We start from the raw sequence: 72089 nt of genomic DNA, 5'->3' as shown, positions 1-72089 counted from the left end.
AAGTCCTGGGCTTGCATGCCACTTTAAAAGGGCGAAAGAGATGTTGAGAAATGTACAATAACATTTGAACATATGAAGCTAGTGTCAAGATACCTTGTAAGATGGCTGTTAATATTGAATGGACTATACTTGACCATTGCCTGTTTGGGACATTCAGGACTACAACTAAAGTCAGTTTCAAGACACCACCTTCCGAGAAATAAATATATTTTGAATAGTATGTAAGAGACCCTTTTTTGAAGTATTATATATGATTTTGAAAATATATTTTTCCTTGAATGGTGTGTCATTGTTAAATTCATCCATTTGGATCATACTAATTATGGGTTATATACACTCATTGGAGTATAGGTATCTAAATTTTCCAACCAACCACCCTTATTATGTGTGGCAGTATTATGAAACCCTAATTAACTGATAAGTGATGATAGGTGATCGTAATTGGTCTTGTCACGCAGCATATGAAGATTTATTACATATGACATATGATGTCATTTGGTACATAAATTCTGAATTCATGTTTGGAAGGGAAATATTCATATTAAAATAACAAAAGTTCATTTCACAATACAAAATATTTTTGGGGAAATTTAGTATTGGAAGGGGGAGGTTTGCTACAAAATGCTGGATGGTGGATTTGTTTGCAGCAATAGCATTCCAATAAGTTACAATAAGCTGGGAGGATACTTCAAACCTTTCTTACAAGAAATTGTCAAATGCTTTATGTTACAATCATAAAATAGATTTAGGTTTGAAACCTCGTTGAAGATATGTGGCAAAAGAAGTATATTGTAGTCTCCTTTTATCTCATATTAATGAAGATATTCCTGGGATATGTTCACATAACCAGTAATGATAGTGGGGGGTTTGAACCATTTTAAATCCATGCAGAAGTTTTGTGCTTAATATCTTATTTGTGTATGCACTTTATAAGTATTTATTTAGTAAGCAAATTTATTTTCAAATAATCCACAAATGGATGCTTTAAATATTTTCTCTCTTTTATCTACCTATTTCTTTTTCTCTTCTAAGTTATAAAAAAAATAAAATGCTTATAGGTATTATATATAACCTACTTGCTTACAGTTACTTATAATATTGTATTTATTTTCATGTTGTTTAGGAATAGGATGCGTGGTGATCGTAATATTTTGTAATATTGTTACTAGGTAATAGTAATACAACAAGTAGTTTGGTATATTTTATTTCAATTACATTTCTTAATACAGTCTTTTAAATTGAAAAAAAGACAGACTTTAGAGGGTGTTGTGATTGGGAAGTGTAAAGTGTAATGAATATTACTGGCAAATAATTAAAGTATTTCCATATTATCCCTCTTTATCATTACAGGTTGTAAAGCATAAGTATATATTAAGCAGTGCCATGTGTTTCACAAACCACCACAACAGTTATCTCCTAAACCTGACCTACTCCTGACCCTTGTGTTAGCAAATGTTCAAGCATATACTTCAGATGGTTGTATGATGTTACAACAGATATCTTTACTACACGTGCATTTACAACACCGTCTTTGCCAGTCATATACCATTACCATGCACAACATTACCACGCATGTCTTTACCACAAAGATACATAGAAATACCTTATATGAGCCATTATCACGCATGCCGTTACCATGCAGACTTTTAACTCACAAACCTTCACCACGTAACTTTTTCAAATAAAAAACAATGGTAATAAGAGGTTGATTATGACTTTGGCGGTGCGGTGAGGTGCGGGGCGGCACGCTACCGCCCCGCTCACCCAATCGCAACTGCCACCCGCTGGCCCGATTAAGAGTTTTCACCTGGTCTGGCAGGTGGTCCTTTGGTATTCCCATGGTAGTGCCTTTAAAAAAAGGCACTGCAATTGGTAATGCCAAAGAAAGTTACTCCATGGATGGACTGTTTAGTCAATGCAGTGCAGTAACTGGGAGTGCATGCACACATGGGGGCACACCAAGAGCCCCCCTGCATGCATACCAGTGTACAGGGGCATCAGGGACCCCTGTAGGGCCCCCTTTGTTTCCCCACCACCAGCCTTTTCATGGGAAAACTCAGAATATGCTTTGCGATACTGCAGCGGTACTGCCAAGCATATTGCAGCCCCAGCCCACCGCACCACCACCAGGGAACGCGGTTACCTGGTGGTTTTGGCAGTCCCAAAACGGTCCAACCACCGTACTTGTTATACGGTGGTTGGACCACTGGCACGACTGTCCCCGACAGCCACTACACCTCCACCACGGAATCGGCGGTCCATCTAATCAGGCCCTAAATATGAATAAAAAATGTAAAATAATATTCACTTAGACGATATATTTATAATATGAGATATCATATTTTCATGAAAAAAAGTCATGTGAAGTGCATCTGCATGCAACAGAATACAACAAAACATATTAAAGTCAACACAGTATATCGCAACCCTGTTACTAGATGATACTATAATGCAAAACAACGGAACAGTACACAAATTCCTTAAATCTCAATATATAGCTACGCAACAGAGTGCAAAATATCGCAACCCTTCACAAATATTTCCAGAAATATGTATAAACAAAAGCAACACATCATAACACGGAGCAACATGTTCAAGAGTAGGTAAAACATTTTTTTATTGAGTTTCATTTAAGAGCATAAACAGTAAACAAACTACAGCTGTCACATTAAGTGTCTACTGATAAAATTACTTGCATGGAGGGTCACATTGTCCACTGACCAGCACAGTCGAGCTTGCTAACATAGTGAAAGAGTGATATGTTGCTGCGGTGAGACACATACAGGATAAAAACATCAGACGTTCAGCAATACAATACCACACAACCCTTCTAGCCAGTGGGCACCCTATCGTTGAAGCCCATGGGTACTATCTTTTTGTACAAGTAGAGTCATGGATCGTCCGCAGCAGTGGAACATAGACAATTTGTAAATGGGGCCCATATGTCCTTTGGACGAGACTGTGTTGGTAGGAGTTCCCAATAGCAGGTTAATTGGTATCTGCAATATGTAACATCTTGTACCCAAGATTTTACGGTTGGGGGGAGAGGTAGCACCCCAATGCAGGGCCACCTGTCTTTTTGCCAACAGCAGCAGCATTGCAGTGAGCCGCCCCGCTAATGGTGGAGTACTGAACATACCCCAACAATGCCACCTGTGGGGTGTTAGGCAAGTCCTGTCCAGTGATATTCTTGGTGTGATGCAGTATTTTCGATCAGAAGTTAGCTATTGACCGACACTGCCATGCTAGGTGTAAGAAAGTGGCTTGGGGGGACCCACACCACCAGCAGCACGAGTCCGACCTCAACCCCATTTGCTGTAGTTGTGTCGGGGTGCGGTAAAGGCGATGTATGTATTTAAAGTGGATGAGCCTCAAGCGATAATAAGGAGACAATTGTTCCATTTGCCTGCAGCAGAAGTCCCGTTGGCCATCTGTGAGATTCTCCCCTATGTCCACCACTTATGCTCTGCATGATTGTGGCACAATGATTGGAGATTTTTTTTTGTGTGCTAGTGTAAATACGAGTCACCAGTTTGCGCCCCAATTCCACTACTATCATGTTTTCTAATGCCGGCAGTGACGGAGGAGCATCTGGAAATGAGCTGAACCTACTTCTACACGATACAATTAACTGGTAGTATAAGAGCGTATCTAGCGCTGTGGGAGGTCTTGAGCTGCACATTTGTTGGAGCGTTAAAAAGGTTTCCCAGTGGGAACAAGTCGTTGCCTATAATGATTTGATGTGAGTGTGCGCACGCCTGCTCCCTACTATCCATGAGTGGCGGAAACAGCGGACTATTTGCTAGCGGTATTGATGGAGCATATAGTGTGTCTATACCTGCCCGTCTGCAGAGCCCATCCCAGGCCCAACGCATACTTTCCGTGGTGTCAATTTCCAGCCTCGGATGTTTATATTTCTGATATAGTTCCAAATTCAAGGGGAGTGGTGCCACCATGTTCATTTCGACAGCCACATTTGGCTGAAACGCTATAGGATGCAACCAAAACTGTAGGAATTGAGCCTGAGCGGTATATGCATAAAGAGCAAAGTCAGTACCACCAAGCAAAGTAAGTATCTCCCAAGATAACCGGGGTTGTCTCCCTGCCCACACCAGCTCGATCATTAATGATCTAAGTTGATTAAAATTTGTGCTGTGAGGGGCATTGGAATGTCCATGAACAAATACAGCAATTTTGGCAGGATGATCATTTTTGTTATAGCGATGCAGCCCACTAGGGATAGAGGCAATGTCTTCCATCTCCTGACCCGGTCTTCTATCCAGTCCACTGCTCTGCCATAGTTGGCCGTCCAGATCTCGTGCAGGTTCCTACTTATCCAGATGCCCAAGTATTGCGTTGGGCCGGCCGCCCATGCTATTGGATATTCAGTGTCAAAGGCATTTGTATATGATGTTAATGGAATAATGAGGGATTTCACCCACTTTTCCTCTATCCCCGACAGGCCCCTGTAGCTCACTAATTCTCTCATCATGGGGGCAAAATTTTCCCCTGGATTTGTCATGTAAAGGGTGATGCCATCTGTTAGACCTGTCAGCCCTTTGGGTGGTCCCTCCTCATCATTATTTATTTTGTCCCACTTTTGCCTCAAACCCTGTTTGAATTTTTCCTTTTTGGGAACCACCAGACTTTTTCGTGTTGCTGCAGATTCAGGGAGCCATTTTACCTACCCCTGAAACTTCTGTCTGAGGGCCTGAAGCACAAAATGGTGGCCACCTGTGACATCACCAGCATCCACTGGAACCTACCAGCACCTTCCAGAACATTCCAGAACCCTGTGACAGTTGGAGGCGGTTTAGAATGTTGGGAAGCTAAGACAGAGAGTTGGCAGTTGGAGCTGGCAGTTGGCACCTGACTGGTGAAGGGTGAGCAGCAAAAACCTGAAGGAGGAAGGAGTGAAGCAGCAGGGGTGGAAACTTGTGCTTGGAGTGGGGTCCATAAACCCACCCTTGATACTAGTCCCTACTGACGGAGCCCAGCCTAGAGCCCTGTGTGGGAAGAAGCCAGAAAAACCGTCCTAAGGACCTGGACAGCAGGAACAGGCCTTAGAAACAAGAGAACAGCAAGATCCTGACCTGGAAACTGGTTTCCCTGAAGTCCGACGTCGAGTAGCCTAAGACCTGGAGCCCGAGGTGGAGAAGCGGCGCTGACTGGAAAAGCAGACGTCGTACCCGGAGCCGCCAGAGGTCGAGAGAGGGCGCCGTCAGAGGTCGTGAGGAATACCAGAGGTCGAGGAGGAAGTCACCCGAGGTCGAGTGAGCGGCGTCATCGGAGGAGTGAAGTCCGCCCTCCGGAGTCGTCGGAGACCGAGGTGAAGTGTAACGGAGGTCGGGAGTGAGGATCGCACTCCGGAGTCGCCGGAACCTGTGAGAATCGTGCCGGAGGTCGGGAGTGGAGGTCGCCCTCCGGAGTCGCCGGTAACCTAAGGAGAGGAGCACCGGAGGTCGGGAGTGAGGATCGCACTCCGGAGCCGCCGGAAGTCGACATCGAGGCAAGGCTGGCCGACGTCATCGAATCCGAGGTCGCCATCGGACCGGAGCCGCCTGAAGTCGACATCGAGTAAAGACTGCCCGACGCCATCGAGTCGGAGGTCGAGATCGAGCCGAGGCCGCCGACACCGAACCGGAGCTGCCTACCGGCGTCGTCAGGAACTGACATTGTGCCGAGGCCGCCGACATCGAACCGGAACCGCCTCACGGCATCGACACGACTCCAGCGGCGTCGGAGCATCAGAAAAAGGGCAGTAAGTGGAGTAGAGGGCACCTAAGGCCCTGTGGAGACCTGAGAGACTGCTCTAAGGGGCTAGGGAGGTGCTGGAACCAACCTGACTGTGCCAGGGGTGAGCTGGGACTAACCTAGAGAGGTTGTGTGGAGAGAGAGAGCCAGGTCTCTGGTATTCCCCCCTTGATCTACCTCAGTTTAGGCCTCAGCCTTGTCCAAGCCAGGGAGTAGACACCCTCAAGCCTTCCACATCCCCACAAGCTGTGCCTGGGCCAAATCAGCCCGTAGGAATTCAAACGTGATCTGATTCTATGAGTGTCACTGTCAGCTTTTAAGTATTTATTAGGGGCACTGTATTTATTGTATTTAACCTATTTATTGCTTCACTGTATTTATTGGTCCACAGTATTTATTGATGCACAATATTTATTGGTTTACAGTATTTATTGCCTCAGAATATTTAATTGCCTGTACGTATTGCACTTATATTTATGCCTTTTCATTATTTATGATCACCCCTATTTATTGAATCATTAAGCCAGTATTTATGTGACCTGCACTATTTAAAAAGTTTGTATATTGTGATTGTTATTTATTTTATCCAATCAGCAACTAAGAGAAAAAGAAGATAAAGAAAGATATTTTCATAATTTTTACGGTGTAGAGTCGTTTTTGGAACGGATGCACGCATGGTTTTTGTTTGGGTATGACGTATGCTTAGCACGGAGCCTGATTCCTGACCACTCGAGCCAAGCTACCACAGTGTGTCCGGAAGACCACCACCACCCTTTCAGAGTGGGAGTGTGGTTTTCCAACATTAATTGGTGTTCAGCGGTGGGATAGAGCTGTGCCTACGTATACTCAACAATAACTGTGGGTAGTCCATAGGCCTACACCGGGAGTTTTCTCAAAGCGGCCTTCCTAATTGTTGGTTTTTGTTTTTTCCAAATTTACTCTGGTGGTGGGAGGAGGTATTATTAAAGGTACCCCCCTGCATAGTTACTGCACAAAACCTGTCCTCTAACCTGAGTGGGCGAGATGGAGTTTGTACTAGAAAATCTAGAAACGTACACTGTGGCCCAACTCAGGGAGTTTTGCCAGCGGGAGGGGGTGTACTGTCCCCCAGGAGCAAAGAAGGGTGCACTCCAAACCAGCTTAAGGGCTTGGGGGGAGGCACGCCGAGAAAGCAAGGCTGAGGAGGAAGACAGGGATGGAGAGCCTGACCCCGAGGGGGCTGAGATGTACCAACCTGAGGTGGGGAACCTGTCAGCGGGGCCCAGAACCATTTCCAGGAAGGGCAGCAGTGCCTCTAGCGGTGGCTTGTCTGAAGTGGAGTTAACAGACCGGAGGGAGAAAAGACAGCTCACATGGGACTTAGCAAGGCTGGAGAAGGAGAAGGAGGAGCAGAGGATGGCCCATGAATTACGACTGAAAGAAATAGATCTTCAGATCCTGAGAATCGGGGCACAACCTGTTCCTAATGGTGGCAGCCAAACCCAAGAGATCACCAGGGAACCTAAACCCTACCTGCCAAAGGACATAGTAGCTAGCTATGGGGCGGGTGACGATATCGCCAAGTGGCTAGCGGCCTATGAGGTCTCGTTGAGGGCCCATGGGGTTCCAGAGAAGTACTGGGGAGGGGGATTGTACAAGTACATGCCTCCAGCTGGTAGGGATGCTTTATTGGCCCTCGAAGAGGATGAGCAGACCCACTACCCCACCATGAAACTGGCGCTCATAAGGAAGTTTGGACTAACACCCGAAAAGTACAGACAGAAGTTCAGGGGTAGTCACAAACTGGGCACACAGAATTGGGTGGACTTCCTGGACTATGCAAAGAAGGCACTGGAAGGTTGGATTCAGGGCAGTGAAGTGAGGAACTACGAGGGGTTGTTTGACCTAGTACTGAAGGAACACCTGCTCGAGAAATGTTTCCCTGAACTGCGGCAACACCTGGTGGATAGCAAGCTGACCAGTCCCCGGAAGCTTGCTGAGGAGGCGGACATTTGGGCTAGTACCCGGGTGTCCACAAGGGGGACTGGAGGGGATACTCAAAAGGCCGGACAGGGCGCCCCCCAGAAGAAAGAGGGAGGGGAAAAGAAGAAGGAGTTCTCCAAAGGCCCCCAAAATAACTTCCAAGGGAAGGGAACAGGATTCACCCCTAGGGCTAACCCACCCAGAAACCCTAATCCTGGCCAGAGTCAGCAGCCAAGGGTTGTCCATTGCTACGAGTGCGGTGGCGTTGGACACTATAAAGGAGATCCGAAGTGCCTGAAACGACCACCCCCTCCCATTGGAGGAAAGACCCCCGGAGTAGCTAGTGTAGTGCTCGGGGAGGAGATGCCCTTAACTAAGGGAAGGGAGTGGGCGGGTGTCACTTTAGTGTCCCTGGGAGAACTGGAGATGGTGCCTAAGATCCAGGTGCCCGCAAATACCGCAAAGTATGGGCAGTGGGTCACCATCAACGGCCAAAGAGGGGAGGCTCTGAGAGACACAGGAGCCAGTATGACTATGGTGCGTAGCCAACTGGTGTCTCCAGAGCAGGTAATTCCCGATGTACTCCACCCAGCCGTGATGGCTGACGGCAGAACAGGCCACTATCCAGTGGCCGAGGTTCCCTTTGAATGGGGGGGGGTTGCAGGTTCACTTCGAGTTGCCGTAAGCCCTGCCGTGCCAGTCGATTGTCTGCTGGGGAATGACATGGAGCACAACGCTTGGAAGGAGGTGGAATACCGGACTCACACGGAGATGCTGGGTACACCTGAATGGGCCTGTGTTAGCACAAGGTCCGCGACTACCCGAAGAGGGAGTTCGTTTCGGCTGGAGCCTGGAACAAAGGCCCAGCCAGCTGCCAGTCAAGGGAAGAACCGAGGACGGGAGGAGCCTGCCTCGGCGTCCCCACCCCGTAGGACGGATAGGCCACCGGAGGTGGTGGACCAGGAGTCTGCGGTGGGGGACGTTACCAAACTGGAGGACCTACCCATCCCGGCCGAGTGGCACGTGGAGGGAGGCCCGTCCAGGGAGGAATTCTGCCAGGGCCAGAGGGAGTGCCCTACCCTTGAGGGGCTGAGGCGACAGGCCGAAGCCCAGGCAGCAGGGAACGTTGAAGGGAACTACAGTGTTTACTGGGAGGATGGCCTCCTCTACAGTGAACCCAAGGCACCCCTACATGGAGCCCCCTACGAGCCTTGGTAGTTCCTCAACGTTATCGAGCCTTCCTTCTGGAGTTGGCTCATGAGATACCATTGGCAGGACACCTGGGGCAAGACAAGACCTTCGCCCGTCTTGTCCCACACTTTTATTGGCCTCAGATGAAAGTGTCATCCGATACCTACTGCCGGACATGTGTGTCTTGCCAAGCCAGTGGGAAAACAGGGGTGAAGCTGAAAGCTCCCCTGGAACCACTTCCTGTCGTTAGCACCCCCTTTGAAAGGGTGGGCATCGACATTGTGGGTCCGTTAGATCCACCGACTACAGCTGGTCACAGGTTTATCCTGGTTCTGGTGGATCATGCCACACGGTACCCAGAGGCAATACCTCTGAGGACCATAACAGCACCTGTTGTGGCTAGGGCCCTGATGGGAATCTTTACCCGAGTGGGTTTTCCCAAGGAAGTTGTGTCCGACAGGGGGACCAACTTCATGTCAGCGTACATGCGGGCCATGTGGAAGGAGTGTGGAGTGACATACCGGTTCACCACTCCTTACCACCCCCAGACAAATGGTCTGGTGGAGAGGTTTAACAAAACCTTGAAGGGCATGATCAGAAGTCTGCCTGAAAGCCTGCGGAGGAAATGGGACGTCCTCCTGTCCTGTTTACTTTTTTCCTACAGGGAAGTGCCACAGAAGGGAGTGGGCTTCAGCCCCTTCGAGCTTATGTATGGGCACCCTGTGCGTGGACCTCTCAACCTGGTGAGAGACGGATGGGAAAGAACTCCCAGAAAGCTTCCCCAGGATGTGGTGAGCTACATGCTGGCCTTCCGGAGCCAAATGGCTAAGTTGTGGAAGCAAGCTTCTGACAACTTGGAAGCCAGCCAAGCAGTGATGAAGGCGTGGTATGACCACAATGCTCACCCGGTGGAGTTGGAGCCTGGCCAGAAGGTGTGGGTGATCGAACCGGGAGAGCTTAGTGCCCTCCAGGATCGCTGGTCAGGACCCTTTGAGGTGTTGGAGAAGAAGGGTAAGGCTACCTACTTGGTGGACCTGAAGACCCCTCGTCAGCCCCTGAGGGTGCTGCATGCCAACCGCCTCAAACCCCACCACGAGAGGCCCGAAGTCATCTTGATGATGGTGACTGACGGAGGAGAGGACGTGGAAAGCGAGCCTCTCCCTGATCTGTTTGCGTCTCAAGAGAAGGATGGGTCGGTGGAGGGAGGGATTCTCTCCCCATCTCTAACTCCTGAACAGCAGGAGGACTGTCGCCAGGTCTTGGGGCAGTACTCTTCGTTGTTCTCCCTTGTCCCGGGTAGGACTCACCTGTGCGTCCATGACGTGGACACAGGAGACAGCCCACCTGTGAAGTCCAAGATCTACCGGATGTCAGACAAGGTGAAGGCCAGCATTCATAGTGAAGTCACTAAGATGCTGGAGCTAGGAGTGATCGAACCTTCTAGCAGCCCCTGGTCCAGTCCGGTGGTGTTAGTACCAAAAGCTGCCCCACCGGGTGCCCAACCAGAACTGAGGTTCTGTGTGGACTACCGGGGACTGAATTCAGTGACCAAAACTGATGCTCATCCGATCCCGAGGGCGGATGAATTGATTGACCGGCTGGGAGCTGCCCAATATCTAAGTACCTTTGACCTTACTTCTGGGTACTGGCAGATCTCTTTGACTGATGGAGCAAGGGAAAGGTCAGCCTTCTCCACGCCCAATGGCCACTACCAGTTCTGTGTGATGCCCTTTGGGCTCAAGAACGCACCTGCCACGTTTCAGCGCCTGGTAAACCAGATCCTCACCGGAATGGAGAGTTTCTCTGCTGCTTATCTGGATGACATAGCCGTCTTCAGTAACAGCTGGGAGGATCACTTGCGTCACCTGCAAGCTGTTCTCCAGGCCCTGAGACAAGCTGGATTGACGATCAAGGCCAGCAAGTGCCAGATCGGGCAGGGGTCGGTAGTGTACCTTGGACACTTGGTGGGTAGGGGAGCGGTGCAACCCCTCCAGGCGAAGATCGAGGCCATCATGGCCTGGGAACCCCCCAAGACTCAGACTGAGGTCCGAGCATTTTTGGGCCTCACGGGATACTACCGCCGCTTCGTGAAGGGGTACGGTACCATCGTAGCCCCCCTCACGGAGCTCACGTCCAAGAAACAACCTCGACGGGTAGTCTGGACGGAGGCTTGTCAGCAAGCCTTTGTGAGATTGAAGAAAGCCATGTGCGAGGCCCCGGTCTTAAGGGCCCCAGACTTTGCCAAGGAGTTCATTGTCCAGACAGATGCATCAGAACATGGCATTGGGGCAGTGTTATCGCAACTCAACGAAGAGGGTCTGGATCAACCCGTGGTCTTCCTATCCCGGAGACTACTTCCCAGGGAACAGAAGTGGAGTGCAATAGAGCGTGAAGTCTTTGCAGTGGTATGGGCTCTGAAGAAGTTGCGGCCATACTTGTTTGGCTCGCACTTCCTGGTTCAGACCGACCACAGACCCCTTCGTTGGCTGATGCAAATGAAGGGGGAGAATCCCAAGTTGTTGAGGTGGTCTATTTCCCTACAGGGAATGGACTTTCAGGTGGAACATCGGCCTGGAGTGGACCACGCCAATGCAGACGGTCTCTCAAGGTATTTCCGCCTTAGTGATGAGAACTCCCAAGGGGTTGGGTAGCTCTCCCCACTTTCAGCTGGGGGGGACGCGTGTTAGACCTGTCAGCCCTTTGGGTGGTCCCTCCTCATCATTATTTATTTTGTCCCACTTTTGCCTCAAACCCTGTTTGAATTTTTCCTTTTTGGGAACCACCAGACTTTTTCGTGTTGCTGCAGATTCAGGGAGCCATTTTACCTACCCCTGAAACTTCTGTCTGAGGGCCTGAAGCACAAAATGGTGGCCACCTGTGACATCACCAGCATCCACTGGAACCTACCAGCACCTTCCAGAACATTCCAGAACCCTGTGACAGTTGGAGGCGGTTTAGAATGTTGGGAAGCTAAGACAGAGAGTTGGCAGTTGGAGCTGGCAGTTGGCACCTGACTGGTGAAGGGTGAGCAGCAAAAACCTGAAGGAGGAAGGAGTGAAGCAGCAGGGGTGGAAACTTGTGCTTGGAGTGGGGTCCATAAACCCACCCTTGATACTAGTCCCTACTGACGGAGCCCAGCCTAGAGCCCTATGTGGGAAGAAGCCAGAAAAACCGTCCTAAGGACCTGGACAGCAGGAACAGGCCTTAGAAACAAGAGAACAGCAAGATCCTGACCTGGAAACTGGTTTCCCTGAAGTCCGACGTCGAGTAGCCTAAGACCTGGAGCCCGAGGTGGAGAAGCGGCGCTGACTGGAAAAGCAGACGTCGTACCCGGAGCCGCCAGAGGTCGAGAGAGGGCGCCGTCAGAGGTCGTGAGGAATACCAGAGGTCGAGGAGGAAGTCACCCGAGGTCGAGTGAGCGGCGTCATCGGAGGAGTGAAGTCCGCCCTCCGGAGTCGTCTGAGACCGAGGTGAAGTGTAACGGAGGTCGGGAGTGAGGATCGCACTCCGGAGTCGCCGGAACCTGTGAGAATCGTGCCGGAGGTCGGGAGTGGAGGTCGCCCTCCGGAGTCGCCGGTAACCTAAGGAGAGGAGCACCGGAGGTCGGGAGTGAGGATCACACTCCGGAGCCGCCGGAAGTCGGCATCGAGGCAAGGCCGGCCGACGTCATCGAATCCGAGGTCGCCATCGGACCGGAGCCGCCTGAAGTCGACATCGAGTAAAGACTGCCCGACGCCATCGAGTCGGAGGTCGAGATCGAGCCGAGGCCGCCGACACCGAACCGGAGCTGCCTACCGGCGTCGTCAGGAACTGACATTGTGCCGAGGCCGCCGACATCGAACCGGAACCGCCTCACGGCATCGACACGACTCCAGCGGCGTCGGAGCATCAGAAAAAGGGCAGTAAGTGGAGTAGAGGGCGCCTAAGGCCCTGTGGAGACCTGAGAGACTGCTCTAAGGGGCTAGGGAGGTGCTGGAACCAACCTGACTGTGCCAGGGGTGAGCTGGGACTAACCTAGAGAGGTTGTGTGGAGAGAGAGAGCCAGGTCTCTGGTATTCCCCCCTTGATCTACCTCAGTTTAGGCCTCAGCCTTGTCCAAGCCAGGGAGTAGACACCCTCAAGCCTTCCACAGCCCCACAAGCTGTGCCTGGGCCAAATCCGCCCGTAGGAATTCAAACGTGATCTGATTCTATGAGTGTCACTGTCAGCTTTTAAGTATTTATTAGGGGCACTGTATTTATTGTATTTAACCTATTTATTGCTTCACTGTATTTATTGGTCCACAGTATTTATTGATGCACAATATTTATTGGTTTACAGTATTTATTGCCTCAGAATATTTAATTGCCTGTACGTATTGCACTTATATTTACGCCTTTTCAATATTTATGATCACCCCTATTTATTGAATCATTAAGCCAGTATTTATGTGACCTGCACTATTTAAAAAGTTTGTATATTGTGATTGTTATTTATTTTATCCAATCAGCAACTAAGAGAAAAAGAAGATAAAGAAAGATATTTTCATAATTTTTATGGTGTAGAGTCGTTTTTGGAACGGATGCACGCATGGTTATTGTTTGGGTATGACGTATGCTTAGCACGGAGCCTGATTCCTGACCACTCGAGCCAAGCTACCACAGTGTGTCCGGAAGACCACCACCACCCTTTCAGAGTGGGAGTGTGGTTTTCCAACACCATCTGCATACATTGACACAGTCAGGCCTCTAGTTGTGAACCCTATCCTACGATTTGCATGGTGTTGTCTTAGTCTGGCCGCCAGCAGTTCTGTCGTTATCGCAAACAGTAGGGGTGACAGAGGACACCCCTGGCGAGTTCCTCTGGTGATGTTTATAGGCTCTGAGATTAGCCCTTTTACTTTAATTCTGGCTGTGGGCAAGGTGTATAGAAGCTGAACCTGCTGAATAAACAAGGGGCTAAAGACCAATCTACGGAGAAGAGTGAACAAAAACTTCCACTCCAGAGAGTCACAGGCCTTCGTGGCATCGAGTAGTGCTGCTATCGCCGAGACATGAGGGGCAAGGTAATGTAATAAGGCAAAAATTGTCCTCAAATTATGTGAGGTAGACCGACCTGGCGCGAATACTGATTAGTCCGGCCGTACGATCAATGGGAGTAGCGGCTGCATTTTATTGGCCAATAATTTGGCAAAGATCTTAGCATCTAGGTTGACTAGTGAGAGCGGTCAATATGAGTCGCATCTCGAGGGATCTTTGTCAGGTTTTAGCAATGTTATAATAATGGCCTCACGCATGGATTTTGGTAAAACCCCAGTTTGTGAGGCTTCTTGATATACCGCTAGTAAATAAAGGGCCGGCAGCTCTGAATATTCTTTATAGAATTTCGACGTTACTCCATCGGACCCAGGGGCCTTGTCAGCCGGTAAGGTATGAATTACTTTCCTTACATCCTCCACGGTAAGTGGGACGTCAAGATATTCTCGATGTGCACTACTTATCCATAGGAGTTCTATCGAATAAAAGTACTCTAGCAGGTCGGGTTCTGATGGGTCTGACTGAGAAGTATATAACTGTGAGTAAAAATCACACATTGTGTATGATGAAAGCGTCGTCTCAGCTGTGGGTGTGGAAAGTTCTGTTATAAATGTGGAGCTTCGGGGCAGTTTTAGAAGGTTCGCTAGCGTCTTCCCAAGCCTAGCACCCTCTCCATACCAACGCGCCAGTGCATGCTTATGTAAAAATCTAGTCTCCCTTTCCGCCTCTTCCTGAAAAGCAGTGAGTTTACCCCAGATTTGTCCAAGTGTTGAAGACGAGGGGGAGTGAAAATACTGCGATTCCAAAGTATGGAATTCCGCTTCCAACCTGGTCAGACTGCCGCGGATGTTTCTATGTACTCCTGATTGCAAGGCTATGCAGGATCCCCGAATCACCACCTTGAAGGGTTCCCATGTTGTCCCCATGGAGTCAACTGAACCCATATTGTGTTCAAAGTATTCTGTGGTGTGCTTCCTGATCTCTTCCCTAAACACTGAATCAAGCAGCGTGTTTGGGGGGAGTCGCCAAGTAAATGGCTGAATGTAAGGTTTTGGTACTGAGAATTTGATCGGGAGCGTGATCAGATAGCGTGCGGGGGCGGTGTATGACCTCCGTAGCCCAGGAGTATAAGTCCTTAGAGGTTAACCAGAAATCTAGTCGGGACCATGCTAGGTGTTGTTGCGTTCTACATGTAGCTTCGCGGGCCGTGGGGTGGAATTTGCGCCATTTGTCCACCAGTTGATGATCCTGCATTAGACCCTTCAGGGTAGCGGCTGCCTGCGGGTGGTGCGTGCAAGAGGAGCCCCTCTCTCTACAGTGGGTGACAACACAACATTAAAGTCACCCCCCCACAGTATTGTTGCATCCCCCATTGTCTGTACCTTATGTCAAACAAGATAGAAAAATTCAGGGTTGTCAGTGTTGGGACTATAAGTGTTAATAATAATGATCCGTTGATCATAGATTACACCCAGTAAGACTATGAGGCACGTTCTGCTTTTTCCAGGGGATCCCTTTTTTTATCAGAATTGCCTCCTGCGAGCGTAGCTTGAATAATTGGACATATATAGCTCACCCCATCTGCTTGAAGCTGGTCTGGCATGGGCTGTGTCTTTCAAATGCGTTTCCAGTAATAGGCATATATATACATTGTGTCTTCTTAAGTAAGACTGTACCAGTCTGTATTTCCTATGGTCGTTCAGACCGCACACATTCCAAGTAATACATTTTAATGATGACATTTATTCCTGTGGGACACAAATATAAAGACCTGTGTGAAGGTTGCAGACGTACATTACCGCCTGGGCCAAATCGCGCTGTGGCCTGATAGGAATCCTTCATGACTTTTACTCAACGTTTGTGCATTATAGGGACACATCCATGTGCCTGATCACGATGGGATAAACATGTAGGACATTCTGCAGTAGCAAACTATAAACATTACCATTCCCCATCCTCCCACACCAACCCCATAAAGGGTTGTGCTTTCATTCCCATTAAACGACCCCAAATATGATAAACGCCCTGTGTAACTTAGGGCTGTTGGGAATTGTCCCAGAGGAGGGCGTCAGGTCACCGGCAAACACCCCCGTTGATAGCAACATGGTCGCCGAGGTCATATTCTAGCCTAACAATTACATGCAAGAGTCTACAATATATAACAAGGGAGCAAGCTCAAACAGTGCATTAACAATACTAGGAAACAGGATTCACCAACAAAACATGGAAGGGTGTCCACCTCCTGTAGATACCATCCTGTTAACCCCTCTGCAATCTGTTATCATCTCGAGAGCTACAAAAATAGACATATCACACGGCCATTACACATTACTCTTCAATCATTGTCACTTAGATGCCCGCCTGGCTAAGACTCTTTCCCTCCACACGGACCTTGATGTTTCCGTGCCGTTGCTTTGCAAACTTGAGCGCAGCACCAGCATCTGTGAATACTAAAGGCTTACTTCCGGTATGTACGCGAAGTTTGGCAGGGTATAACAATGCATACTTGGTGCCGGTTTTTGGCAGTAGTTTTTTTGCCCGGACAAACTCTCGGCGCGCCGCCTGGACAGCTTGAGTAAAGTCCGGAAACAAGGCGATGGAGTTGCCCTGATATTGGGTTGATCCCTGCTTGCGGACAATTTTGAGGACGGTGTAGTTCAAAGGGTGAGCAAGGATCAGGCGAGGTAGAGCTCCAGGAGGCGGTCTGGGGCCCAATGTTCGATGGGCACGCTCAACCAAAAACATTTCAGAGAGATCTTTACCAAACAGTTTTTTCAGCATGGCTTCAACATATTTCTTCTTGTTTGTGACGTTCATTGACTCCGGGTTGCCTGTGATACGAACATTGTTTCTCCTCGACCTCGCTTCAAGGTCTTCGTTCTTTGCTCTAATTAAGTTGAGGACCATATCCATCCAGAGTAGTTGTTCGTGCATTTCGGTCTGGCGGTTATCGAAGTCCAAAACTCTAGTTTCAAGTGTGTCTATTCTTGCCTCTTGTTTGCCCACCTTTTGGGTTACTTGGTCTATCCTTGCCTCCATGGAATCCAGTTTTTCATCAATCGCCCGCAGACTGACCTTGACTTCACGCAACATGGACCTAATGTCGTCCTCCTGGGCAGAGTCCATTTGTGTTTCCGGTACTACATTGGAAGGCACGGGTCCACCCTCCTGTTGTCTTATCGACCATTTTTCAAAGGTTAATTTCAGCTGCTTGATGTCAGATTTCCCCATAGTCTCTTAGTCTTCACGCTAATCCTGCCCAACACAGCTTCCTTATCTGCCTGACAGGCTGTGTCATCCACCAGTGCGCTCCACCTCGCAACTTGCCCCCCACATGCCCCCACCCACAACACCCAATGGGTGAAAACGCGTGGGAGCCCTGTTTGGGGTCCCCTCCATGCCTTTTCACCAGCTTTTTCATGGTGGGATCCCTCCCACAAAAATACTGTTGGAAAGGCAACTTGTAATATGCACAGCAGTGCTTGTATCGGCACCGGCTTCTTCATGGCCCCTTTGCACACCACCTCTGCCGCGGGATCAAGGATCCTGGTAGTGGTGGTGATCTTGTGTCGGGCTGGTTGTGGTCCGACCGCCACACTCCTAATATTGCGGTCAGACCGTCGGGGTCTCGGAGTCGGACAGGTACTTAATATGCTAAGAAATTACTAGCTATATCATAGAACCATTAATTTTAAAAATGTTACTTACTTTTTCAGATATTGTTAAGCATGTGAACACATGGAGTTTCTGGAACATTTCAAATTAAACATTCATTGTAAGTTAAAAAACAAACTTTGTTACCATTCTAACTACATCAAGTACTTACCTCAGGGAAGGTGCTGGGCAGAGCGTGGGGCAAAAAAATCATTTTAAATCCGCCAAATACTTACCTCAGCGAAGGTGCTGGACAGTGACTGGAGGGCAAAATTACTACTCTAACTCCGCTAAGTACTTTCTTCCTCCACCAATGTGCTGGACAGTGAAAAGCGTAGACATTTAACTTTTTTTTCTCTTAGAATATTAAAGCAAATTACAAAGCATCTTAAGAGAGAAAGATTATCACAAACAAAAGATGACAAAATCATCGAGCAGCACTTAAAGAAAATCACCAAAAGAACAGTAAGTAAGTCAAAAGTCAATAGTAAGCACAAAGAATTCAGAAAGACATGAAAGGCAGAAAATATTTTAAAATGTTCTTTCTAACTTTCCATCATTTAATCAATCAAGGATTTAAAGAGCACAGCAAATCACGTGTGAGGGTCTCAAGGCTTTAGATACACAACAAATAAATCAAAAACCAAAGCAGGCCTGAAAACCTCTTGCAATCCAAAAATACCATCTACAAATTTTTGATGACAAAGGAACAAAAATTAAATCACCAATAACTTTTTTAACATTAAAAATAAATATACAATAATAAGAAATAAAACTTTATTAGCACCCACTATTTTTTGATTATCTCCAATAATACATCAAGATTGAGGCAGATTAATAAATTCAAGATTGATTTTAAAAAGTAGATTGTGTCTCAAAAGGTTTTCAAATTCACATCTCAGACAAATATATGGAGATGCTTTAGTTGATTATGAAATCCTTTATTCTTGTTATTACAAAAATTGATCCTCCAAAAGTAGCCAGCACGTTTCGTCCCGTCTTGGGACTTCTTCAGGGCTGCAAGACACAGATACTATGTACACATTTAAATAACATTACATTTATAAAGCATCATTAAAATGCACAAACAAATGTGCAAACATCTACGTGCATAAAAAAGCATGTGCAAAGCATCAGAACGTCAGGGGTACAATCCTTTTTCAAATCCGCTAATACAATTATACTGTCTCAATCTCTTTAAATGACAATTGATTGATTAATGCCATGCTAATTTATTAAGCAAAAAAAAAATATCATCAGTTATTTACTTATACACACATCGTATTTACTAAAGAGAGAAAGATCATGTAGATTTTCTTTTATACACACATTGGAAAACATTTTTAGATGAGGCCCCCTATCTCTTCCTACACTCTCTAATCAGTGAAAGAGTTTGTGAAGGAAATAGGAGCGAAAAAAGAGGGAATAAAAGAAGAACTTACATAAGACATAACATTAAGCGAGATAATGTGATCTCTAATATTGGTCATCACTTTCTTGCTGAAGAGAGGGACAAGCAAAAGTAATTTTATTACTGTGGGGATACTGAGAACATGTTATATCACAAGCATCAGAATATTGTTTACCTTAATTTTTGTTTACTAGTTTCCACATTTCAGACACATATTTTCTAGGGTTCCAGTAATAGGTGTTGATCTGGAATAAAAGGGCCAAATCTATTAAAACCTTTCCAAGGATACCCATAATTAACTGTCTAAGTATATTCAAACATACCTTTATAGTTTAAATGTTAATCACCGGTCCTAGGTTGCAGTCAAGTTCATCAGAAGTAGGTTCTGGCCCATGTCGGCCACTGCACCTAGTTAGCCGTAGCCAATCGGTGAGTATATCCATTTTTTTTTAACCATTATGTATTTTTAAATAATGTATAAGTTTATGTCTGATTAAGCCTACTTAGTTGTATATGGAATACATATATTGTTTCCAAACCAGCCCTTTCAAGGGCACAAATGTTATGCCTGAGACATGATGGAAACAGTCTTGTTTTAAAAAACGACATAAGGTATATATATATCCGAGAGAAGCCTATAGGAGGACATGAGCAATATTTTTATTTGATACAATCCAAAAAACAGACTGGCACACTCTAACAAAGTACTATGCATAGTGATATGTCATCATGATGCATCTGTAGCTGATTGGATAGCAGACAGACAGTATTAGGTAAGTGAATTGAAATACAATGAAATGCAAAATATGCCATACAGTGGTTCAGTGGTTTAACCGCCATGTTTGCATACCTTAAAAAATATATTGAATGGCATAATTTTCAAGTTCGTTATTAGCTTTGTATAAATCCATCAAGTTATAAAATCATAATCAATAGTTTAATTGATTGCTTAAGTTCTGACCATACGTCTAAATTTCCAAAGGCAGATAATGTTCCCCGTATAAAATAACCAAACTCGGGAGCGATACTAGTGTAACAGTTACGTATTTTGGCCACCATGTTTGTGTGCCTCAAATGGTATATTCGGCGACATGATTTATAAGGTAATCAATGACTTTATACATATCAGTCAAATAATAAGGTCTCAGTTTCTGTCCTATTTCTCTCTGAGTTCAAACCACAAATTTAGATTGTGCAATCCAGATGCTATTCCCCAAACAAGGTTACCAAGCTGGGGCACTGATATTAAACCCCATTATATACTGACTAACCATTAAGGTAAAAACAGTTAAATTCAGTGCATCCCCTTACTAGGTAGTCGATTAGTAGATGCGCATAGTCAGTCTCCCAGTGCAATCCCCTCATTCAGAATCAAACTCGACTCCATTTTCGAGCATGCCTTTATATGGGCTGTAATCAAATAATCAAATGTCCACAGATGGCCTTTCCTCCTTGGTGTCCATCTTGTTATAGACTGTGCATGTATGATAAATGTCATTCGCTTACCTTAAGTGACTAAATTTGTTAGTAACTAATGTTCTATCTATTACAGACTTTTGATATATTATAATTAGTCTTTGTGTTATTTTCGAACATATTGCAAAACGAAGACCTATCCACACATACTTCCAAGTACCCCTTGGTTATACGCATGTGTAGACGTGCACTGGCTGACTGTTATCTTTGGCAGCAATTTTTTAACACCTTCAGCGCGGCGCGGATTTCCGCGCCACGCTGAAGGTTCCGTGCGCGGGCGGGGCCGTGACGGAGCGGTTCCGTCATGCGCACAGCGCGACCGTCGCGCATGACGGAACCGCTCCGTCATGCGCGTCGAAGGGGTTAATGGGCTTTACGTATATAATGATCGTTGTTCATTTCCTTCATAACAACGAGTATGGAAACAGCCTACTCCTATGGAAATCAACTTAGTTGTTATTTTTGACTTGCCATCTCATATTAATTGCGCATATAATGTGTATAACAGTTATTGTTCATTTCAATTGAAACAAATACGTATGTGGGCGGCTTACTCCAATGATAGTCAGCTTAAAGTATTCATAGGGTGTAGCTTTTATGATGGACGACCATCTTGCTATGAGTTTTATGTGTGCGCCAACCATCATTCCTTTCAAATTAGACAGATTCATATTTTATCATTTTTAATGTTATATCACATCTCTAATGTGCCTACATATAAGTTCAGGCCCAATAAACATAATGATCACAAAGCACAGCCGCATCATAAACAACTTCGTATGATAACACAGTTATGGACCCAAGATGCTATTTGTTAGGCAATCAGCTAAAAAAGTAGATTGGTGACAGCTATATTCCATTGAAAACGAATCAGTCATATTAGCAATATCATTGTATATGTACATTGGCCATAGTCCTTTAGTGGATTGATAATAAACAAACTTAAAATCAATTGATCAGAAGTAACCCGGTATAGAGTGATAGCATCCTCAGGTATCCTATGTCCTTGTGGGGTGTACGTGGATATCGGAATGATATTACACACATTTTGTGATTACAAAAAATAGTGAAGCTCCGCACTACTGTTGAGGCCCTGATCAACAGTCCTTAATCGGCGTATCCATCTTGCCTCTGCTTGGCGTATGTTTTGGATATAGCAATCTATTCAATTGCATGGAACCAAATATTACTTTTGTCCGGGTGATCTTGTTGGATGTGTGTTGCAATAGGGCACCTCTCATCACAATGTTTGATCGCCCTTACATTACATGTTCCTGTATTCATATTTTTAGGCATCGTGAGCTGCTCCCTACGTATATTTTATTGCAGGCACATCCAATTACATACACTGTATGAGTGGTGTTACAGTTGATAAAGGACAAAACCTGGTAGTTGACATCAGTATTATATTTGAATTCCATAACTTTGTTCTTACCTGGCTGATAGACTGAGCAGTTTCAACACACATGGAAATTCTTTGGGTTTTTCAGGCAACCAGTTTGTTAATCGATATTCATGATCTTTACCTTTCACATAACTTGGGCATAGTTTCTGTTTGATGGTGTTTCCCTTACGATATAATACTTTAGGTTTATGTGATATTGTGCCTTCCGGTATTGTGTACGATTTCAGAATGTGCCAGTTCTTGTGCAGTATATTGAAAATATGACTGCTGTACAAGTTGTATTGTGTAATAAATAGCACTTCTCCCTTTGTTTTGGAGTTATTCTTCCTACTTTGCCCAGGAATTCCACCTCCTGCTCGAGTTTTTTCTCCATCTAGGTGTGTGGCTCTCATCTCAGCTTTCTCAAGGCACTGGTTGTTATATCCACAATCCGTGAAGTTCTCTTTGATACTTTTTAGATTGTTGTAAAAGCATTTATCCTCACTACAGTTCCTACGTGCTCTTACCATCTCACCAAATGGTATGGCATTTATTGCTGATTGTGGATGCGCACTTGAGGCATGTAAGACACTGTTACAGGCTGTTTGTTTTCTGAAGATGTCACTGTGAATGTTCCCCTGTTTGGTGTATAGTTTAAGATCTAAAAATTCCACCTATTTTTTTGTCATACTTTATGCAGATGCATCACGATGACATTTCACTATGCATAGTACTTTGTTAGAATGTGCCAGTCCGTTTTCGGATTGTATCAAATAAAAATATTGCTCATGTCCTCTTATAGGCTTCTCTTGGATATATAACATGTTGTTTTTGGCATCTCTGTAATTTAAAATCTCAACTTATGGTTAAGTTGGATTTTAAATTATAATTAAATTGAATTTAGAAAATTGGCATTTTCATACTTTAGCCATTTGGTGCCTAACCCTGTCTCTGATTACTTGTCTGAGGTGGGTGACAGCTGGGCTATGTGTGTTCCCCCTAGACAGCCACACATAATTGGAGCTTAGGTGTGACCTGATGGGCCATCATGGGAGGATGGGTGGGAGGAGCTGGACCCAGCCTCACTTAGACCTGAATAGGCTGTGTCCTTCCCCCACACAAAGGGCTGCACACACCCTTGTAGTGAGTCTGGAGCCAGAGCAGGAAAGGCAGGGCCATGTGCACCTCAAAGCCCTGTCTTTGAAGTCTCCCTCACTTCAATGGCTATGCTGGGTATAAGTACTGGACCTCTGACACCAGCAGTTCAGTACACTTCTGCACCTTTGAAGAGTCTATCAGGAAGAAGGACTGCTGTGCTGCTGAAGGACTGACACTCGACTGGACAGCTGTTTTGCTGGACTCCTGCCTAGCTGTGCTGCCTGCTGCCCTCTTGACTAGGTGAGAAGGACTGGACATGCAGCACTTGAACCCAGAGTGACTCCAAGGGCTAGTTGGGTAGCTTCCTGATTTGGAGCCTCAGGGGCATAAAAGACTTCCAACCACTCTACCCCTACACCTGGACTCTGCCATCTGTGAGTCTGCACTGCCAAGTACTGCCACCCCTGTCCTGGACCCTTGGAAGTGTACCTAATTTGTTTTGCTCCAGCAAAACTGATGCATCCCCTGTCGAACTGATGCATTGCTGTGACTGTAGGGTTCGGAACTGATGCATCACCTCTACTGTGGCCAACATATCACTGCTGCTGCATGGATTGAGCCTGGTGCATTACATTCAGAACTGCCACTGCACAACACTTTTCCCGGCGCAGGCAGCCCTGATGATGAAACTCCACATTGCTGCTTCCCTGCTCATTGAAGCCGAAGCATTGCCTCAACTGCACAAAGCATCCTCGACACCGATCTTCTCATCTTAAGTCCCTTTGAGAGGATCCTCAATGTTGAAGCATCAGGATCTTGCACTGCAGCCTCACCGTATCTCGGAACTGGCACATCGCCTCTGCTGTGCGAGGCTTCTTTGATCCGAACCCATGCAATGCAATGCTCCACAACCTCGAATTAAGGAACTTTTATTCAACGGGCCTAACTGGGTCCCTCTATCCGGTCCACACTCCATCGCAGTCGGTGTGAAAAGTTGTGACTTTGTCTTGGGCTTGTGCTGCCAGATATCCCATTTTGGGGCTTTATGTTTCTTAGGCCTATTTTCATTTAAACTCCTTAAAAATCAATATCACAAGTTCTACTCATTGGATTTGTTACGTTTTTGGTCTTGTTTTTTTTCCCGTCAGAACTATTTTTCCAACTTGGTGTGGTTTCTTTTTGTCTGGTGTTTTCACTGTTTTACTGTTTGAAGTACTGCACAAATACTTCACACACTGCCTCTAAGATAGGCCTGACTGCTCTGTGCCAAGCTACCAGAGGGTGAGCAAAGGTTAATTCAGGAGTTCCTCAAATTTACCTTGACTAGGATTGTGGTTGCTGTTTGACTAAGGCTTAACCCCAGTCAATCAACAACCCAAATTCTAACAGATCAAGATATACTGCATCACTTCATTGGACATACATATTGAATGGCTTCTACAAATGTAACATCATGAATACATTACGACACATTGAATAAAATGTTATTGTGCAGTTAAAGATTTGTTCAATATAAAGTATGTCAAGGCATGGTAAGTAACACAGGGATGCATGTGCGTGTGGTCGCAATGCCATACAAAACAAAAAGGGCTGAAATATATTTGACACAGCAAAACATTGGAACACTGGGGCATGTGAAAAACATGTGTCAGGAAGGACTTTGGTAACCAGGGCTATGTTTTGAGATTTTAGCTGTCGATACTGTGCAATCATTTATATACTTCTTAACATGTGAGCAAACACTATATTCCAAAACAAGACAGGCACAAATAATACCTGCATACGTGATTTCCTGTTTCATTTAGACTTTTGGCATTTCTACAATGGTTCCTTTATGCAATCAGACTCTAAATCCTAGGATCATGCAGCAGGAACACATATCGGTATAGCTCCAGCATACATTCTAGTGTACTTGTGCACAAACACCTGAGTATATATAATGAAACAAAAATGACATCTTCTATTTTTTCTTACTTCTTCACAGACACAATTTACTGTTGCAGACTAACATTTTCAATGCCTACCTCTTGTAATGGCATCTTGTCATCACTAGCCCGCTCCCTGTTATTGATGATGTTCCTGAAAATGATGGTTATGATTATCCTACATGGAAATCCGATGGAGGGGACGGGATCCTGATCAACTCTGTCTTCATTTTCAAGGACATGGCAGCATCGCCAATGGACAGGTAGAGGTAATCTTTGATTCTCATGTAGTGCCTTGTCCACAATTAGATGCCGTGCAAAGGGATGTTCATGCTATCATTTAGAGTATAAATCGAGCGCTTAATGCTGCAAGACATGGTGGTCATGGAAGATCTTCTTTCTTCTGACTTGCTCTCAAAACTTTGTCCAGACTATCAGATTTCTGAACGCCATTAAGTGAACATTTGATGACAGAAGCTTATTTTAGGCCCATTAGTGTATTTTACAAACCTGTCTGGAAGATGCTGAGGCATTTTGGCCGATCAACTAAGACGTAAAATGTCTCTCTTTTCTTTCTTATTTCCTTGAATAAAGCAGGCTGGTTCAGAAAGAATAATAACCATATAACATTTTATAAGAGGGCATGAGAGAGTGGCCGAAAACTGTCTAGAGTGGTACAGGCTAGAGTTACAAGCAGCATGGTCAAACTACCCTCAGTCCATTTGTGTCTGACAACCAGCAGAAGGGCAAACAATTGTATCTTTCTGAGAAGGTTGGGAGGCAGTACGAACAGCAAATTTCCAGCAAAATCTTTACTACAAACAAGGGATGATGAGGGTAATTATAGGGCCCTCAACAAACATTCAGAAGTCTGGAAACTGACAGACACATAATGGTCAAAACCTTTAAATAGGGGGTCCTCTCCTTAAGGTATGAGAGAGATAATGGCATTAAACCAGCTCAGCCAGATGTCTGGTCCCTTTGTTATGTTATGTTTTGATTGCATGGCACAATGCAAGGTTGGTTGTGATTTCGGTATATATATGCATGTGTGTATGAATTCATAAAGGCCTCTTCCAGCAGCGGTCAATGTGTATTTTCCGTGACTACCTGTAAAATGGCCTTCGTTTTCAAGTTCCTACCACCTTAATTCAACTTTCTCAAGGAGTGTGAAACTTTGAGTCTCCTTCTTGCTATTAACATCACCATCCTTTGGATGGTGACTCGATTTTTTTATTCACATTTGCCGATATATAGTGAGTGCCTCTGTTTCTACGCATGCGCAGACCGGGAAGCGCTACGTTGGTAATGTTTGTGATTTTTTGGGGAGTGGATCCCGACTTTGGATCAAAAACAGCTGAGCCTGTTGCCAGCTGTAAGTCTTTTGTCTAGCGCTATCCTTGTGGGTATTGCTACCTTAGACTCAGACCATGAAGCACTACTTTGGTAATGTTTGTGATTTTTTTTCCTTTTTATTTTTCCAAACTTGATTATCTGTAGTGTGTAAATTATTCAGCACATAATTTATCATTTGCGGATTGGTTCCAGACTTTCGATCAAAAACCGCTGAGCCTGCGGCCAGACGTGAGTCTTTTGTGTAGCTCTATCCTTGAGAGTAGTGCTATTTTAGTCGCTGGGACTTTTGCTCTCTCACCGTATTGCCGGGGAGTGACATACAGACAGGGTTAATATGATTGACTGGTAGGGGCAATGAGGCTATTTCTTTAGGAAGCCTAACTCTTTTAAACTTTTCCCTTTCACGCCTCCCACTCTTCCCCCACACCCTCCCCATCCCCACCTCTTTCTCCTTGTAAACAAATTCCTTGTTGTCTGGTCCCTTGTGCTCTGAACTACAATTGGGTCAAGTAGGAAAATTGTACCGATCCTTACACTGGCACTGAATTTGAGGCTTGTGCTGGCATATGAATTAATCTTTTTGTCGGTAGGTCATTTATCAACTTTTCAGGCATTGGGTGTTTTCTTACCGATTGTAGTTAGTGATTGCACTGAAGCGTCTTTATCTATTGTTGTTTAGGACTTCTGATGCAGTCCCCTTATACATTCCTTCTGAGAATGGTTATCTGGGAATATACAAGTAGGTTATCTGGTGATTTTTTTGGCATTCGGTGATTATGGATTTAAGTACTTTTGTCCATGGTTGGTGTTTGTCCCTTGGTGATGGAGGTTATTGAGTGAATTATTATTCACTCTTTTTTCTTTTAATATTTGGATTTATTTCACGGTGGCTGACCTTTTCATATACCATTTTGGTTGGTTTCTATTGGAATTTTTATGCACAATAGTTTTGTTTTGTGTTATGCTGCCAATCACTGAAACAGTATTTTTGTTTGTGGTACCCTTTTATAAGTAGTTCTCTTTTTTAATTTCAGATTTTTTTGATTGGATGCTCTTTTAACATTTGCTCTTTCCTGATGTTGACCTTGAAAATAATATAGGTCAAAACGCTGTTGACGCCTGTCCATGACAAATATTTACAAAGAAGCATTGATTGCCATTGTCTGTTCTTGTTACTTGTTGGCCTGATTCCTGTTTTAAAATCTTGTTTCCTTTTTCCCAATGTTTTCTTGGTTACACTGTATATTATTTATTGAGTGATACGTTTTGTGTAATTATGTGAGCACCATGGTTTTGTATTGTTCCTTTATATTTTTTACCTCAGTAAAAATATGTTTTTGTAATAATTTCTGTGCTTGGTACCCCTTTAAGACAGATATTCATCTGTGTTTTCATGTGATTGATTGTTTTAATTGCCGATTGTGAATATTTTCCTCGAATTCTTGTAGCTATAATAATATTTAAAAAAATACAGTAAGCTGGAGTCATGGATTCAATGACCCAGGAGACTTACTGTGTTTTTTTATTTTGCTGGGGGCTGCTGTGCTCCCTGCAGCCCACCAAAATATTCAAAAAAAGGTTGGTGGTGCCCCTGCACGTTCTAGGGGAACCACCAGGATGAAAAAACATAATTCAGAAAAGCCCACGCAAGATATTTTGGGGGACTCTTTACTGGAGCAGTGAATAATAAATGAGCGAATGCTCATTGCACAAGATATTTCCGCACTCACAAACAACATGAAGTCCAGCTAGCAGTTACTATACACACAACATGTACTTGACATACACAAAGGGATGTCAGCTCAGGGTCCATGTTATACATTTTCCAAACACTATGGATTCAAAACAATGTATGCTGCCACCACTGTTTATTGTGCATGTCCCAGGGACACAGAATTCAGAGACGGGTTCTCGGTCTCATATTTAACTTTAGGTCTAGGCTTCAGAGCAGGGGCGGCTCCTCCGTTATGGCGGAGGAGCGTTGCCCCCCCGCAGAAAGCCAGCAGAGGGAAAGGACGAAAATAAAATGATAATAAAACATTTTTATTATCATTTTATTTTCCGTCCTGCAGGCTGAAACTGCAAGCCGAGGGAGGGGCGTGGCCACCTAAACTGATGCTGCAGTTGAAACACCAGGGAGGAGGGTGAGTGGTGGGCACTGGCAAGTGCTCATGACAGTTTGGCCGTTCCTCTGGGGCCGCCCAAACCGTCATGTGCCCCAGGGCTTTCTCCACCTAGCTGCATTGTACAGCAGGGTGAAGAAACCAACACAGGCTCACAGTCTATGTCTAAGAGCCGAACCGAGGCGCTCAGAACAATCCCAGCACCGCTCACATGCTGGGAATAGCATTCCCAGCATGTAAGCAGTCCAGGGAATTGGGATTGAGAGCTGGGAGTCTGTGCAGTATGCAGCAATTCCTGAATGCCTGGGCGGCGAGGATCGGGAGGAGGCCGTTCTGAGCAGGTAAGTGCATTTTTCTTTCTTTATATATATAATTTTTTGTGTTCCGCCGACTCACTACTTTGCAAAACGAGTGCCTGCTCCTGCTTCAGAGGGCACAGAAGACTTTGTAACTGATACTATAAAGTCAGGATACCAAATTCACTCACATTTGGGTAACTCACAGCAAGGGGGCATGTAGGGAACATTCCTGGACTATCACAATGCTATTTTCTGACTACTGAGGGTCATGGTTTTCCTTTGTTTGTTTTCTGTAAAACTTAATTTAAACGTGTGACTCTCCCAAAACATTTGGATCATCCTAATTAAAGAGACTTTGCATTGCATAATGATCATCATCAAGGAGCCATCCAAAGCCTTGATCACAAACCTAGACAAACTGTATGCAGAGATTCCAGGTGGGTTGAGTGACACACACCAGCTATGGTCTCCACATAAAATTCCTGGCACCGATTCGCTCAACATTGTGTGTTGCTCAGGAATTCTTGTGCAGAATTCTACAAAGAACTCCGTATCCTGGGGAGTTTAACACAGACATGTACCCCCTACTCTGAGCAGCTGGCTATTGTCTGTAGGACCTCTGTGGTGAGAGGGGAGCTGGAGGGAGAGATGAAGGTCCGGTAAAGCAAGGGGAGATTGTCATCCTGGTGGGACATCATTAAATGCCTCTGCGGTGTCTCGGATTTGGCCAAGATACTGGTCCAGGCTGCAATGAAGCCCTCTACTGAAGAGAATTCACTAGACATATTTTCCAGCCCATAAAATCTGGTCTGCTGTTTCCACATGTGAAAAATATGAGTGTGGAAGCACTGGACTATTGACCATAGTGAGGAGCATAGGTCCATATGGGAATGCCACTCCGTACTGCTTGTAATACGGGCCCAAGACATTATTGCAGAATACATGATAATATATAACTTCATTCATTCATTCATTCATAGCAGTGCATTGAAGACCTTGTGCTAATAATCACTTTGCCCATTTAAGTAAAACGCTGCATTGTCAGAAAGCTGTAACAGTCAGAGACTGAGGCGGCTGCACACAGCAGTGAGGGAAGAAACACCTGCTTGGCCTTGATCAGCAGTGTCTTGAGCTTCAGGCAGTCTCACATATCGAATATTCTCAAATGATGACAGTTGTTTCCATGCAGTCTGTCTACTCTCAACCCTCCAGCAAATTCCTCGCATGACAGACAGTGTAGTCAAAGCAGTGAAATAAGAATACGGTCTGGATGCCCCAAGGCGCTACTTACACTCCTTACAATGTGTGGCAATGTGAACCCAACCACACAAGGCCTGCTGGGATTTTGTGCAACTCATAACAACCTTCCATCTGACAACTGTGATAGTGTAACTGCGGCAGTTGCTGAGGCTATGTTTGTTGTCACAAAGATATAATTCTCTGAAAACGTGTACCACGCTTCTTTTTAAGGATTTCCATTCTGCCGGGGGGAACCACCCTATGAAAGAAGATCTGTCCACGTGCATACATTCTTTACACACATTCAAAATCTATGGAACACGAAGTGACACCATGCCTTATTTTTTCCGTAAATTACTGAGAAAGCTTCATGTTTAACCAATTACTATGTGATATCTGTATCAGATTCGGCGGTGACTGTCTGGAAAATATAAGATATGTGGGGAAAAAATTGAATGTGTTCTTTGCAAAAGTATACAAAACCACTAAACTATACGTTTTACTCGTCAGTATATACCAGCGTGGCACTTTCCTTCCTACTGTGTCTCCATCTTATAAAATACAGACACCGCATGCCAGGCTTTTCCAGGAACGTTTGTGGAAAGTTAGGATATAATAAGGAAACTTTAGTTGGATATGAATTACATATGATCCACTGTGGTTGGGAACACCAATAATTATTTCCTGAGGAATGCTCCCGTAAGCGCTACTGTTCACAGTGACATTCCTCCACTCTCAGATTGAACCTGTTCCTTCCCTTACGTTTTTATTCAGGGTTTCTAAGCTGCTTCTTCTGTCTCTTTGCAATCGAACTGAACCCTTTGTGAAAGGCATCTAGAGGAACGTGTGGGACGTGCATGAGGGGTTCATTCAAGTCGATCCCCAAATAATCCATTACCAGGGACATTTTTATTAAAAACAGGCCCCTTCTTAAAACACTTTCAACTCAATCAGGTGTAACATTCACCATTCCGTCCTCTGGGACGTTGTTAGCATCTGTAGAGCACGAGGTGGCTGTCCTTGCTTGTCTATCAACAACAGTTGAGTTGAAATAGAGAAGGCGGTAATGAGAGAGCGAAGGTAATTATAGAGAAGAAGAGGTAGGTGTAGCAAATGAGAGGTGGGTAGAAATAGTAAGACAATGAAGGTTGTGAAGTAGGGTTAAAAAGGTCAAAAGAGAGTAGGTAAGGCAGCGGAATATTGGTGAGGTAAATTGAGAGGTTGGGTAGTGAGAAAGGGAGAGAGATATCGGGCAGAGAGTGAGGTAAAGTGAGGGTTGAGATGCAAATAAAGGTGATGTGTACAGAAATGGAGAGAGAGCTTGAGAGGTTAGGTCAAGAGAATAGTGAATCTGCAAGAGAGGTTAAGTACATAGAGAAGAGCTATAGAGAGGGGCGAAGGAATAGAGCACCAAGGTACAGAGAGAGACTTGAGGTAGAGAAATATTTGATGTACAGAGAGGGGGAGAGAGGTGGAGGCATAGAGGTAGACACAATGACGTAGATAGATAGATGATGTGAGAGACAGGTAGCGGTAGGTAGGAGATTGAGGAAGACGTAGGTGAGGGAGGAAAAGTAGACAGTAGAATGAGTCGGGCTAGGTACTTAAAGCTATAGAGGTAGAGAGAGAGAGGAAGAGAGAGAGAGAGAGAAAGAGAGAGACAAAATGGAAGACAATAGGTAAAGTAGACAGAAATAAAGAAAGATTACTTGTTAAGTTGAATTTCCTCTGTCTGCCTGAGAGTGTGAGTGCTGAGCTTCTAAATTAAAATAATTATCTGTTTTATTTAGATAAACTTTACCCAATCCCCTTGCCCCTGCAAGGTGGTGACCCAGGCCAATCACCCACTTAGCCCAGCTCTGTCTATATTGCCTTATATGTTTGTACAAAGTCATAAATAATTACTTTTGCATGAAGCGACTTACAGGGGGAGTGGGAGAGGGAGTTGGATCATTAACTTTAACATGATAACAATGTGGCAAAATGTTTATACACAATATGTATTGAGCACTCGATGTCTGAAATATAACTAAGCAAAACCCCAATAAAATCTGTTTAAAAAATAAATAAATAATAATCATTACTTTTGCTGAAACTTGTTGTAGAGTTGACAGCCACCAGACCCCTATGAGAACATTTTAAGGTTTATCTTAGTTGTGGTAGCAGAAGGTAGGTTAATTTGTGAATTTGCCTTTCACAAAGCCAGTGAGATTGGTTGGCCTAGAAGACATTTTGGTTACTGCACAGAATGCTAGGAGCATCTCTCTGTGATAAATCTCACATTAGCAGCCCAATCATTTTAAAAGACAGTTTCCATAGTTGAATAACCATGCTCTGTGCTCCAGGAGGAAATTTCTAATTCAAAGAATGATCAGGAAACAGAAACACTAGACTCCAAGGAATGTAATACATCCTCCAAAACACCAAAAGGACTTGAGGATTTTAATTGTTTGAGCCCTATTTATTTACAAATGTCTAAGAATTGATACCTTAAGCATTCAATGTAATTATCATTAGCCATTAAACATCAGGACAGATGTGCCGTCTACTGAAAAAGAAGAGAAATTAGCTCTTTGCTCTTTGCTGAAGGAAACCTTCCACATTGAAATGGGCTACTGACATCAGGATCTCTGCCTGGTGGAGGAGATGAGAGCATTACTCTAATTTACTGGAATAGGTTCAAACCCATTCCTCATCTTTCAATCCTTTGATGATATCAGTGGCCCAGATTGTCCATGGAGTCAAGTGATGCTAGATTACATTTTTATCAACCACCTTCCAAAGGCGGAAAGACCTCTTTAGAATATCTTGCTGATGGTTTGCCATACCCTGAACCCCCAAAAGCTGACTAACTCAACCCCTTTAGGGTATCCAATTATTTCACCTTTACTCACCCTCCCTGGTGCCACAATTCCTAGATGCTGTGTGTAGTCCAGACTGGCCATTGAGATCATGTGACAGTTGGTCCTTTTACACCGTTTGGAATGTCTTGCTGCCCGATTGTCCCAGTTGCGACTCCCAGGAGTGGATTCCCTCCCCCAGCTTTTGAGCACCACACACTCACCCCTTCATTTATGTCTTACTTTTCCTAATCTTCTAATCACTTGATGGTGATTCTGGTTCGGTTTGGCTATCGTAATTATTTCGACTAAATGATCAGGATAGCCAAACCGAACCAGAACTGTTCTCATATGCAGGGTTTGCAGGGTATTATAATATTCGAGTCTGAGTGGAGTGCGAAATTAATGAAGGGAGATGGCCTTTGCTGTCATCTGTCTGGCCCAGGAAGCACCCAGGATCCCAACTTCTGCTTCCGATGTGTTCTATCATTCTCACGCCACCTTTACTCGCTAAATGGCTGTTTGACAAAAATACACCACAAAATACACCACTCTGGGAGATGAAGGGGTCAAGAAGCACAATTCTAGGTGTCAATCTTACCTACTTCCTTAATCTCCTCTTATTTTTTCTTCTTCTTCTCTCGAATAGAAGCAGGTGCATCTTCAGATTTGGATGGCTCATATGAATAGATCGTTTTGGTTATTATATATATATGATTCCAACCATTCAAACTTTGCCTTTGGCCACACTCAGAGAATAAGTGGAAAAGATACATTATTCTGGGTGTCAATATTGCAATTGTCCTTATAACTTGCCTACACATCGTAACTGCTGTAGAATATTCCAATTTGTTTGTGTATTTTACATTTCATATGTCATAAGTTTAAATGCATTATATTAAGTTAAATTCCAATAGGTATAATAAATTGGATGATAGCACCTTTTTAATGATCAGGATTCATGATATTTTTTTTATTTTTTTTTATAAATTGTGATTGCAAGTACTTTTATGATCTTATGTGTAAGATCGAATAAAGGATTTGAATTGAAAAGTTAAATTCCAATTTATTTATTTGTCTTTGATTATTTACAATCCATTAACACATTGAAAAACATTTAACACATCTAAAACATAGGACGTCGATGCTTTATCATACAGAATATAAAAATAAATATACACCAGACACCCGTGCCGTGTCATCACTTTACATATTATTCACCCAAAGTGCAAAATAAAAGGCATACGTTACACACCACTTTCCTTACCAAGCCATCTCTCTACCACATTTACCTTGAAAATAAATAACTGAGCAACAAAATTCGCATTAGATCTCAGGAATTGTGCCTACTGAAAGCCTTTCATTTTGAGAATGTGGGTGGGGGCTCAAAGATCAATATAAACAACAAAGGAACTTATTGGGCATGTCAGTTTTCAATATTTGACCTCAGACCTGCCTATTCTTTTCTTATCAACTATCTGGTAAACTCTACGTAGTCTTGACAGCTCAGCATGATGAAGCTGCATAGCCAGGGCTTATTTTGTAAAAAACAAGTCCTGGGGCTCAAAGGTACGCTCTGAAGCCTGTGATCAGCACTTTTGAATGTCATCATGCTGAATACCAAGACTTCAAAATCATGATTCCACCTCAAGCCTATTAAATCCACCAACAAGCACACCCTTCCTCTTTATCTCACTCTTGCAGGATCTTTTTCATCTCTTCTTTCTCCTGTTGTCGCAGATTTTCCTTCTTCCCTCGTGTTGTGTTTTTCTTTCTCTTGCTCTGGATCAAAAGTCTGATTTTGAGAAATAAGTGCTGGTCCCAGTATAGACTAAGTACTCCGCGAACCCTTTTGGTCTTGACCACAGTCATCAAACTGAGAAGAGGATACGTTGAAGCCCTCCTTTTCAGTGATTTATCATACAATAACAATCCGTTGTTATTCATAATAGTCAAGAGTAACTGGGGTAAACAAAAGGGCATATTACCTGCCAGCTTCATGAAGTATGTGAAGTACTACTATAGTAGTGTTAGTCATGTACTAGAAAATTCTATTCACTAACCTACAGGGGGAGTCCTCGGCCTCTATTATCTTTTTTAGTAGACATGCTGTCACAGTGACGGTAATCTCCACATTTGTAAGCCTAGTAGTAAATGTGGGAAGAAGGAGGAGGAAGAGTTGGAAAATAGGGAATACTTATTTCAAAATGAGAGACATTTAGCAAAAAGTAAGACGGGGTTAAGGAATTGAAGGCCATAGGCCGAAGCCTATTGTTTAACACAAACTACATTTTTAAAGTTACCACAGCCCTAAAGGTGACAAAGCAATGGTAAAAGTACTCCAGCCCAACCTCAGAGTAAGGTAATCACCACAAATGGCCACTCACAGGGGTTCAACAGACACCCATAAGAAATAATTGATGCAGGGACTTAAAATAACAACTAATAGGAAAAAATGATGAATACATACAATTATTTTGACTTCTAATATATATACATATAAATGTATATATATATATATATATTTTCCAAACAAAGTTGATCCTTCCGGATCGTGGGGGACCCGAGAAAAGTGGCGCACAGGCCGGCAGAGCGTACCGGCTATCAAGTTTCACCAAAGTTACAATCCATGCGCTCTCAGGACAATGAAACTCCGTTCAGATGGTATTCTGCAGAAGTGTTTATTACACTACGCGTTTCGACTGCGTCCGTAGCCTTGCTCACGTGTAAAGTGCACAAATAGAATGGTAACTTTTGAAACATGGTGAGTTGCATAAACATGAAAGATGGACAATCATGACAAACGTGTTACTGGCGGCCATATTGTCGTGGAAAAATCATCAATATAGTGAATACATAGATTACTTTGTAAGCGCATTACTGTGATAAATGCACACACTGCAATAACATAACAATCTCACTAGAGCAGACAAAATATAAATTAATAAATTGTCTAGCAAGTGCTGGAAATAATAAAATGCAGGCAATCCTACGCGCTCAGAATAGAGATGCCACTGTGAACTAACATGTCCCTTGAACTTCTCCCTCGTCTGTTTGTTATATTAGGCCTGTCAGGGATGGTGTCACCAATTATATTGTCCCAGTTTTTTGACAGAATGCGTTTGATGGTGTTGGAATCTGAATTGTACGTCATGATAATTCTTGTACTGTCCTCACCTATATCTGTTTCCGATATTCTAGTATCGGAAATGGTCTGTGCTCTGTTCACCCCATCTGCTCTGTCTTTGGCTTTTTTGAGCACCCAGCTGGGATATCCTCTTATTTTGAAGCGCTCAATCATTGCTTTACACTCATGCAGGTATGCTTCTTCAGTGTTACAGTTCCATTTCGCCCTCAGCAGCTCTCCATAAGGGATGCTCCACTTAAGGGCTTCCGGATGGCTGCTGAAGGCGTGAAGTATTTTAATACCCGTGGTAGACTTCCTGAACAAAGCAGACTGTACTTGATTCTGCTTTATTTCGAGGCTGACATCAAAGTATTCTGCTTTAGTTTAACTAATGCTGCCTGTGAGTAGTATATTGCGGTCATTTTTGATGAGTTTTTTTATAAACTCACTGGCATCATGTTCAGAACCTCTCCAGATAATGAACAAGTCATCGATGTACCTAAGCCACATCGTGACATGTTCATAATCCAGAGTGTAATCCAGATTGGCAAAAATCTCCTCCTTCCAGCGTCCCATGAACAGGTTGGCAAAACTGGGAGCAAAGCATGATCCCATCGCTGTTCCTGTGGTCTGCCTATAGAGGGTGCCATCAAACATGAAAATGTTGTTTTTAAGGCAATACTCTGTCATCTCTAGTATCATTTGACTATGGTCACGGAATCTGACTGGTCTTGTATTTAGAAAATGCAGGCACGCGTCTAGACCTTGTTGGTGATCGATGATTGTGTTCAGAGAATGCACATCAAGTATGATGAACAAAAAATCATCCTCCCACTGGATAGCCTGTATTTTACTCAGGAAATCCTTGGTATCCCTGATGTAGCTTGGGAGTTTCATGACAAAGTCCCTAAGAAAATGATCGACGTATTTGGATACATGTTCTGCTACACTCCCTCTAGAAAATACAATTGGGCGCCCAGGAGGTCTTATGGGGTCTTTGTGTATCTTAGGCAGTAAGTATAATACTGGAAGTTTAGGGTGGTCTTTTTTGAGGTAACAGAACTCTTCCCATTCCAGGATCCCCTTGTCTTTCCATGTGGTAAGTTTTTCCCAAATGGTGATGATACTGATATTATATGTATCAATGGAAATAGGCATATAAAATCTGGTGTCATTGAGCTGGCGCAAAGCTTCAGTGATGCATTGTTCTCTGCCTAGGATGACAACATTGTTGCCTTTGTCTGCAGGACGGATGACAATATCGTCATCTTCTGTAAGAGATTTTAATGTCTGCCTTTGATCATAAGTAAGATTCCTGTCTCGTCTGTTGATCTTATTCGACTTTTGTCTGTAATTACTAAATGCTCTGCTGATACACTGTCGTGAAACGTGTCAATGTTGTCATGTGGGAGAGTAGGTAAAAAAGTCGACTTAAGTCTAAAGTCCGTCTAAGCGGAGGTGTTGTAAACTACATCCAGCTCCACAAGGACTTGTGTTGTACTGATCTCATTGTTGGTAATGTCAACATCATGTTCTAACTCGATCATCGTGACTAAGGTGTCAATGTCTCCTATACTATGATTGTCATCACGAGTAGTGTTGTTACTGCCTGCTTTCTTGTTACATCCTAGTCTCTTTAGTTTGTGCCACTTTTTCAATTTCAGTTTTCTAACATATTTTAACAGATCTATTCTAGCATAGGTATAATTGAAAGGAGAGGAAGGGCAGAAAGAGAGTCCTATGCAGAGTGTCTGTTTTTCTGTATAGCATTTGCCAATAGATAGTTATAGTTAGGACCAAAGATTCCATAGGAAAAGTAATTTTTGGTTTGCCAATAACTTTGGCGCCACTGGACGAATCTTCACGAACCTTTTGAAAAAAACTTCCCCTTTTTGGTTCAGCTGCTGTGTTGAAGGTTTTGGGGTGATCTGCCAAGCGGGTTCGAGAAAAAAGGGGTGTCCCAAAATGTGTTTTGCCCATGTTATGTCTATGGGGAATTTTCATTTTTTTAACACGACTACAACCTGAACGGCAGAACGGAATTACATCAAATTTGCCAGAAAGCTAGATGTTGGTCCAGAAAGCATGGAATCCAGTTCAGTAGTTTCACGGATATCAAAGTTTAAAAAAATACAGATATCTGGGGATGCGAGTCCTTGCAGTGGACTATAACATTCCTGTAACCTTTGGTTTTTTCAGTGAATTTATGTATATTCACAGAAAAAACATAAAGGTTAGATGGACATTATAGTTAGGCTCACATTTCACTTGTAAAAAACCATTGAAATTCAGCTGTTATAGCTTACTTACGCCCCCACATTGCACTGCTTATGATCTCACATATTCCATCACTCATGACATGGTCAGGGACATCACTCATGACATCATTGATTACATCACTGATGGCATCATCCAGTGCGTGTAAACATTTCATAAATGTTTCTGAGAGTGAAAAATATATACTAACCTACTCCATTAGTTAAATTATCTTTTTGTAGTACTAATGAGTGCTACTGTTTCTAATATATGTCAGCTGAGTGGCACTGTCTGTATCAGGGTGGGAGTGGGTGACTGAGTGGCTGTTTGGGTGTGTAAGTGGCTGTATGTGTGAAAAAGTAGGGGTGTGAGTAGCTGTATGGGTGAGTAAATGCCTGTGTGAGTGCCTGTAAGGGTGGGTAGGTATGTGTGTGAGTGGCTGTATCAGTGACTGTGGTGGCTGTGTGAGTGGCTCTGTGGTTGGATGAGTGTATGTGAATAGCTGTATGGGTGACTGAGTGGCTGTGTGAATGGCTCTATGGGTGAGTTACTGGGTGTGAAAGTGGATGCATGGGTAAGTGAGTGGCTGTTTGACTGGGTGTATGGATAAGTGATTGAGTGTGTGAGTGGCTGTTTTGCACAGTAAGTATGTGTGTAAGTGGCTGTATAGACGAGTGAGTGGGTGTGTGAATGATTGCATTGATATGTGAATGGGTATGGCTATGTAAGTGGTTTTGTAGATGAGTGAATGGATGTGTGAGTAGCTGTATGGGGAGTGAGTTGCTCTGTTAATAGCTGAATGGCTGAGTGAGTAGCTGTATGGGTGAGTAAGTGATTGTGTGAGTGGCTGTGTGGGTGTGCAAATGGCTATGTGAGTGGTTGTATGGGTGTGTGAGCAAGTGTGTGAATAGCTGTATGGATCTCTGAGTGTGAGTGGTTTTGTGAGTGTGTGAATGGCTCTATGGGTATGTGAATGGCTCTATGGGTATGTGAATGGCTGTGTAGGTGAGTGAGTGGTTGTGTGAGTGGCTGTATGAGTAAGTGAGTGATTGTGTGTCAGTAGTTGCATGGGTGTCTAAATGAGTACATGAGTGAGTGTGTACATTTATTTAGTTAGGAGTTTTTAATAAAGCAAATCACTCACACCTAAAGGGATATCGTGGAACTGTAAGATGAAATCCCACAACAAGGTCTCTACATGCCAAGGATCCCTAATCCAACAACAGAAATGTTTTGAATTTCTTCCTAAATTGAAGGTGGTCCTCAGTGAAGCAGTGGGCCAAAGGTAGCGAATTCCATTGGAGTTCTGCCAAAATTCGAGAATGATCTTCCAACTGATCTAGTTTTCCTTATTCTTGTGGACTTCACTAAAGCTAGGTTACCTGACCTCAAATTCCGAACCGGCCTAGTAAATTCAACTATGGCCCATGATATTTCCAGGCCTACGTTATACAAAGCCTTGTGGGCTTCCCATAAAAGTTTAAAACTGGCTCTCTTCTGGACTGGAAGCCAGTGTAAAGCTGCTAGGCAATCTGTCTGTATTACAAATTAGTTTGGCCACAGCATTTTGGATCACCTGCAATCTTGTGAACAAGTAGTCTGCCATGCCTACAGAAAAAGGCATTACCATACTCCAAGCAACTAGTGATCATGGCCTGGACTATGGTTATCCTCCAAACAATCAGGATCCTGTTGAACAATAGTAATTTAAGAATGCCAAAGCACTTGCAGCAGATGCTTTTGATATGTTCTTGACATTCAAAGTGGATCATCCACATTCACCCCCAGGTTCTTAGCAGACTTTTTGGGGGTCGGCAAATCTCCTAACAAGACAGGCCACCAGGGAGCATCCCAGAATAAATAAGTGTATGCGAGGTTGTATGGGGATGTGAGTAGGCATGTGAGTGTGTCCATGGATGATGTTATCAGTTATGCCATGTGAGATGTCATCAATGATGTTATCAAGAGTGATGTGAGGTCATAAGCAGGGCATTGTGGGGGCATAAGGTGCAGTTAGCTCAGGTGACTAAAACTGCTGATTTTCAATGGTTTTGTAACAGTGAAATCTGGGCCTAACTATAACGTCCCTCTAACTTTAGCTTTTTTCAGTTAATTTTGAAGGTTTATTAAATTTTATTTCCTAACTATAACATCCCTGTGACCTTTTTTTTTAGTGAATTTCCATGTTTTTTAAAATGTTATTTCCCATATATAATGCCCCTTTATCCTTTGTTTTTTTTGGTGAATTGTGAGATTTTTAAATGTTTTATTTACTAACTGTAATCTGTAACCTTTGAGACTGTGTGTGTGAGTGACTGTATGGATAGGTGAGTGGGTGCTTGAGTCTCTGAGTGGGTGGGTGAGTAAGTGGGTGTGTGATTGTCTGAGTGGGCTTGTGAGTAGTGTAAGTATCAGAGTGGGTCTGTGAGTAGGTCCGCAAGTGTCTGAGTAGGTCAGGGATTGGGCGCGAAAGTCTGTGAGTGGGTCTGTGAGTGGGTGCACAAGTGCCTGAGTGGGTCTGTGAGTGGGTGCGTAAGTATCTGAGTGGGTGTGTGAGACTCTCAGTGGGTCTGTGAGTGGGTGAATAAGTATATGAATGGATCTGTGAGTGAGTGCATTAGTGTCTTAGTGTTTCTGTCAGTGGTTGCATGAGCGTATGAGTGGGTCTGTCAGTGGGTGCACAGTAAAAAAGTAGGGGGGCTCAAGGGAGCAGGTCCTCAGGCCAGGTCCCCTGTGATGGTCCTCCTGGACAGCTTAAATGCAGTCTGATACTCTCTTATGCCTTCGGTTTTGTACCTCATCTGCTTATTTTCTCCTCGTTGTACTGCCTCTTCTTTGCTCACTCCTACTTTCTATGTTGCCTCTTTCTGCTCATTCTGCCTGTTATTTTGCCTCTTTCTGCTTGTTCCTGAACTTCATTCTGCTTCTTGCTGCTCATTTCTGACCTCTATTTTGCCTCTTGATGCTTGTTTCTCACCTTTATTTTGCCTCTTGTTGCTTGTTTCTCACCTCTATTTTGCCCATTTCTGCTCGCTTCTGACCTTTATTCTGCCTCTTTCTGCTAGTTTTTAAAACTTTATATTGCTGCTTTCTGCTTGTTGCTGACCTTTATTCTGCCTTTTTCTGCTCATTTCTGACCTTCATCTTTCCTCATTCTCCTCTTTGCAGATCTAAAATCTGCCTCTTTTTGCTGATTTCTCACATTTATCTTGCCTCTTTCTCCTAGTTTCTGACCTTAATTCTGCCTCTTTCTGCTCACTTCTCATGTTTCCCAGGGACCTCAGGGGAGCCTCAAGGCCCCCGCAGTCCAAGCCGGCTCCACGCCACCTGTGGGAACTGGCATTGCTGCTGCATGCAGGGAGCTGCTGAAAATGCAGCTCCCAGCATGCAAGATCAATACTTTCATATCTTTCCCTGTCTGCATGTCTTGTGGGCAGGGAAAGAGAAAAAACCTCCACTTTCAGTGTGTGAGAGCATTTTAACAGTTGGAACCAGAGTGTTTGCTTTGGCTTGGTGGGAGCTGTCAGCTCCATCCAAGCAAAAGCGAACTGCTATGTCCCGGTGGTGGGCACCCCGGGACGTAGCAGGAGCTGACCTGGGGGGCGCGGGTCCTCAGGGCCATGTATGGCTGCAGGAAGGGGGGCCACATGGCCCTCCACCTTTACTTTTCAGGGCCATCCCCAGGGAGGGGGTGGTCCCCGGGGCCCTATGTGGCCCGGTAGGGGGCTGCACGGCTCCTCTCCTTTTCTAAAAAATATTTGGCCCTACCCAGGTTGTCGTCCCTGGGCCAGGGGTATCCGTGGGGCCCTCACATTATGTGTTATTTAGCCCCAGGGAGGTGGTGGTCCCTGGGGCTTGGAGTCTGTGCACTCCTCCATCAATGTTTCTTTAGCCTCAGGGATGCTTTTTGGCCCTGTCTGGGTCACAGGGGGACCCAAGGACCACAGTTAGGGGGTCAGGGTATTCCTAGCCAGCCCACTTTCCTTTTAGAAAAAAATATTTTATTTGGGCTTAGCTGAAGCCGAGTCCCAACATTTCAAACTGGAAATGTTGGCAGGCAATCATATTTCAGCACGGGGACTGTTAGATCCTCAGAGGATAGGCATGCCTATATCTACATTTTTTTTAATAACTCAAAAACTACTGAATGGATTTACACCAAATAACAAAAAAATCTTCTTTCAAGACCATGAGCTACCTTTCTACCAAATTTGATGTAATTCTGTCCAGCGGTCCGGGCTGTAGTTGTGTCTAGAAATCTCTATGGAAATTAACAATGGAATTTTTTTTTTCTGATACCCCTCTTTTTCTCGACCCCCGTTTGAAGGATCACTCTGAAACTTCCAATGCACAACAAGAATCACAGGCACAGTTTTTTTTAGAACATTTCGTTAAGATTCGTCAAATGGCACCAAAGATATAGGCAAGTCAAAAAACGCTTTTCCTATGGAAACATGGTCCTAACTAGAACTACCAACTGTCGACCACCAATAGGTTATATATATACACGTGAACAAGGCTTCTGCCGAAACGCGTCGTGTGCATTAAACTGGCTATTGGGACGACTGTGTCTGCCTTTCCTTCCTGAGAGCGTATCTATGAACTTTCACATACCTTGGATTGATTTTTCCGGTTTTGCTCCCCCGGAGCATACGCCACCCTTCGAGGGTCCCAGCGTTCCAGTAGGAGCTGTTTGGTTGAAGATATATGTATATATATATATATATATATATATATATATATATATATATATATATGTATATATATATGCAATCACACCAGGACCTTCGTCCGCTTGCAGCGTCGTATACGCTGATTCAGATAACAAGGAACCACGAACCACAAACTCCAGGCAGATTATACATTTATTGCTGTTTTCCTCTGATGACGCGTTTCGGGCACCACTTGCCCTTGTTCACATTCATATATATATCTCAATCAACGATCCAGTTTCAAAGAAACATGCTGCACTCGCGGGGTCCCTTTAAAATAAATGTATTTGCAAGGACGCGTTCAGCTGTATGCCTTCTTCTGCTTGCTTCATAAATAAAACGTCACTGGCATGATTGTGCTTTTAAGTTCATACCTGGATCTTCATTGTTCACTGCACAATGACAGGAGAGATAGGATTGGACAATCATGGGCCCATGGTAATGCCCCATTATAGATTTTACATATCATCGGAGTGCTTCGGTGCTTTTATATTCAGTCTCTTAGCCTGTATGCCAATGTTCTTTTGCATATTAAGCCCCCAGATGAGCACCTCCGAAGCACACAACTCCCTGTGTGAATTAACTCACTCTTCCTCCTACAATGGCCATTTACGCTGTTGTGACGGTTATCTTGCGGGACCCCTCGTCAAACCATCAGACTTCTCAGCACGCCACGCAGGAGTCGGTAGATAACCGATACTCCAACAGTCTGTATGACTGTCGATGATGTCGACGTTCCATGCCAGGATTCCCTTCAGGCGGTGCAAGGCACCATGTATATAATACGTTGCTCCACGGTCCTCCTTTAAGGCGCAGCTGCACTCTTCACGATGGGTGCATGCAAGCACGCAGGTGGGTCATGAGGACACCGCAATAGGTCATACAGCGGGAGAGACCTTCTCATCAATATGTGACTTAAAAGGCTGCCCCCTCCCAGGACCAGATGTGTGAGCCAGTCATTAAACTAGTGTACTAGCCCATTAGAGGACCCAAATTACGGTTAGTCCTGCTAGCATATACAGTACTCCTTAGCGCAAGTACTAAAAATGCTTTTACACGTGCTTTTATTTTTACCACTCACTTTTTCACTGCACTCACTAAGCACTTTATTTGAAAGGTCCTGAAGAAAGCCCCAACAATCTTTCACGTGGGCTGAAACATGTCGACCATATAAGGATAATATTAAGATACACGTAGTATACTTAACACATTATCCACTCTCTTGTTTTTAACCTACCTTGGATCACCAGGAATAAAAGTAATAAATAGGTAGAATCCTAGAGGTATTTTTAAATTTACACTCACTTCATCACACTCACTGACACCTCGAACCCGCTCCACTGTAATCAGGTGTTGCAGCACAGCTGAGTAGCACTCTGCTACTCAGCTGGGACCCGAGGATGAAGCATCACACCAACCAGGTTGGTGTGTGAGGGTTTACTAGACAAACCTGCGAGGTGCCAGACACCACTGTGACAGATAGCCATATAGAGAGGCCGTCTTAGTTGTTTAGATATCCTAATAAGGGACAAGGACGGCCGTCCACCAGTCCTAGCTCTCTCTTTTGTTTTTTGCATTATTTTATGCAGTCCTGACTGCAAAATCATTCTGCAGACCCATCTTCTATTAAATCAACTTTTACACGGTTTATATTTTGCAGGCTGAACCATGTACACATGTCAGGTGATATATTTTAGTTAAAACATCAATCTCTGTGTATGATACAGGGACTCTCGATATATTAACAGTAGCTCTGTACCTGAACTAGGAGGGCAATTGATTAGCTAATCATTGATCTCTGCATGGTGGGGGCGTGTCTTGGCACCGATGTAGGTGCAAGCAATCCACGGAGCTCCTGCCCAACATCCCCCATCCACCATAATCCTGTGTCCCAGACCCAGTACCTATGGGCGGATTAGGTAGTGGAAACGGCCTAGGAGAGTGCATAGTCACCCAGGAAGGAGATACCTCCCGTGATCCGTGGGAAAAGAGAGCGGAAATGAGTCGAGCCTTGGGAGCCAGCATGCAGGATAACGGCCATGGCACAGCGCGCTGACTAAATCGGGATGATCACGACTGGAGGACGCAGAAAATAGTCCCTGTGAGAAGGGCTTGTAATTCGCAGAGACGAGGAATGCCCGCTTGGCTCCCAGAAAGGGGTCACTGGAAACCAGCGCAAGCACTATGCAGGAGGCAGGCAAAGACACGCTGTTGGCTGCCAAGGGGAGAACAAGGTATGTGAGTGAGATGACAGGCGAGGCAGCGGGTCTGACCTGCCTGGCAGATTGAAGCGGAGACTGGAGGAATCCTGCCTAACCCCGCTGCTGAGCAGACTACCCTGATATCAGCAGGAGGTGCTGCGCGGTGAATGCGGACCGGTGGGAAGTCAGGATATCCCTCAGAGACTGGCGGAGGCCGCAGGTATCTGCTGTGAGCACTGAAGAGACTTTTCCATCCCTCTCCTGCCCCCAGATACAGACATATGGCAGATTGAAGGGAAGGAAGTTGCTGTAGGAGTGGCAGCAGTGAAGTCAAGGCCAGAGAAGTGGCATTTATTATACAAACAACAAGGAAGTTCGGCAGTGATAAAGGAAGGGGAAGAAAAGCACAGGGCAGCACAAACTGCATACAGCACTACAGTGGAAGTGCAGGGAATATAAACAGGCTACAGCTTAACCCAGTTACAAGGCCTAAAAGCACTACCTCTGAGTAGTGCGATAGAAAGCTGGCACAGAAAGAGGTAGATGCCAGTGAACAGCACGATTGACCACTGACGAATTGGTGGTAGAAAGTGAAAGCCCACAGCTAGGGTGAGACTAAGTGGCTGCACAGAGAACTGCCCATTGCGAATACTCATATCTGTACTGGCTGCAAAGGGAACCCTGACCTGGATAGGAGATACCAGTCCATCAGGAGACATGGGGAAAGTTCCGAAGCGTAGAGGGATCAGTGTCCTCAGCATGGAGGGCGGCAACACCCAGACAGATGACTACGAGGAAAGCCGGGATACGAGCACAGGAGCAACCTCCACAAAGCTGACTCTGTCAGATATCATGCAAGCTATCACGGCCTCCAGGGAAGCGTTTGAAACTAAAATGTATGCAATAGCCATGGACTTGAACTTATTGAAAGATAACCACCGCAAGCTGAAAGAAAAAGCTGCGCTCACAGAAAAAACACTTACAGATCTACCCATGACGGTGGTGGAGCTACAAAAATCTATCAGTACCATTAAAGCAAAGGTGCGGACCTTGGAAGTTAGATCGGAGGACAGTGAGGGGAGGTCCTGCAGAAACAACCTACATATAGTAGGAGTGCCGGAAAGAGAGGAGGGGAGTGATATGGTACAGTTCCTGGAGGCCTGGCTCAAAACGGAGGTAGCGCCGGAGGGACTTTCATCCTATTATGCCATGGAGAGGGCACACAGAGTCCCGGCCACAGCCCCTAAGCCAAGGCCCCCCCGTGCCCAATAGTGGTGCAGCTACTACACGTTAGAGACCGGGACCATATATTACATCAGGCCCGCCAGAAGAGAGACCTCCAAACAGTAGGGTGTCGATATTCCCTGACTTTCCTAGAGAAGTACAGAGACAAAGGGTTTCCTTCCTGGCAGTCAAGATTAAGTTGCAACAGTTACAAGTCCTATATGCCTTGATGTTCCCAGCTCGTCTGAGAGTGTCTGACCGAGACAGGGCATTCTTCTTCCATACACAGCAGGAAGCCTGGGAGTGGCTGGACTCCAGACCACAACAAGGAAGGCAGGGATTCCCTCCAGGGTCGACTTCAAGTCAGAAGGATAAGGCCCGGAGCACGACAAGGGTGCCCTCCCTGGCGGAAGTCAGAGATGAAAAGCAAAAGGTGTTCTGGGCAGCGGTGGAGCTCAACTTGGGGGGCTCTAGTCCGGGATCGAGTAGAAGTGGACAAGATGTGGACCGTTCTGATGGCTCACTTGCAACGAATGCAAATGAAGACTCCGAGACGGAGCTCCCAAAGATAACCCCCAAGTCAGTCGATGACATTGTCTAATGCGCGCAATGATCCCAGGAGAGTTATGAACATTACCAGAGTATGTCCTGAAGGAAGTAATACCGGGTGAGACGGTGAGTAGATCAACGATGGAGCAGAATTAGACCGATACATATTGGGTAACTGGGCTGAAAATATGAACATAAATTTCGGGATGGGTGGAGGGCGGAGATTCAGGAACTGATGGGCCCGACCTACAACCCCTAAGCTGAGAGGATCTCCATTTGTGTGTTCTTTGTTTGGATGGGATCGGGACAACCTAAACCTGTCCTGGGGAGGGGGAGTTGGGTTGTTTGTTTGAAATGGGTGTTTATTTCGGGACCCAGGCGTGTCAGAGATAGGGGAAAATTGTAGTTAGGACAAGCTCAACCGAATGGCGTCCCCCATAGATCTTAGATGCATCTCCTAAAATGTGTTGGGGATGCATTCCATGCTGAGGAATTATATGACAAGGACTCATACTGAGAGAGACAAGACTGGCTCACTGTTAGCCTGGTTGGCTAATCCAGCCAGACGAGGATCGGTCATCCTGGAAATGAGGGGAGATGACGGGGAGACCTTGCACAGGCAGCAAGAGATCAATGATCTCTGTATGAGATACTACACAGAACTATATAAAAGCAGGATATTCCCCACGGATGAGGAAATTGATGGGTTCGTGGGAGATGTAGATCTGCCGACAGTTGGGGAGGATGCCGCGGAGGCCCTGGGGAAAAATATAGATGTAAGTGAAGTGAAGCGAGCTATTGCATCCATGGCCAGGAATAAGACTCCAGGGACCTATGGACTCCCAGTGGAGTTCTTTCCATGTTCAGTGACCTGTTGGCTCCCCGTCTGGTGGTCATATATAATCAGGCGAAGAAGGAGGGGAAGTTACCTGGCTCCACAAGGGAAGCTATGATTGTTCCACTGCTAAAACCTGGCAAACCCCCATCTGATAGTGCGGCATACAGACCATTGTCCATGCTTAACTTGGACTAAAAAATCTTGAGCAAAACTTTGGCTATGTGTCTCCTCCCATATATTCTTGACCTCGTACACAGAGATCAAGCAGGCTTTATACCATCTAGGAACACAGCATTGAACATCAGACGACTGTTACAGATCCTGGAGGGTGACTCTTACTGCAAAGAGGAAGCGGTGATATTTTTGGTAGATATGGAGAAGGCTTTTGACAGCCTTGAATGGCCCTACTTATTCCGAGTGATGAGGCGGTTTGGGTTGAGATCTGACTTTGTGACTTGGACAGCATTATTGTATGCAGACTCTACAGCAAGAGTCAGAACGGGCAAGCTTGTATCAGATAGTTATCGGGAGGAGAGGGGGACACGCCAAGGATGCCCTCTGTCACCACTGCTCTTTGCTCTGGCTAGGGAGATAAAGACTTGCTCACAGCATTGGAAAAAGTGGCAAGCATTAGAGTGAACTGGATGAAATCATGCCTTTCCCTGCTAGGGAGGGCAGAGAGGAGCCTCCCAAAGTTAAAGTGATTCAATGGGAAAATAGATCCTTATCTTACTTGGTGACACAGGTATATCATGGTCAAGGGTACCTCTTGGAGGGCAATGTGGGTAGAGCAACAAGAGGAGTGAAGGCCAGTTTCGAATTTTGGGGAACCCTTCCTATATCTGTGGCTGGCAGAGTAGCATTATTGAAGATGGTGACATTACCGAGATTACTGTATCGCTTCGGTGTGCTCCTGGTGTGGATCCTGGCGGGTATGTTTTAGCAATTGCAGAGCCAGATAACGGAATTCTTATGGGGAACGGGTGGGCGTAGAGTGGCCCTCTCAACGTTAACGAGACCTAGAACAATGGGGGGTATGACTGTCCCGGACTTCGAATATTATTACATAGCGACCCAGTTACAATGGCTCACGAAATTGGTAGCGAGTCAGATGAGGGGAATGGCGCAGCAGAGGGACATGACACCCAGCATGGAACTCCTCTCACAAGTACTATTAAGACTTCCCATGCGTGAGCGTGAATAGTCTATTAACCGTATGTGAAATGCTTCCACATGGGGGGGGACTGGAGATGTTTAGAAGACTGGAAGGATGTAGGAGTGGCCACAGTGGGAGATTTATACGAGGAGGGAGGCTTAGTCCCTTTCCAGGTCCTTCAAGAAAGATATGGCATTTCTGGGGGAGATTTTCTGATACTCACAGCGGCAATACGCAAGCATTGGAGAGGGGGGCTTGTAGAACCAGCCATGTCAGAAGGTTGCCAGTATGTGGTAACTGCGGCATCAACACACAAAGCGGTTACTTGCCTCTACGGGAGACTTCGACATGAGAATCTTCCTGCCCTGCGCAAAATACACAGGAAGTGGATAGATGATTTGGGGGAGCCGATTCCCGAGAAAGCATGGGGAGAGCTAGTGGAGAGAGCGAATAGGAGTACGAGGAATGCTACATTTCAGTTAGTACATTTCTATGTTTTACATAGAGCATACCTAACGCCGAGCTGTATTAATAGATATTTCCATATAGAAACTGCGGCATGTCCACGCTGTAATACAGAGGGAGCAGAGTTTAGTCATATGTTCTGGACTTGCCTAGAATTGAGGGAGTTCTGGAGACAAGTAACTACACTACTAGCGGAGACGACAGAAAAGGAGGTAGCAATAACACTGGGTTACTGCTTGCTGTATTGGTTCCCCCAGACCTCTAAAAATAAAGTGACAAGTAAATTTCAAGACTTGGGCTTGGTGCTGGCAAAGAGGGAAATCACTACCCGCTGGAAATCGCAACAGGGCCCTAATATACATAGGTGGAGGACAGAATTCTTGAAATGTGTAGAATACGAGGTGGCTGTCGGACTGAGAACAGCGAAGAAGACTGGCAGTGACAAAAAATTAGAGGCAGCGAGAGCATGGATGGTGATGGTGGACCTGTTAAAGAATCCTGAGATTGAGGAGGAGGAGGTCCCACGGGGAGAGGCCCAGGGGGAGGTAGTTGAAATCCACACTCCCTGACATTGCAATCCTGAACCAGGAAGAAACCGATTCGGAGACAGGGACCCCTCGGGAAACCGATGGGGAGACAGGGACATCCTTTGTAATCAGAGAACATGGAGATACTACAATACATGACACGCCTTGATGTGGGGGTAGAGTTTGTTAGGTTGTATGTGATGTTTGGCTGCATTGCACTAGGACCTTTTATTGGATGACTGTAACAAAACTGTACTGCAAGAAGGGTAGGATGGGGTATGGGGTATGGTAGGAGTAGGTAGGTGAGGGGACCCATTCTGATATAAGAATCGCACGAGCACTTAATGACAAAAGTATAGATGAGAATGATATTGTTAATGGAGAAGTCCAATTTTTTTTTAGTAATATGGCCTCAACTGTAATGAGACTTGTACGGAACTGTTAGTTTCAATGACGAATTGCCTGATAAAATTTGTTTAAGAAAAAGAATCATTGATCTCTGCCTATACTAGTAGACAAATAATTAGTTAATAAAACAATATTTGCTTGGGCTACAAGGATTATCGATAATCTAATGGTTTCTCTCTGTTTAAACTAAAGGGCTAAAGATCAGATAAAAGTCACTCTTTGCTTCATCTATTAGGACATTGAATATCTAACTGTCAAACTCTTCTTAGACTACACAGACTACTGATTTACTAATAATTGATTGCTTCTTGGACTGTAAGTGCAACAGATTAGATAATAGTTGATCTTTGCTTGGACTCTGAGAACTGTATTGGGATTATTACTTTGGTCATGATTACGAGTTTGGTGGTCTTGGAGTGGGCCACCACATCAGCTCCCTGCTCCAAGAGTGCCAAGTAGTCTGGCCTCACGCAGTATTCTGATTGGAATACAGGTTGGTTGGTCCTGCAGCAACGGTCCCACAGCGGTGCCTTTCAAAGGCCCATATTTGAGCCTTAGAAAGGCACTGCAGTGGAAGCGCCGCAGCATGTTCCTGCACGGCATGGACTGTAAATTAAATGCAGTGCAGGAACTGGAGGTGAGTGCATACATGGAGGCAATGTGCCCCTCTGCATCCATCCCCTGGTCCTGAGCCAACCGGGGGCCCTGTAGAGCCCCCTTAGTTTCCTTACCACCACACTTTTCATGGCAGGCTCACCGCAATGAAAACTGTGACGGTGAGGAATCTCGTAATATGCTTTGCGATGCCGCAGCAGCACGGCAACTCAGACTGCTGCAAGACAGCCAGGGATCACTGATCCCTGGCAGTAGCAGTGGTCTTATGGCAGTCCAACTATCCAACGCGTAATACAGCAGTCAGCCCCTTTGTGTTAGCCGAGCATGGCATACTATTCAAGTCTTGGCTATGTACGTAGGCTTAATAGCCCCACACCAAGTGATATTTTATCTCTTTAGTTCTTTGATTACTCTATGTTTGCAAAGTTCATTCCCCTTTTCAAGGTTCTACACATGTGGCATCTTATAATTCTCAGACTATGTTTATGGTCCTGCCTTGTATTTATGTACATTGAACTATTTGGAGCACCGTTGCCGAGCTCTGAAGCCCCTTCCAAGGCTTGTTTTCTCTCTGCTATATTAAATCATGAGAAAATAAAGAAATGCAAACCAAGGAGTGTGATCATGCTGCTGCAGGACAGGTTGGTGTGGTAAGCTGTCATCGAACTAACATTATTTATTTATGGAAGTTTTTCAGATCTGCTCAATAGCAAACTTTTTAATCGTCAGTTCTTTCATTTGCTGCTAAACTTGAAAAAGGTGATAAAGATTTCAAAGTAATATATGGAAAATGTCCAAAAGCCTATAATTACAACCGTCAAATAGAAGACCTCTGTGAAATGTTTTGGGCTTGCAGTGCCATCTTCCAGCATAGTTAAAGCTCACTTCAAGTTGCCTGGGTGTTTATCCTAACTTGTGTCAGTATTCATAATAATTTTCTATAGAATCCTATACAAAATTAAACGTGTTTTAGATTTTATAAAGTCATTTTATCTAACATAATATATTAGTAAAACTGCAGTCTCATCATGTCTCGTTTATAAATGTATCTCAATTAAAAATATATCTTGTGTATGTATATTTGTATGAATGCGTGTGCTATTTCAACAGCTAGAACGTAGCCAAGGGGCAGCAGAGCACTGTACAAAGATCAAAGCAAAGCTCAAAGTTAGCACATTTTAGGAGAGGTAGCTAGGTTGTGGACGGTTAATACATTGTGATGTAGTGCTCTTTAAAGGGGTGAGTCCTCAACTCTTTCCTAAACTGGAGCAGTCCCGAAGTGGTCCTGATGGATATAGAGCTGTTGTTCCAGATAATGGGTACATAGATGGAAAAGGCTTGCTGCCTTATTTTTGCTTTGTTTCACTGTAGTCTGTGGTCTGATGGTGTTCTGGCATCAGATATGGTGAGCTTATCTGCAAGATAAGTTGGAGGTTCAGGGTTTGATGGCTTCGCTAAATAACGTAGCTAGTTTTCAAGCTGATGTGGGCTGGTAAGGGGTGCTAATGGAGTTACATCTGGATGCTGTTAATATGATCATATTTCTTCAGGCCCAGGATAAGAGGTGCTGTGGCATGTAGCATGACTTTAGCACGTGCCACGGTGGAGCCTGGGAGACCATTGAGCAGGGCTTAACCAGGAAAGTGCAAGGACTTTAACAGCAGTTCTGATATCACTTTCTTGAAAAAGCAGTTTACCTTTCTTTAGAAAAGAGAGCTGGTGCCAGGCTGTCTTTTGTATTTTTTGGCAATGTGTCCCTTGAGGGTGAGGTTGGTGTCCAAGGTAATTCAAATCACTTTGTACTCGGTTAAAGTTAGGATTTGAAGTCTTAAAGGTTCATCTAATTGAGCCAGGATTCTAGTGTTTTTTTGTTGTTCTTGGAAAAGAACACACATTCTGTCTTAGTTGGCTTGAGCTGCAGGTAGGCGCTACACATCCAGGTCTCAATGGTGTGCAAGAGTGTATGAGGCACTGGATGTCTATAGTAGAGGAAGTTGTGTATCATTGGAATAATGGTGAATTGTGATGTTGTTTCCTGTGAGTAGAGCACCAAGCAGTTCCATATAGAGGTTACAGATGACAGGAGATAGTATGAAACCCTGAGAAGTTCCACAGGTGATAGTGGTCTTTTGGGACCTAGAGGTGCTTATTAAAGAAGTAAGATGATTGATAGTGGTGGGTGTAATGCAAGTGTTCAGGATTCTATTTGCTTATCCCATATAAATCAAGCTGTTTGAAATGGTTACCCATGAACTTGCATATTTCGTATCTCAGTCCATCCCTCTCTTGATTTACCTCTTTCAGATCTTTCAATTGTTTCTTGACCTGCATGTTTTAGATTGCTGCAAAACTGTAATGCAATATGTTTTTCTGATGTTACAAATCGTCATAACCAATGTTAGAAGATATGTATTTGCGTAGGAACCTCAGTGGCTCAACAAAAATTAGTGCAAGCCTTCCAACTCTGTCTATGAATAGGCTTGATCTGAACTTTGTTGTTAATTGCTCCATGTATATCTTTTTGTATATTTTTTAGTGATTCTGCTTGCTGGCAGACAAAATTGATAAGCCAACAGCTGTGCAGACTGACAGCTAGGAGAGTTAAAAAGGAGAACATTTTCTTTGAAGCTTAACCAACTGCAGATATGAATGTTTGTGAGCTACAATGATCATGTTTTCATATGAGTCTATTGATGTATTTTATATAAGGGTACATGTTGTAACAACACTCATCAGGCATTTGTGGAGGTATGGTCAGAAATAAGGTTTAAGAGGTTTGCATTTACATCAATTCACCGAAATGTCAGGGGCAGGAGAATTGATATCACATGTCCTATGTCCTCCACTTTCACTCACACACACCTATTTAAACATACACACAAATTCACACTTACACACAATCTCTCTCTCATAAACACACACCCTCACCCACAAGCATGCACACAACATACATTTAAAAACATTTTTTACTTACCTCGGCTCCAATGGAAGGGCATATTCCGGCTAATTGCACTCTATTTATATTTCACTATTAGTGTAATACAAAATTGACAGAAAATAAAGAGAGTGGAGCCCCAACTGATGTCCATAAGAACGAGCTGCCACTGTGTTCTTGGCACTTATTTTGCTACCACTGAGGCCAGGGGTCACAAAGCCAGTGCCAGGGGTTGCAAAGGGCCATGAAGACTTGCCTGATTTGCAAATGATGGCTTTAATAGCAACACCAAATAGATATGAAAACAAATTGCAGGGGGTGGGGTAAATAATAAGTTCTTGAGTATAGTCTCTCGCGGTTATAGGTCAGGGTATGGGTGGACTAGGGTATTTTGTAATGACTTGTCTGTATTCTTCTTTCCCAGGTCCGGCAGGATGGTGCCACCCATGCCCCTCAGAAAAAGAACGTCCAGGTATGTATTAAGACACATTTTTTCCAGAATTACCCCTGACTGATCTATGTTAGATTTTTTCCCCTCTATTGCCAATGTATTTCCAGTCCTTAGAATTCTTGTGTCAATACAGAGCAATCCCTTTCCCATTTTCATCATCATCTGTGTATATATTGCAATGGGCAATATGCATATGCCCCTACCTACCTCATTCAGGGTTGCAATCAAAGATTAGAGTATAGAAATGGGAAAGAAAGAAGAGGGAAAATAGCACAACTAAAAATGTCCTCCTAGCACCCGATTCCCAGTTACTCACCGGGGCAGCCACAACCCTCTTTAGATGTGTCTGGAGATTTAGCAACAGTTGGTAGCATCCATCATTCCTCTGAATGAGCTTCTTCCTCCTCCTCGCCCCCATGTCCTCTCCTCCTCTTGCATGATCAGCTTCTGTGTCCTTGTCCTCCTCCTGGGGCCTCTTCACCCGTGGGTTCCTGGTGTCCTGCCTCTTCACATCCCTGTTCGTTCTCTGCATCCTCTTGCTTACTTTTCTCCCCAGATAATGTCCTTGTGGCCTTTTCTCTTGTTCTCGCTGCCCCATCCTGTAACAATAAGTACTTTGTTACTTTGCACCTTTCTTTCTGTCTCCGCTCTCTCCCCTGTTCTCTACCTAACATTTGTGCTTTCTCTCTTTCCATATTTTTCTGTCAGTCAAGACTTAGAGTCGTTGGACCTGTCTTCCTTTTCTCTGGTAAGAGTTCTAGGGTTTTTCTGACCCTTTCACATCTCGCCTCCCTTTATTGGGAGAAAAAATCTACATCAGTTTGTTTTTTCTCCTGCCTGTGGTGGGTTTTAAATCAGAAAAGTTGTAGAGACAGAAGCCACTTTAGAAGTTTGCCATTATTGCTTTAGTTTCTGGCTGTCCATTCCAGGGGGGCATGATCTGTGTAGAGGTATGTTGACCTGCTTTTCAATGTTCGTCCCATGACATGCTGTGACTTATTATATCATCAATATAGGTTACTGCCTATTTACAGTGTGTTCAGAGGAAAGTATTCATCATCCTCTGAAAAGTGGCAGGAGCCCCATGTAGCCCAAACACAATACAGTTAATTGATATAGACTGTCCGGGTAAGAACACTCAGTTTTTTTTCTTTGTCCTTTGGGTTCAGGGGATCTGCCAGTATCCGTTACATAAATCAAGGGTGCTAATTTACTGAGCTTGTCCCAGTCTCTCGATCATTTTGTCAATATGAGGAACTGGATACATGTCAGAATTTAAGATTTCATTTATTTCTCTAAAGTCTATACAGAAGCATATAGTAACATCAGGCTTAGGCATGAGAACAATTGGAGAGTTCCATTTGCTTACTGATGGTTCAATCACTCCTAGTTTTAACACTTCGTCCTCTATCGTGTTTTGTCTTGCTTCTGGTATTAAATAAGATTTTTACCTTATTATCTTCACTGGCTCTGTGGCTATTGAATGTTGCATAATATGGTTGCGGCCAGAAATTAGTGAGAATATACTGTGGCATAACTTTAAGCAGGAATATAGACCCTGTTGTTTTACAACAATCAGATCTTGATCAATACAACTTAAGTGCTCTATGTTTGTTTCTAAGCCCCCTACCTATAAATCAGGTGGTGGTCCATCCCATCATTTAAGGAGATTTACATGATAAACTTGAGTTCCTTTTGTCAATTTATTGACTTCGAGTTTATACTTAACGGTAATTACGTTTTCTAGTACTTTATTCAACCCTTGCCATTGACTCAACATTTTGTTTTCAGCCTTAGGTAACAGAAGTAATAGATAATCTCCAAGTGAAAAGGTTCGCAAGTTCACTTTTTTTATCATAGTGCCCTTTTCTGCACTTGTTGACAATGTTCTACATTTGGTTTCATTGTCACTTCCATCTCCCTAATGGGGTTTTTAAGTGGTTTACATAGTCGAAAATATTTTGGTCTCTTTTTCCCAAGCTTCTCTTACCATATCGAGCAACATTCTGGGTTTTCTTCCAAATCGCAACTCAGAGGGAGAATATCTCATACTGCTTGCAGTTTGCATCATATGGCAAATAAAGCTACAGGAAGCATCTGGACCCATTTCCAACAATATTATTAGGGTGACTTTTAAGATGGCTTTATACCATTTTACAGAGCATCCGTTTGCCTTTTAATCTGTATACCTATTTTCTGACATAGTTGACACATCAGTTTAGAGGTAAAAGAACTTCCTTTATCTGTTAATATTTTTTTAGGAAAACTCACCCTTGAGAATATCTCTACTATTGCTTGGCTATCGGTGTTGTCTTAGGTTGACGCAGTGGAATGACTTTGGGATACCTGTTGGCGTAATCTACCATGACTAAAACAAAACAATAACTACTTTGGGAATGCAGTAAGGATCCTGTTATGATGAATACAGGCCCCAGCTAGGCCCGCAGAGTACAAGGGTTCGCTCTCCTGTAACAAAAACTGGAAGGAAGTTGGCACGGAAACTGCAAAGTACAAAGACAGAGTTTATTAACCCTTAAGGGTGGTCCTACAACCTATACAACACTCGTCAGTATTGCATAGGGTAGCACAAAGAACTTGCGTACATGGTCCCCTTTTATACACAAAAGAGGGGCTCATAAGTGGGTGGATACAACATGAAGCGAAATTCATTACCTTTTATGGGCATTTTCGATACAGAATCAATATGTGGGCGGAGTAACTAATTTCCTGAGCCCGCGAAAACATGTTCAAGCAAGGACTAACTGATTACAGATGTGGTCAAGTCTGGGCATGCGCCAGACGGACAAAGGAGCTATTTATAGACTGTTACTAGGCAGATTACAAGAACAACTAGCAAAGAGGTAGGACTCTTCTCGTGCTGAGCACGTGGAGACACGACAATACAAAATGGAGTCCGGACATTAGTCAACATAAGACAAGAAACATGTTTTAACTAGAGAGAATTCATGTCTTTAGTGAATGCTTAATCATATCGCTGTTTTAGTTTTCAACAGACGACCCTTTCAGCATTTACTGAAGACATTCGGCTTATTAGGATAATCATCATATATGTCAATTTTCATCATCTCTTCTACCTCTTTAGTTAAATGTTTCTGATAGGTGACATTGGCGATAGCTTTCTTATCAGGAATACAGAATGACACACATAGGGAACAAAGTAAAGGACCACATTGGACACAAATGCAACAGGAAAACAGAATTGCTACAATAATACAAAGACCAGTCAAAACCTTCCACCCCCATGTGGTGATCATTGCCCAAAACCATCCAGACAACGTCCAAGTGCCATTTTCTGTATGGATTTCAGCTGCAATCTTATGTAGTTTATTGATAGCATTATAAACTGATGGCGTATGGTCAGGAATAAAGACACAACAACTACTTCCGTTAATTTTACACGCTCCACCTCGGTCAGCTAACATAACATCTAATACCATACGATTCTGTAATGCAACAATTCTAGTAATTTGCAATTCTTCCGTAAGATTCCCAAGAGCAGCAGCGGTCTGATTTGTCACAGCCTCTACAACTCTTGTTAATCTTCGAACTTTCCTACTATTTAGGGCAGCTCCAACAAAGAAAAACAATCCTAAATTAAAATCAATATACTGCTGTAAGCTAGTATCAGTTTGGTCAACGTCATCAATAGATAGAGTACGTTTATACCTATTTACAGTCACATTATTCAACAACTTCAAATCTTTATGATAAGATGCAGGTGCTAAGAATACGGGAGGTAATAAGAATGATACATAGCATACTCCGGACCAACCGGCCGGTAAACGATAGTAACCCTTATTCCCACATACGAAGTATGTGTTATGGGAAGCTAAGAAAGTACTGTTATTTAACCCGTCAATGTTCAGGATAATGATACAGTCACTAACACCAACAGGAATATAACCCACACTCTGGACACACAGGTCCGCTTGAGCTTGTGCCACTTGAATCACAAAGCGCTCTTGTCCTGTAGTGTCTCTGGTGTTCGTGAAGATGTAGGGAATTGATTCATTGTCCGGTCGATACTCTTCCCATTCCCATATTGTCCCATTCGCTTGTGGATAACCATCCTTATCTTGATGACACTCCCTATTAAGTCTAAAAAGTAATCGTCCCACTGTAGGTTTCCGTGTGGCAAACAGCAAAGTGTACCATGCTCTACAGGAGCCATTATGAGAAAAAGGAAGAGGTATGAATGGCGTTCTCCTTTCTTCTGATGAGCTGGCATCATACCACATATCCAACAGTTCGTAGCATTCGTGGCAACGTGGGTATGATGCAACATCTGGATGAAAGTGTTATTCAAATAAGACTGACGATGCTTCAGTTCTTGATACGGAAGTGTATAAAAGTAGTGCTCCTCAGGCACTGGAGTAGTCAAAACAAGCAACCCCCAGGCAGGAGTCACATCCTCAACAAACCATGTGGTTATACCAACAATAGCTACTGTAATAATAAAACCTGTTGCGCAAAGAATCTTCTTCTTCTTCATCTTAGAGTAAAAAAGTCAATATCTTCCTGAAACTAAAAGGTTGTCAGAACTCTTCCCCTTAGGCAGCGGTTGATTTCTTCACCAGCGGCCCAAGACGGGTGTCGCTACACTAATGCAGGGCTGACCCCCCCCCCCTTGCCACATTGGCTCTCCGTTTCACTAACCTAAGGGCCGTTCTGACAACTTTGGATTCAGCAGTCACTTCCTCGGTCTGAGGTGATATCTTCTTCCTCCAGGAATCGCTTGGTCCGGAAAGAGCTCCTCAGTGTCGTTCGGTTCCACAGCACGGCCTTTCTCCGCAGTCAGAATTTCTCGATGGTCAGTCAATACAGTAGGCTCCACCAATCCGAGCGGCACTTTTCGACAGTGCAAGGAATGGATCCAGTTCTTTCGATTGGAAACCCGCACAGCTGTCCTCGTTGCGAGCAAGACTTGCTCAGGACCAACCCATCTCGGCTCCAGACTGTTCGATCTTTCGAAAACCTTCAGCATCACCTGGTCCCCAGGTCGGAGATTATGACCTTCACCTGTGGACCGATCAGGGAGTGCTTCTCGAACCTGTTGATGAATAGAAACCAAATTATCCGTTAACTGTGCCAGATAATCATTCATCATTACACAAGGTACATCATGCAGTGACTTAGGTTTTGGTGGACCCCAAATATTCATTGGGCGTCCAAAGACGATCTCATAAGGTGTGAGACCGGTCCGAGAATGCGGTATCGATCTAATTGACAATAAGGCCAGCGGTAAAGCATCTGGCCAAGTCAAAGAAGTCGAAGCTTGGATCTTAGCGATCTTAAGCTTCAGAGTACCGTTATATTTCTCTACCAATCCCGCAGACTGAGGGTGAAATACTGCATGGAACTTCTGGGTAATGCCTAGACCCTTCAGGATATACTTTATAACATCTGCTATAAAATGAAGTCCGTTATCACTCCATAGCAATCTGCAAACACCGTATCGAGGGAAGAACTCCTTCAATAGCATTTTGGCTGTAGTCATTGCAGTATTGTCTTTCGTAGGGTATGCCTCAACCCATTTGCTGAAGGCACAAACCACTACTAGAACATACTTCAGATTGTTACAGCGCTCAAGCTGAATGTAATCCATCTGTAAAACCTCAAAGGGCGCAGTAAGTGTTACAAATCCTCCTGCTAGAGTTCGTGTACCCTTTCCTGGGTTATACCTCAGGCAAATCATGCAAGTCTGCACTACCCTCTTTGTCGTACTAGCGATCTCAGGATGCTCCCAAACTCGTGTGAGTAGTTTAACAATTGCCGAAGCTCCGACATGCGCTAGTCCATGTGCCATCTGAACCATAGGTTGTACGAAGGCTGTGGGTAACTTCCATTTATCCATCTGCTTATTTCTCCAACATCCTTCGTCATCTAATTCTCCCTCATTGGACCATTGCTCCCGTTCCTTATCGGAAGCGGTCCTCTGTATTTCCAGCACCTCTCTCCTAGCATCGTGCCATCTTTCTGCCTGTGACTTCACAACATACATTGCAGTAGCACCAGGCTGCATCGCAGTCTCTCGTGCCACCCGGTCTGCCAAAGCATTCCCTTCTCCAATTTTATCAACCACTTTCTTATGGGCACTACATTTAATTATAGCAATCTTCTTTGGATATGTTAATGCAGTCAAGAGGTTGTGGACTAACTCCCCGTACATTATCTGTGCTCCATGTGACGTTAGAAACCCTCTCTCCTTCCAGAGTAGGCCGAAATCGTGCGCTACTCCGAAGGCATAGCGGCTATCTGTATAAACATTCACACACAATCCTGCACTGAGCTCACATGCTCGTGTTAATGCTATCAGTTCCGCTGCTTGAGCTGATTTCTGTGGTATGCGTGCTGTCTCCACTATTGTTTGCAGTGTGGTAATTGCATACGCTGCTGAAGTCGTACCATCTGGTAGCTTCAGGCATGATCCGTCCACCCACAGTTCTCCATCTACATCTGTAAAGGGCGTATCCTGGAGATCAATACGACCCTTTGTCTGTTCCTCAGTCACAAGAATACAGTTGTGTGCCTTCCGTGCTTCAGACTGAGTTTCCGGGAACGGCAACAATGTGGCCGGGTTTAACGTTACACACCTCTTTAACGTAATATGAGGAGCCAAAAGCGTCAACTCATATCCCGTTAAACGGGCACTGGTCAAATGCTGCGTCTTTGTCTGATTAAGCAGGGCATCAACAGCATGGGGGACTAATACCAACAGTTTGTGAGATAACACAATTCCCTCACTTTGACGTATTGACACAGCTGTCGCCGCAACCGAGCGAAAACAACCAGGCAATGCTCGGGCAACAGGATCAAGTACGGCTGAAAAATATGCACAAGGGCGCTGCTTGTCGCCGTGCATCTGCACTAAAACTGATAATGCACATCCATCTTTCTCATGCACATACAGTGAAAAGGGCTTCGTATAGTCAGGGGTCCCTAACACTGGTGCTGAACAAAGGGCCTGTCGCAATTTCTGAAATGCAATTTCACACTCGTTCGACCAGGGAAGAGGAATTGGTGTGTCCTTTGTCAAAAGGGCTAACAATGGTTTAGCTATGTGTGAAAACCCCAATATCCATTGCCTACAAAAAGAAACAAGACCCAAAAATGCACGCACGTCCTTCTGTGTGGAAGGCACTGGCGTGTCCAAAATTGCTTGAATACGATCTGACGTAAGTGCACGCCCCTCCTTAGACAAAAGGTGACCCAAATAAGTCACCTTTGGTCTACAGAATTGCAATTTCTTCTTCGACACCTTGTGATTGTGAGATGCCAAAAAGGAAAGCAAGGATAACGTACTCTTCTCACACAGCTCAGGAGTGTCAGCCGCCAACAAGATGTCATCGACATATTGTATAAGGGCGACACCCTCGGGCAGAAAAAAGGAATCCAATTGCCTTTTCAATGCTTGACTGTAAATACTAGGGCTTTCTGTATAGCCCTGAGGGACTCTACAAAATCTATAAGACCTATTATTCTGAGTAAAACCGAAAAGGTATCGGCTATCAGGGTGAATAGGGATCGAAAAGAAGGCATTTTTCAAATCAATAACTGAAAACGTGGTCGCCGTTGGCGGGACCAAAGTGAGTAACGTCGTGATGTCAGAAACCACTGGATACTGAGGTATCACAATCTTGTTCACTTCCCTTAAATCAATGATAAACCGATAAACCCTGGTATCCGTATCTTTCTTCAAAATGGGTAAGATAGGACTGTTACAAACATTATAGGGAACTTCTTCCACTACTCCCGCCTTAATCAAATCCTGCACAATCTGTATGAGTGCCTCCTCCCCCTCCTGGGAAATACGATACTGAGGGAGGCGTGGTAGCACCGCACCCTCCTGGACACTAATGTGGACAGGCGGAATCACCATCTGTCCCACATCAGTATCCGAAGTGGCCCACAAAGAACGAGGGACGGAAGCTAATGCAGTCTCCTCCGCAACCACACACATCCGGTCTGTCATCGGGTGATTATCATTTAATATCACACGTACTCCAGCGGGGGAGCAGCGGATCGTAGCTCTGAAGTGCTTGAGCATATCAAGACCCATAATGTTATCAGGCGTGTTCGGGGCAAGCAGGAACGGACAGGGTGCAGAAAAGGGATCAACGTGGAATGTAAGGGGTCGGGAAAGAGGGCTTCGAGAGAGTGTACCATCAAACCCTACCGATGTAACCATTAAGCCAGATGGGGGAAGCCTCGGAACCAATTGTTTGGATAGCGCACTGCGGGTCGCCCCTGTATCAACTAGGAACCGATCAGTAGAACCCAAAACCTTTGCTGAAACATAAGGACCATTCTGATCAACCGGCACTTCAACTGATTCCAACCCCCATCCAACGCATTCCTATGCATGCCGCGAATCATGGTACCCAGAGCTGTCAATCCCTGACATTTGGTACTGGTGCTGTCGATCAAATACATTGGGTCTATCTCGCTGCTGCGCGTTAGGTTCAAAGCGAGCACGATCATTAGAGTTCCCTCTATAATTCGAAAAGCCCCCTCTTCCTCTCGGCGGTCCCTGACCACGTCCCGGACGAGATGCATACAACACCGGACAATCTCTGGCCCAATAACCCGACTGTTTACAATACGCACATTGATTTCTATTTACATCTGACCGACCCAAAGGGGGACCATAGAATCCTCCCCTACCTCTATCGACACCCCGACGAGGCGGACCATACACTTGCGCTAACATCACCTTTGTTTTCAAATCTTTCGATTTCTTCTCCTCCTGCCCCTTCGCTTCTTGTTCCTGACGCTCATAATACTGAGCCATAGTCAGGAGGGATGCCGGAGACGAAGTGGACCAGGAACTTTCACTCGCTTTTAAACGAGCTGCTATTCCCGGTAATAAATTCGCCACATATTTATCCTCAAAAAGATGTCTACCCGTATCATCCGTAAGTGACTGACCACTTAAATCGTGAAATGTTTCCTCAAAACGCGTAAATAAATCTGAGACTGATTCATCAACCTTCTGTTTACACGATGCTAACATATTCCAGTCAATCTTTTTAGGGGGAATAATCGTTTTCAACTTAGTCAATATAGCAACGGGAAGATCTAAAATAATCTGCGGTGGTTTTTGCGCGGGTTTTCTTTCCCTATCCTCATCCTCAATTTCAGACCACTTAGCCTTAAAAGCGGGAACATCATCCACCTTCCGCACAGATCTCCACATATCCGGTGGTAATATGAGCCCAAAGAACAAATCTATATCTGCTAAAGTCATAGTACAAGAATTCAAGGCCCCTTCGACCTCTTCATAAAAGGCCGCTGGGTTTTTGTGGGGGTCAGGTAAAGTATTCTTCAATGCCATAACATCAGCCCTATGCCAGGGAGTATAAACCCAATTATACACAAAATATCCCTTAGCATCAGCGGAAGTAATATCCAAACTAGTTCCCGCTCCTTTAGGAGGAACATACAAAGGTGCTACCTCTCGCATCGGTTTAGCATGCACTAGTTCGCTCTTATCTGAGTGGGAGGTAGATGACTGGTCGTCGCCGACACGTGGATTCGACTGCTCCTGTTCCCCTGCCTTTTGGCGCGCTCTCTCCTTAAGGTCACTCGCCGCGTCCCGTAATGAAAACAGCCGTCGAACCGCATCAGGTGCCTTAGAGGGAGAAAAAACACCGTTACGCAATGCTTTAGCATCTAATACCACATCATCAGGCTCAAAAACTTCTGAATATTTCCGAAAGGCAGAAATCACTTCATCAGAAAAGTGTCCCAAAAAATACAACTTCTCTCTATCCTGCCACTTTTCCCAAGAGTCCAACAATTCAGTGAGGGATAACTTGCCCTTAAGTGCACGGAGAGAAATTTTCCGAAGCTCACTCATACGCTCGACTGACAACATAGACCGCGTGTCTACCTTATCCGAAACCAATCCAGACTCCTGCGATCTCGGGGCGGACGCGCCAACATAAGGGGGCGGAGAACGATCTAATAAAGAAAAATCATCTTCAAGATTAGTAAGGACAGGATAAAGTGGCTGGCGGGCAGCATATTGACCCGAAACTTGCAACCTACGCTCTTTCTCTTGCCTCTCCGCCAGTTCTCTTTCCTCCCGACGCTTCGCTTCCTGTGCTCGCACATGATCATTCTTCCGTTGCTCTTTATCAAACAGCGCTTTCTCACGTTTCTCTCGCTCACGCACTTCCTTCACCCATAACCGTACACATTCAAACATGTCTTGCCGAGCACGCCGTGTACACATACACTGTTCCACATACTCAATCTTACGCATATCAAACGATCCATACAAAGGCCAGCGCAACTCAGGATCCTTTTTGGTGTATTTCCTCCATACTGTGCTGTACATTATAGAAGAAAGACCATGCTTCACATACATATCCCTATTAGGAGTCCCCTCTGGGGGGGCTGGAGCAGATTCCTCGAGGTTTAACCGGTTTCCAAAACAGCAGCACCACTTACGGAGTGCGCTAAAAGCAGGCATGCTCAAAAATAATGCAAAATATGCAGTATTATCAAAAATGGCACTTAAACGTTGCGCCGTTCAAATTTACACAGCTCCGGAGAAATATCTCCACATTACCTGCCTATATGTGTTGCAACGCATATATTCTCACATTAATCAATACAAAGCATGACCGGTCATCACAAAACCAAACTCAAATAGCCAACCCAGGCTTCAAAACTCGGAGCAAGTACCGTACAACGGTTCTTACCAATCAAGAGTATCCAGATTCCAACTGCCAAGCTCCAAAATTCGCCCAAACGGCTGTCACGGCAAAACCGACAGAAGAGGTCTCAGTCGAGGACCGGCGCCACCCAGAAGGTCAGTTCGGAAGGGGAGGAAGAAAACCTCGGGATGCCAGGGCTAAAAGACGCCACTGGCAGTGATCACATCCCCGGCCAAATTCCTCACCTTCGTCACGACCAGTCCTTCGAGCATCTGAGTCGCCGATGAGCCCCACGTGACGGGCGCCAATTGATGAATACAGGCCCCAGCTAGGCCCACAGAGTACAAGGGTTCGCTCTCCTGTAACAAAAACTGGAAGGAAGTTGGCACGGAAACTGCAAAGTACAAAGACAGAGTTTATTAACCCTTAAGGGTGGTCCTACAACCTATACAACACTCTTCAGTATTGCATAGGGTAGCACAAAGAACTTGCGTACATGGTCCCCTTTTATACACAAAAGAGGGGCTCATAAGTGGGTGGATACAACATGAAGTGAAATTCATTACCTTTTATGGGCATTTTCGATACAGAATCAATATGTGGGCGGAGTAACTAATTTCCTGAGCCCGCGAAAACATGTTCAAGCAAGGACTAACTGATTACAGATGTGGTCAAGTCTGGGCATGCGCCAGACGGACAAAGGAGCTATTTATAGACTGTTACTAGGCAGATTACAAGAACAACTAGCAAAGAGGTAGGACTCTTCTCGTGCTGAGCACGTGGAGACACGACAATACAAAATGGAGTCCGGACATTAGTCAACATAAGACAAGAAACATGTTTCAACTAGAGAGAATTCATGTCTTTAGTGAATGCTTAATCATATCGCTGTTTTAGTTTTCAACAGTTATATTAATTCCAACCCTCAAAAAGAGTTCCTCTGTAATGGGCAATGGACACAATGGTGCTTTTGGAGGTTGATAATGGCTACTCTTTTGGAGTATTATACACTCCCTACAATATTTCTTTATGTGGCTAAAATTACCAGACCAATAAAATTGTTCAAGTATAGTCTTTTCCATCTTTTCTCTACCAAAATATCCTCACAATAGATGACTATGGGCTAAATAGAGAACTTTTTCACTATAGGGTTTAGGGACTATGAGTTGAACGGTTGAAACTTCCCTCCCTTCTTGCCTATTAAGCCATTCTGTTTGAAAAACTGGGAACCTACTTCGTTGATATCTTCAACCTCTGCAGTACTAGCCCGAGCGTCTTGAAAAACGGGGTCGTCTCTTTGGGTTGCCTCGAAGTTTCTATCAGATTCCCATATTGCATGTTCCTTCCATGGAGGGAACACAGACAGGTCTTTGAATTTTTCATGTCTTTCCTGACTCTTAATTTTCTTCTCTTTAGGGATGGGCCATTCATCATTAATAATGATTCATTATCAATGTCTGAAAACAGGAGTTCTTCTCACCTGGAATCCCCTTTCTTCCACGATCCCTGAACCAAAGATTCTATCCTCGGACAATCAGTACCCACAATAGGAGGTGCTGGTAATTTGGGAATTAAGCCAACCTTGATCAGTATCGGAGTCTCTCCATTCTTTTATCTGTCTACCTGGACTACTGGATCATCTTTCTTGTCTCTGGTAACAGTTCAGTTATGTTGGTGGGATCCCCATGCAAGTTGTGGAGTCTCATTACAATTTATCAACATTCCATTGCCATCAAGGAGGGCATTTACAGGGCTACCAGTGATTTTAAGGTAACATTGGTATGGGGTCTCCTCTTCCTGACTTCAAGATAATATTGGTAAATATAATCCAATCTCCATTGGTTCTGGTTTTGGGGTGCAAATTGTGGTATGTGGCTTCACCCTCCACAATTATAAAATTATGGCACTGAAGTTATGGGTATACTCCCCCTAATACTTAGTTGTGATTTTTCCACTTTCTTGGGACACATGGATTTCAATCCCTGCCCAGTGGGTGCCCCTCTTCCCTTGGATCCCCCTTCTTCTCTTCCTCCCTTACTCTCTTTAGCTTGCTTAGAAACCCTTGCAATCTCCACATCCATTTCAAGAGTTACTTTACTATGCTGATTCTCCCATTTCTGAACAGAGGAATGGAGAGAGTTCAAAAATGGTTCCAGATATATCTTCGCCAACATTTCTTCTTTTGTGTCAGTCTTGGGCTTTAGCCATATATCTGTCAAGTCTTTAACCCTATAAAACAAAGTTTGTTGACTTTCACTTGGAACCTCTTTTACTTCTTGTAGTCGTATCCTATATGTCTCCTCATCCCCCTAGCCTTCCCAGGATACTTTTCTTAATGTCAGAGCAAGGAGTTGTCCCATGAGATTAGCAGCTTGATACGCCATTTGTACGTCCCCTTTGAGCAAGGACGCCAAGTTTTGTCCCCATTGATCCACTGGCCATACTGCAGCCTGAGCAATTCTTTCAAAGTTATTAAAGAAGAAATCTGGATTTTCTCCTCCCATATGATTTGTATTATAACTGAGGGTAATGCAGTATGTCTCCGCTGTTGGCCTAACACATCAGCTAGTTTCCCAATGGCTATATCTTTGATTTGAGCCACCTTATTTATCTGTTCAGATTGTGTTTGCAAGACTTTGTGGCTAGACTCACGGTTATCCATGGCAACAACCATAAACGTCTCTAGGGCTTTCTCTGATCATTGCTGCCCATCAGCAAGTTTAGAAACAATAGACCCTATTTCTGTCAATCCCACTTCTGACACCACTTCGTGGTGGGATGGTCGGAAATTAGGTTGTCGGATTTGCCAATGATGGCTTTAATAGCAACATCAAATAGATACGAAAACAAATTGCAGGGGTTATAGGTCAGGGTATGTGTGAACTAGGGTCTCTTGTAATGTCTTCTCTGTGTCCTTCTTTCCCAGGTCCGACAGGATAGTGCCACCAATGCCCCTCAGAAAAAGAAGAATAACTAAGTAGGTATTCTGACAAAGTTCTTCCAAATTATCCCTGGCTGATCTATGTTAGGTCACAAGTCACAATGTCTTCCCAGCACCTGGCTCACAATTACTCCCCTAGGCAGCCACAATCCTCCAGAGTTGTGGCGAGCGATTCAGAAACCGTTGGTGGCATCTACCATTCCTCTGACCAGGCATTTTCCTCCTCCTCACCCTCCACATCGTCTTCTCCTCATGCGTGTTCTGCATCTGGGTCTTCATCCTCCTCCTGGGGCCTCTTCACTGGTAGCCTTTGTCCGCCTTCTCTCCAGTTTACTTTATCTGCTTCCTCTCACTTCCCTTGCTCCCCTGATATAGTTCTTGCCGTCTTTTCTCTCGTCCTCTTTGCCCCCTTCCTGCAAGAGTGAGTCCTTCTTCACTTTCCACCTTTCTTTCCATCTCTACTCTCTCCATTCCTCTCTAACAATTGTTCTTTCTCTCTTTCTAGGTTCTCATGTCGGTTGCGAATTGGTGCTGTTGGACCCATGTTCCTTTTCCCAGGAAGTGTTTTTCTGCCCCTTCACAGCATTCAAGCATGAATGTACATTTATGATTCATTCTATGCAGAAATATCTAGATACAGCTGCATTTTTTCACAAAACCGAAACAAAATATGGATAAAAGAAAGTAAAATAAGCTCAAATATAGGCAGGCAAATACAGACAAAAAAGTTTTAAAAACATAAATGTCATAATACTGGAAGCTCAAATTATAAATGAGTTTAGAAATCTCAGCCTTGCTCCTGCCATCTGTGCTATACTATTAAATGTACCCCATACTCGATCACACAGCCAAACAGAAAATGTATTGTATTTATGGATGCCACACTCATCTAAAGAAATTAGATGTAAATAGATGTGCATTTTATTATTCTTATACACGTCTAGTTTTACATTTTCTGTAAAGACTTGCAAAATGTAGATATCTCTTAACTTTACTGTTGATGTGCTTGTAAAGCAATATTACAAGGACAACAAAGGTTGCATTGGTCTTTGCATTTTTTATATATTTATTTGTTTTGTAATTATTTATGAGCAGGAACATCTGTTCCAGAAATACTATATGGAACAAAAGAAGAGCAGTCCACAAGATAATCACCGGTTCTGTATGGTGGAAACATTTAGAGGATGCTATGGATGGTGTTGGTGTGTGAGAATAACAGCAACAGTACAAACAATGAACATATATATTATATGTATTCAACAGGGTTATGGTGCGATTGTGTGGGTGACCACAGAAACCTATCTTGTGTAGGGCAGCAGTTATCATAAAGTGTTGTGTTAGCTCAACACTGTAGGGGCCACACCTGGTAGATCCCCAAAGCCCCAAAAGGCAAATACTACCTTTTCAGCGAAAAGGGCTGGGAGATGTGCTCACTCAGCCCTACTGAATTAAGCTCCAGAAGACAGGAGTGTTAGGAGTCAACAAAACCTCTTGTGCATAGGTAATATATATATATATATATATATATATATATATATATATTACCTACTGGCGGTCGCCAGTAGGTAGTTATAGTTAGGACCCTGTTTCCATAGGAAAACCGCAACATTCTATTTGGAATAACTTTGGCGCCGGTCGACGAATCCTCGCGAAATTTTCAAAATAGGTGGGGCGCTACGCTCCGCTCCTACCCTGAAAGTCTCGGGGGGATTCGTCAAGCGGGGGCTGAGAAAAAAGGGGGGTCCCATAACGCGTTTTTCCCATGCATTTTTCCATAGGACCTTTAGATACAGCTACAGCCCGAACGGCTGAACAGAGTTACTTGAAATTTGGCAGAGAGGTAGTCCTCAGGTCAAGGAAGTGCCTTTTGTAGGTCTGGTGTAAATCTGTTCAGTAGTTCCTGAGAAAATAGCATTTAAATCAATATATATATCTGTGGCAGCTTACGGTGCGCTTACGGTGCGCTTACGGTAAGCTTACCGTACGCGTACGGTGCCGTGCGCGAGCGTGAATCTGATTGGCTGTTAGATCTTAGTAAACATTCGAATCGGTCGAAACCAGGAAGCGGCGGCCGCCATTTTCTCTCTCGCACTCCGAGGGGGGGTTGAAAAACAAAGGCCAAAAACATGTAAAGGGGCTGTTTAGACAGCTCCTAAGCACATAGCCATGAAGACGGAGTCCCCAAAGATCCCCCAAGGCCAAAAAGGCAATTTTAATTTTTTCGGAAATTTCGCCGATTACGCTTACCGTATGCGTACGGTAAAATTAAAAAAAAAAAAAAAAATTATCCACACTCTCCCCACCCCGTGTGCAAATGGTGCCCGAAGAGCACCATTTGAGCATGGCAAATGACATACCTGGAAAATTAAAAGATTACCTTTCACAACGAAGCGCATAATATGCCCTCCATGTGCGCACGGTGCGCGAAGCGCATCGTACGTACATGGCCCATCGAGCGTAACGTGGGCACGCGGTGCGCGTAGCGCACCGCGTGCCCACCGTGCGTGCACGGCACTAACTGCGTAAAGTGGGCGCGTGAAGCGCACCGCGTGCTCACTGTGCGCGCACGGAACGAACTGCGTTAAGTGGGCGCGCATGCCACGAATGGCGTAATGTAACTTAGCATTTAAAAAAACGTACAAATTCACTGAAAAAACCATAGGTTTCACACACGTTATAGTTAGGAATTAGCATTTAAAAAACCTTGCAAATTCAGTGAAAAAACCATAGGTTTCACACATGTTATAGTTAGCTGGACATTTTACCGCAATCCTCTGCTGATGACATATGTGTCTTTATGAAAAAAAAATATTTGTAATATATGTATAGCTGAAATTTGGAAGAAGACATGGGCAAATAAGTGTCTAAATACAGTATTAGCATCAGCAGAGGATTGCGGTCGCGTGAGTTATAGTTGCCTGCACTAACTATAACGGGGGAATTTCAATGGTTTTTTATCAGTAAAATGTCCAGCTAACTATAACATGTGTGAAACCTATGGTTTTTTCACTGAATATATATTAGCGCCCATTCCAACTGACATCTCCCCCTCTGAAGAACTTGGTTTTTTAGTGGAAGATCGCCGCCATACGTTGCGGCAAACCACTCAATCAATGAGAGGTCAAAACGAAGAAATGAGAGCAGAAAACAAAGACGGAAAGCCAAAAGGAGGAAACAACAGGGGAAAATGGAGGAACACAAAGAAAAGGAATTAAGCGTTGGTGTACCATCTGACAATACTGTTATTAATCTGACTGAGCTGAACCTCACCCAACCCGAGATTGCGTTACTATCTAAGGGACTGTCATTCTGCCCAAGAAGCAGTTTTAGGTATGTTCAAACTAGAATCGATGTTTTCAAATTCATACGGAAACTCAAACTACTGAAACACTTCAAACTAAATAAAGCTGCTGGCACTGCTGCCAATATAATAAGTACAGACAAAGCTGGATCGCGGTTAACTGCCAGTGATGTAACGCATTTAAAAACCATTCATGCTTTGGTAGGCAACTCAGAGGATGTGATATGTTCAACACAACAACAGTTGTTGGATTTAGGTACAACAGGCAATTCACCAGCTGCTAGCCCATTCCGTCCTAATTCTACATTCATTCCACTTATGCCAAAGGATGCGCTGGATGTATTTAGTGATTGTGTCACTCAAGACCTCAAAATTCTTAATAGAAAGATCAAAAAATCATCGAAACGTTCGAATTATCAAGAGCGACAATATTCCACCCTAATCAATAAACTGTAAAATAATAAGGAAATTATTATAACCAAAGCTGATAAGGGAGGAAATGTTGTTTTGTGGGCAAAGAGTGATTACTTACAAGAGGCCTATCGTCACCTGAACAACGAGTTATGTTATAGGAAGGCCACTTTCAATGACATCAAAAAGCTAAAAGATCGCATCCATACTGAATTAGGACAATGGAAGAGGGATGGGCTACTTAACAAGAATGAATATAGCTTCTTAAAAATTGAGTTCCCTACTACTGCAGTTCTCTATTTCATTCCAAAAGTGCATAAAAAACAGGAGCCTATTCCTGGTAGACCAATTATTTCAGCCCAGCGGAGTCTATGTGAAAATATCTCTAAATATGTTGACTTTTTTTGCGTAGTTTTGTGGAAGAACTCCCATCGTACATCAAGGATACAGGGCATTTTCTTTCTCACATATCTGAGACGGTATGGCAGGATGGTTATTGCTTCATTGTCATGGACATTTGTTCTCTTTACACGAGTATTCGTCACTGTGATGGTCTACAA

General features: G+C 44.3%; 1 long non-coding RNA gene across 2 annotated transcripts; it reads left to right on the top strand.

The window, feature by feature from the left end:
• Positions 1–25083: 25083 nt before the first annotated feature.
• On the top strand, positions 25084–68859 carry LOC146834887 (uncharacterized). 2 transcript variants are annotated; one of them, XR_014960347.1, is made up of 5 exons: positions 25084–25133; positions 54165–54212; positions 54900–54939; positions 67803–67853; positions 68323–68859. It is a non-coding gene; the product is annotated as an uncharacterized LOC146834887 (long non-coding RNA). The 2 variants fall into 2 exon arrangements; XR_014960348.1 differs by having other exon boundaries at positions 25100–25139.
• The last annotated feature ends 3230 nt before the right edge of the window (positions 68860–72089 follow it).

This window comes from Triturus cristatus, chromosome 4_2 (genome assembly GCF_964204655.1).
Source record: "Triturus cristatus chromosome 4_2, aTriCri1.1, whole genome shotgun sequence".
Classification (NCBI taxonomy): Eukaryota; Metazoa; Chordata; class Amphibia; order Caudata; family Salamandridae; genus Triturus; species Triturus cristatus.
Note: the sequence above shows the minus strand (reverse complement) of the source record. Positions and strands in the feature narration are given on the sequence as shown.